This window comes from Hippopotamus amphibius, chromosome 2 (genome assembly GCF_030028045.1).
Source record: "Hippopotamus amphibius kiboko isolate mHipAmp2 chromosome 2, mHipAmp2.hap2, whole genome shotgun sequence".
NCBI lineage: Eukaryota > Metazoa > Chordata > Mammalia > Artiodactyla > Hippopotamidae > Hippopotamus > Hippopotamus amphibius.
The window spans coordinates 173,949,345-174,021,433 of record NC_080187.1 but is presented as its reverse complement, the minus strand read 5'-3'; the positions used below and the strand labels follow the sequence as shown (position 1 = coordinate 174,021,433).

Genomic DNA, 72,089 nt, shown 5'->3' with positions numbered 1-72,089 from the left:
AGCTATCTCCTTTCTTATTCTTTGTGTTAACATTTTAGGTAGTTGTTTATGATTTAACTGCTCTCATTGATTGCTTACCATCAGAATCTCTGTTGTTTTCAAAACACCCTTAAACTTGAGCTTCCCAATGTTCTGTTCCAAACAAAGTCTTCCCAAAGGGAGAGCTCTCTGTATTTACAGCTGCTTCTGTCCTGGCAACAACGTCTGCGCCACTGCTCTGGACCTGTAACGGGGACAGTGGCCTGCTTGTCTCAGAGTGACATCCCTGCTTTATGATCAGTGTGTTGAGTAGGGGCAATAGTCTCTGATTTCTATGGCTTGCCTTTCCCTGCATGGAACCACCACTCTATGAGTGAGCTGGGATGAGAGCAATAGGGCCCAGTATTCCCAGCCTACCATACCTGAGGGAGAGTTTCTGCCCTACAAGTAAGGTTAGAAGTAGCCATAGACCTCTCAGCTTCTCTTGCTCCAGTAGAGTTTCTGTAACACAAACCTGGGGAAGGTGAGAAATGTTGGCAGTCAGCCCTACTCTGAGAGATGTAGTAGCCCTATACTGAGAACTGGGGAGTGAGGGAGCCCTGTGTTCTTGGTTGCATTCAACCAGAGTAGTGCTTTCACCATCCTCAGCTGGAGGGTGGGGATTGGGTCATAGCTCCATTGTCACAGATTCTTTCTTTGATCATGGGGACTCAGTAGATTTCCTGAATAAATGTTCCTCTGTATACCCTTTTTTAATTGCTGTATAACCTTAGGACTATGTCTAGAGGCTTGCATTTTTAAAAATAATTTTCACCAGTTATGATTCTTTTGTCAGGAGAGTATCCGTGAATCTATTCATATCATCATTCTGGAACTTACAGCCTCCCATTGATGTTATTATCACAAATATAATTACATCATGTACCACCATTATGAAACAATGATGTATTCTAAGAGTATTAATAATGAAAAACAGGAATACCGTATCTTTTCTTAAGTCAAACACTAGTTGTGCTTACAGCTATTATCCAAAAATAAATGAATGTTAAGGATCATATCTTCTATGTTCTGATTCTTTAACAGAAAACTTCAACAGTGTTGATTTTTACAATGTCTAATACAATCATGTCTATTGAAGATATCATAATTATGAGAACTACTACTGTTCTTTTATCAATGAAAATAATGAACAAACTATTTAAATACTCACTGCCTTAGGCCCTATTCCCCAGACTCAGACCTTGAGATAAAGATTCCTGCACCTGAATAGGGAAGGCGAAAAGGCCAAACAAGGGGCAGATTTGAGATATTTCTGACGTTCTGTCTGCCTGATTTTGTGGGGAGCTCTAGAGCATAAATCCTACTAAAGTGTCCCACTTAGAAAAAAGAAAGCTGGTCTTGAGATACCCACAAAAGTCAGTTGTTATCTAATCTGCTAGCAGCTAAGCACATAGAAGTTGAGGGATGAGCAGAAATGAGATTTCTGAGAGAATCTGAACAATGTACCAACAATGTCTAACACTGTCACTGTAACTTTTATTCCTTGAAACAGTCCTGCAGGTTTTACTGCTTTTGCTATTATTCAAGTCAAATTCGGCAACGTTAGCACTTGTCGTTGAATTTTCTTTGCCTATTTGACCAACCCTGGTCTTTTTCTAGCCACTGCTACACACATCCCTCCCTCCCCTTGCCCCCAGAACTACTCACCTGAATCCTCACACTTCTCTGCTCGTTTAGTGATGAAGGACATTTTGTACTCACAAACACAGGTTTCCTTCCTGGCCCAGAGTTGCCTCCCCAAACTTTCCTTCAGACCTGCTACTCTTTGACCCCTGATAGAGCTTCTCTCATTCACTAATTTTCCAGAATCATATTCATCATCCAGAGGCTGTAGATTGTTTTATTCTCCCTCAGATGAAATTTCAGCAGAAATGCTGTTGTGACCCTAATGACATCAGCAGCTGAGGGACATCTGCGATACTGATGTATGTGAAGGAAGAGACAGAGTGTGCATATGTCTCAAATCTGTAGAGGTTTATAATTTAAAATTCACTTTCTGTACTTCAACCCTCATCAAAAGTATTTGGAGCAACCTGAATGTTAACTTTGTATCTATGATCTCCTCTCATAACTTATGACTTTATGTCAGGGTCCCAAATATGTGATGGGCAGTGCCTAGTAGAGGAGAAGGTATGGAACGAATCCCTGACTGCCCTGGCCTCAGTGCCATTTGTTTCCTTGGAATGAAGCAGAGATGAAGAGAAACAATGCTTGAAAGAGGAAGTGCACGAAGAGCTTGTGAATCTTAGAGAAGCTCTGTTAACATTGAGTGGTCTGGGCTGCAAAGAATGATGATCTATATACCCAATGTAAGTGCTTTTCACAGTGACAATTGACTATCCCTTCTGCCCTTGTTGTGCAACTACTTATTTCAAGGGCTTTGGAGGACCACCCAGTTAGTTTATCCCACCTAGCAGGCAGCTTAATTCCTCATTCCAAACTGGTCAACCTGGAACTGAGTGGGATTATGAGCCAGCAGCCCTCTGTTAGATAAGGTGAAAGCCCACACCTCCTTCATCCTCAAATAGATTTTTATGAATAAGTTTCTATTGGAAAAGAAGACTAGGAGAATATTAAAATAAGAAAGTCTGTGATAATCCTTCAAAGTTAATAAGAACTGGAAATGAAAGGGGTTTGTGTTGCACCAACTGAAAAGTCTGCACTCTAGAGCCTAGGAGCCACAACTACTGAGCCTGCGTGCTGCAACTACTGAAGCCCGTGTGCCTAGAGCCCATGCTCCACAAGCAGAGAAACCACCGCAATGAGAAGCCTGTGCACCGCAATGAAGATTAGCCCCCACTCACTGCAACTAGAGAAAACCTGAGCACAGCAATGAAGACCCAATGAAGCCAATAAATAAATAAATAAATAAGTGTATTAAAAAACTAACATCTTCAAAGCTGTAAAATTTTATTACAGGCTTTTGATTTAGTTTTCTGTTTTTTTTTAGCTCTTTATTGGAGTATAATTGCTTTAAACTGTTGTGCCAGTTTCTGCTGTACAACAAAGGGAATCAGCTGGATTTATACATCTATCTCCATATCCCCTCCCTTCTGTGACTCCTTCCCACTCTCCCCATCCCACCCCTCTGAGTCATCACCAGTCATTGAGTTGATCTCCCTGTGTTATGCAGCAGCCTCCTACTAGCTATCTGTTTTCTATTTGGTAGTGTATATATGTCAATGCTACTCTCTCAGTTCGTCCCAGCTTCCCCTTCCCGCCACCTCCCCGCCACCCCACCCTGTGTCCTCAAGTCTGTTCTCTACATTTGCGTCTTTATTCTTAAGCATTTGTATTTTTAGAACAACTAGCTGATTATATAATTAGGTGATAAACTAGGATTAGTCCTCTAAATTATTTTCATATAGCAGACTTTAGAATTGCTTTGGGGAAGAGAGATTACATTTATTAGGAAATCCAAATAACAGGAGATATGTGGGGGAAAAAAAGATGGGATACATATATACAATGGAATATTACTCAGACATCAAAAAGAACAAAATAATGTCATTTGCAGCACCATGGATGGACCTAGAGACTCATACTGAGTGACGTAAGTCAGACAAAGACAAATAACATATGATATCACTTATATGCAGAATCTAAAAAAAAAAGTAGAAATGGACTTACTTACAGAAGAGAAATAGAGACACAGATGTAAAAAACAAACTTATGGTTATCAAGGGGGAAAGCAGGGTGGGGAGGGATAGATTGGGAGATTGGAATTGACATATATACACACTACTACATACAAAATAGACAACTAATAAGAACCTACTGTATAGTACAGGGAATTCTACTCAGTACTCTGTAATGTCCTACATGGGAAAAGAACCTAAAAAAGAGTGGATCATGAATATGTATAACTGATTCACTTTGCTTTACAACAAAAACTAACACAACATTGTAAATCATTAATACTCCAATAAAATCAATTTAAAATAATAAAAAAATTAAAAGGCCAAAAAAACACCTGGACTATAAAACAACTTTTATATAATAATTGGTATTCCAGAATTAAAGCACTATCATTCCATGAGTAAGTAGTCTAGCCTCTTCTTCAGGGTCTTGTTCCTACTTTATCTCATATAGAAGTCTACATTTTGGGTCTTCATGTGCTCTTACATATTTGACAACCAAAAATCAGTCACTCTGCCCAGATAGATTTTATAAAATTGTTTCTCTCTCTGTTTTATGTATATTGCTAGTAGTGTTAGGATTATTTTTTGTATGGGTTGCAACATTCCCTGTAGAAAATCACAGCATTCACAATGGCAAAAAAAAAAAAAAAAAGGCATTTTTTTACCTTCTCATTTAAATCCAATAATATAAGGGCATGTTTAATGAGACCAGTTATTTATGAATAGGAATTATGCAATGTTTTAATCTTTTCTAAAAATTCTTTATTCTGTCTTTATTCCCAATGCTTTGAAAAACTAGAATGAATTCCCACACTACTTGAAAGTTAGACCCATTAGGCATAATAAACTGAGACTCTCTAGAGAATTTGCAGAAGCAAATGGTCCTCAGAAGTTGACTGCTAACTCAAGAACCTCAGGACAAGATGGCTGTAGATGGCTATACAAAGTAGATAGCTTCTGCTCAGTACCACTGGAAGATGAGATTTCTTCAGCCTCATTTCCACTTGCATACTCTTGTTTAGTCATATCTTTTTTTTTTCTAATTTAAGATTATAACTATGAGTAGTCTATCAAGTTCCTCTTATTATTAATAGTAAGTGTCCTAATTATAGTCTTTACTAGAGATAATAATGAACTTCATTTAATAGTCTATAATATTATCACAGCCAATTTAGAAAATGATACAAAGGTACATTATACTAACAGTGCGAATATGATACTCTTCAGGCAATACCTAAGTGAAAAAAAAATCCTTACATTAAAAAATATGTAGTATACAATAATAATTATTTCTCAAAGTGATACCCAGAGATGGTGTACCTACAGCTACTGGGTTGTATTGCCAATGTGGGAATCAGTCTCTTCATGCCAACTCAGAACCAAGGTAAATTGTTTTATTAATTAATAGTACTATTAGGCCATTCCAAGGACATGACTACCAAATATTTCATATACACGATTTTCCTTTCAAAGTGTCTAAAGGGGTGAAAACTTTTCTCAAGGAACACTCCTCAGGGTAGTGACACTATTTATACTCATTAGAAAACTTGAAGTGTTCACTGAAAAATGTTTCCTCGTATAAGTTAACAGAGTAAATAATATAGCCAAAATCTTGAAGGCACAACAAACCAGTGAAAGTTCCTTAAACCAAAGGGTTATGTGTATTACTATAACCTTATATTTTATTTGGGCCAATCAAGAAGAATCTTTGACATTACTAATAATTCATGTTGACCCTACATTAACAGTGCAAAGGAATTAAAACAATTTAAGAAAAATGGACAGATAGAGGCTAGATAGATAGATAGATAGAAGTAATGTAGTTATTTAAAATAGACTCAGAAAATCATTTGGACTTGTTTTCTTTATGAGGTCTGGGAAAACTTGGGTCATGATTGCGAAGTGTCACTTTAGAATAGTTCTAGTTTATTTGTTTATTGCACGGTTCTGTTGGGGTCATAAATATTTCACAGTCTCAATGATAGATTCAACAAATAATCCAGCGACAAAAAGCAGATAAACTCATGCTGATCAGTGTGCAAACCAAAAATCACATCTCCGCTAACCAAAATACTTTGTCAAGAAAAGTCAGCTACAGGGAAGAGCTGGACAACCTTTCAAAGTCTCTTCTGCAACTTTGGCTCAATGAGGAACAAAAGAGCATGTGTGTGGAAATGGTAACTGTGTAGAGAACTGAAAATAAAATTGTTCCCACAGAATTTAGGAAAAGATGGATTTTGCCATAACCATGGTAACAAGTAGCCACAGGCCGAGTTTTATACCTGCTCAATTGATCAACTCATCGCAGTGAACACACTTTTGCAAGATAAGAAATCAGTGTGTACCCCTGGCTTCTGAATGTCAGCCAGTCAAGGTGGACTCACTCCTATGGACACGCCCCTAAGTGCCAACCAATCAGCAACAGCTTCACTATAGCGACCAGGCTTCTACACATGATGTCAACACATTGTACCTCTGAAACTTTGCCAATTCATGAATTCCATGTTTCCGCCAAACCCAGTCTAAATCAGCCATTTGTTGCGCTTAGCAAGAATTTGTCTGATTTGCATAACTCTCTCTTACAGGTGGAAACAAATTTCAGCTTTGTCCTTTTATCTTGTATATTGGGGAGTGGGCTCATCCTGACAGCGGTCAGTGCATATTTTCTTATGGGATATTAGGACTTGGCATATTTTTAGTTATTTTTCTTCTACACTCACAACAAACCTAACATCAAGGGTGCCTCTAATTGTTTGAAACTCAACGTTAGCAAAACTACTTGATATGATATCAGAACATACAAAATCATCATTTATGATTACGGGAAGATGAACTTTTCTTTGCAACTCATTCCCATCAGAAGAATGACGCTTACTGCTCTGTACGCTTCTAAGTCCCTGGTTCCAAAGTTAATTTTGTCAAAGCAGTTATGAACTATTTTAGGGTGATTGTGTGCACATGGCAATGAGAGTGTTCATTGTATCAAGAACATGATATTTACCAAAAAACTCTATAAAATACAAGTTTTCTGGTTTACTAATGGGCAAAATATTTGATCAGACTCTTTTTAAAAGACATAAGAATGACCAGTAAACACATCAAAGGTATTCTACCTCAGGAATCAATAAAACATGACCCAGAAACCAAATTCATCCAGCGACCTAACTTTGTAAGTAAAGTGTTTTATAGGAGCACATACATGCTCATTGATTTTTGTATTGTCAGTGGCTTCTTCCGTGCCATGATGACAGAGTTGAGCAGTCACAACAGAGACTGAATGGCTGCAAAGACAAAAATATTTACTATTCTACCCTTTTCGGAAAAATTTTGCAAACCTCTGTCCTACATCATTGGTGACCAGGGAAATGCAAGTGAACACTTTAATGAGTTCTCTAGACACTCAGTATGTTGGCTAAAAATAGAAAGACAACTATATCAACTTTTGGCAATGATGTAGAACAAAAGTCTGACTTAGAGTCTCTTTAGAGACATGTTCTCTTTAGTGTCAAGGGCTCTCCTTGCTCTGATGCTGATATTATGGGAGGAAAAACAGCCCCATGCAGTGATTCAGCCTGAGAACCAGTTTCTGCATTTGAAGGGGCCCTCGAGCAGGTCAGGTCCTATCATGAATATTTCAGAAGCCCTGTTTTCTCCTATTATGTCCAGCATCCCAAACAAGGCTTCTAGATCCACCTGAGACACACCTCAGTAAGGAGCAGCAAAGGTTTCATAGGGGACCTCAACAAGGGCAAAATCTCCTTCTGTTGCAAGAAATCATTGTCCCAAAAAGAAGACTCAGCCACTTATTTCAGTGTTCTGATTGATGCAGGGGTTGCTGAACAAGAACTTTTAAGAAACTGTATCAAATCATTCAGAATAACTTCTCCATACAGCCACAAAGGAGCAATGCTACTTCAAAGAAGTTTAACTTTTGTCCTATATACACATATTTTTCAAGCAGCCAGAAAAAAAAAATCCTTTAAAATCTTTTAAATTATTATTTCTTACATTGCTTCTGTTTGCATCTATCCATCTTGTGTGTATGAATGTGGGTATGTATGTGTGTCTACCTATCCATCCATCTACCTAAATAGTATCTGTACTATTCAGTCTAGAAGTTTGAAAAATATGGTATGGAAATCAACATTTCTTTGAATAATATATGTTGTCCTCCAAGATCAGGTCCCCATTAGCTTCTCTAATGTAAATTTATAATATTTTCATCCAGACGCAGCTCAACCTCCAACCACACTGAGTTAATCTGTGCCTACAGTTCCCTTACCCCATTCTTTACTGGGAAATCTAGTGGTGGTGTAAGCCCCAGTTCAAGCATGTCCTCATCAGAACTGTTCTCTGACTGGGCTCAGAAGCAGAGTTCATTACTATTTTCTTTGTCACATCATACAGATACACATTTTTCTTTAGCAGCTTTTATCTGACTGTACTTGAGTATTGGGACTCGGTAGACTGAAGATTGGGACTATGTCGGTTCCCTCAATGAGATCCAAGTATCGACCATTAAGTGGGCACTTAGTAGCACTAGTAAGTATATATTGAAGATATGCATTAATGAACAAATAAATATAAAAACATATCAAAAATTCAACAAACAAAAAATCCCCTTCGAGCGCTAGAGTAGATGGAATTAGAGTGAGGAATGGAAATGCTTGTCATTGTCTCCTGTTGGCCTGTGAGGATGTTTTTCTTTGATAGGATCTGAGATTACTTTTAACTTCTATTATTTGTAATTCAGATCACCACTCTTTTTAGGGCTGCTTTGGAATTTATCCTCAGTTTCTGTCTCTATATGCTGCTGTGTTGACATCAAAAGCCAAATTGATTTTTCATATTTTTGTATTTTACCTAGGAGGATAAAGTGTGAAGAAAATGTTAAATGTTAGTTCCAACTCAGGATGAGAACCAAAAATGTCGCATTAGTGAATGGCCATGGTTTGATACCTTCTGAATTATGCAGAATTTCTTGAGCCTCTCTTACTGATTTGGAGATCAGACCTCCTCCACAAAAGATAATTCAAGTATTTCTCACTTTATTTTCAGCATGTATATTCTTAGAAATATTTCATTTGCCTTATTTATATTTTAGAAGGAATATAAATTGAAATTGATTTAATTATCCTCTGTCATTTCTTAGGGTCACGTAAAATGCGGAAATATCTGAAAGATTGTGTTAAAAAAATGAAGTTCCACGAGGGCAAAAAGACTAGACATTCTCTCTGTTCTGATCCATGACCTTAGCTTGTAATGGTATTTTATGCCCCTTGTGTATCCTCAATAGACTTTAATTAGTATTTGTAATAAAAAAGAAATGCCCCAGACTTCCTAGTTGGAGCAGTGGTTGAGTCTGCCTACCAATGCAGGGGACACGGGTTCAAGCCCTGCTCTGGGAAGATTCTACATGCCATGGAGCATCTAAGCCTGTGTGCTACAACTATTGAGCCTGTGCTCTAGAGCCCGTGAGCCACAACTATTGAGCCCATGTGCCACAACTACAGAAGCCCATGCACCTAGAGCCTGTGCTCTGCAACAAGAGAAGCCAGTATAATGAGGAGCCCGTGCACCACAATGAAGAGTAGCCCCTGCTCACAGCAACTAGATAAAGCCCGTGTGCAGCAATGAAGACCCAATGCAGCCAATAAATTAAATAAGTAAATAAATAAATAAATAAATTTATTAAAAAAAAGAAAAAAGAAATGCCCCTCTATAAGCTAATCTTGTGACTTCATGGGAGTCCCACTCTTCCCTGAGGTAAATAATGTTATCCCTATTAACTCATCAAGCCATCCTAATATATAATTTTTAACCATCTAGGAGGTGTGAGGAGAAGGAAGAGGGGGATAGAGGGAGAGAAATTCTCACCTGCTCTTTATCCATGTGTGAGGAAGCATTTCTCAATGAAATTAATTTCATAATGAAAGTAATTTTCAGCAATTCTGAGTTAGCATAATATGGGGAATACTTCCTTTGAGAGAGATAGGTTTAAGTGAAAGCACTTGTGAAAGGGTGGGACCTATTGAAAGCATTAAAACAGGTGTGAACTTAGAGTTCTAGCTGGCTGAGAAGACCAGAGAAGGAACGTGAGCTGTCACTGAGCATTGGTGCCAGGAATAATGGACAAGATACTGGGAGCCTCATTTTTGATTCTCTGGCTTCAACTAGGCTGTGAGCTGTGGAGGACAAAACCTAGGATGTTTCATTATTTAGGAGAAATGAGAAAATTGGGATACACAAATTCATGCAGAAGGAAACTTTAAGAAGGAAATATAAATTTATAGACCTAATGACTTTTTAATCTCTTTAAGTAGGGTTGAGTGACCAACAAAAAGAAGAAAATGACCAGCAGCAGATGAAACAGAGCCATCAGTCTTTGACAGTTCAGGAAGGAGAGATTTCAATTCTGAACTGTACTAATGAGAACAGTGCATTTGACTACTTCCTATGGTCCCAGAAATAGTGTACCCTGGTAAAGGCCCTGCATTATTGATAGCCTCAGTGATAAATAAAAAGGAATATGGAAGATTCACAGTTTCCTTCAGTAAAAGTGCCAAACATCTCTCACTGCACATCATGGCTTCCCAGCCTGGAGACTCAGCCACCTATTTCTGTTTGGCCATAAAAAAGTCTTAATACATTTAAGAAAACTGAAATAATACAGAATTTATTCTTTGACCAAAAGTGGAATTGATTTGGAAAATCAATAGCAAAAAGATGTCTCTAGAAACTCCCAAATACTTGGAATTTAGGCATTAAACTTTAAAATGACCCATAGCTTAAAGAAGCAATTACATTGGCTATTAGGAAATATTTTGAAAAAATTTGTAGTGAGAACACATACTTATAAATATTGTGAGAGGCAACCTAAATAGTACCTAGAAGGAATTTGTCTTTTTTAAAATACTTATAGTACTAAAGAAAAAGGTTAAAACAAACAATTATCTAAGCTTTCAACAAAAAAAGATAGGAAAAGAAGAATAAATTAAAACTAATGTAAGCTGAAACAAGAAAATAATAAAAATATCAAATTGATAAAAATGACAGAAATAACCATGAAATGGTTCATTATGTTAAATTGATCAATAAAATTGATATATTCCTAGGTAGAATTATCAAGTTGGAAAAGGAGAAAACACAAGTTATAAATATAAGAAATGAAAAAGCAAACCATACTGCAGATGCTACAACGTTATAAGGATAATAAAAAAATCATTTTCAAGTTTGTGCCATTGAGGAAGGGTATACAAGTCATCGCACACAAGTGGGGAAAACTGATTTTTTGACAAAGGAGCAAAGACAATTCAATGGAGGAAAGATAGTCTTATGAGCAAATGATTTGGGGAGAATTGAATATTCACAGGCAAATAATTGAAACTTGGCCTAAATCTCACAGCTTTTACAAAAATTTGAGGAGAATCTCAAACTGGACCATACAACCAAGTGTAAAATGTAAAACTATAAATCTTTAAAAAAAAAGAAAGAAAAAAAGAGAATTATCTTCACAACCTAGAGTTAGACAAAATGATTTTTGTCATGATACCAAAAGCACAGTCCATTAAAAATATTTCATCAAAATAAAAAATGTTTGCTGTGTGAAAGACACTATTAAGAGAATGAAAAAGACAAACCACAGAATGGCAGGAAATACACAATATATTTTCATCAAAGGACTGGTACTTAGAATACAATGAACTCTCTAAGCACAGCAGGAAGGAAACAAACAATCCAACTGAAAAAATGGACAGTAGATTCACACAAAGGCTTCACGGAAGAGCTATGAGGTAGGGGAATAAGCATATGAATAAGCAAGTAAACAGATGTTCAACATCATAGACCATCAGGGAAATGCAAACCAAATCTACAATGAGATACCACTCCACATCTACCATAATGGCTAAAATTAAAAGTACTGACAATACCAAATTCTGGCAAGGATGCAGAGAAATTGGATCACTCATACATTGCTGGTGGGTGAATGGTACAGTCATTGTGGAAAACAGTTCAACAGTTTCATGTAAACTCAAATATTCACATACCTTACAACTCAGCAATCATACTCCTGGGTATTTATGCTTGAGAAATGAGAAACTTATGTTCACACAAAAATCTGTATATGAATATTCTTGGCAGCTATATATGTGATGGCCAAAAACTGGAAACCAGCCAAATATTCTTCATTGAGTGAATAGGTAAATATGCCGTAGTACATCCATACAACAAAATGTTATTTATAGATCTTTCCCAACTTCCAATAGGGTTCTATCTTAATAAACCATTTTAAGTTGAAAATATCATAAGTTGAAAATGCATTTAACATATCTAACTTACTGTGCATCAGAGCTTAGCCTAGTCTACCTTAAAAGTGTTCAAAACTTACATTAGTGTGCAGTTGGGAAAACTCATCTAACGCAAAGTCTATTTTATAACAAAGTGTTGACAATCTCATGCAATTTATTGAGTACTGTAGTAAAACTGAACAACAGAATGGTTGTAAGTGTACAAGTTGTTTACCCTTATGTTCCTGGGGGCTGAATGGGAGCTCAGCTCACTGCTGCTGGTCAGCATCACCAGAGAACATCATACAGCATGCTGCTAGCATGGGAAAAGATCAAAGTTCAAACTTCAAGTATGGTTTCTAGTGAAAGCATTTAGCTTTCTTATCACCATAAAGTCAAAAATCCTACACTGATTCCTCACAAGTTGGGAACAGTCTGTAGCAATGAAAAGAAACAGACTATTGATACATGCAATAGACTAGATGGATCTCAAAGCTGAGTGAAAAAAAAGTCAGTCTCAGAAGACTATATTGTGGGTGATGACACTGTATTATTATGATTGCATACATAATGTATGACTAGGTATGCAACATTCTCAAAAGGACAAAATATAGAGATGAAAAGATCAGTCATTGCTAGGGGTTATTACGAGTTGCAGGGGTGGGGAGGGTGTGAAAGTGGTTTTCTTTAGCGAGGTGGAACAATTCTGTATGATGATTTTAGTGGTGGTACCAAAACCTATACCTGTTATAAAATTTCACAGAGCTATGCATCAAAAAAAAAGAGTGCATATAAAACAGATGTATCAGATTATCATCGGTATTTTAACGATATTTTATCAATATCAATTTCCTGGTACATATAATATATAATTATTATGCAATTATATATAAATTTACATACATGATATCATGCTACTGCCTAGGCTGCTTGGGCATTCATGGTCTCTTCTACTCAGATACAAATAACTGCAAACCAGGGCATCAGCTTCCTGTCAGCACCCAGAGGTGAAATGGAACAAAGGAGTACGTGTCTCAATTAAACATGCATTCTCATCCATGCATCAGTCATTAATAACACCACTCAATGACTTAAAAGCAAAGAACTGGCACTGTTTTAGAGAACTTGTTTGTAAATACTTTCTTTTCTACTTGTCTATTTGCCTTTGATTCTTTTATATTAATTCATCCATTAAAACGATGAAAACAAATGGAAGATTGACAGCTACATTCCAAATGAACATGAAACAGTTTACAAAATTTCAATCATCAACTTCTGTGGTGTAGACATATAGTAAGGATTTACAGCCTATAGATATCACATTTTGTAGGGGTGCATTATAGTATTGTGGCACAGAAAGATCTGGCATGATTATCTTTATTTTACAAAAAGAAAAAATAACGAGCAACTAACAAATGAAACTGAACACTTTGGACTAATGGGGTAGAAAATGTGACACCAGGACAATTCTAGGACACATGATGCAATAAGTACGATTCTCCTTGGGGAGGCAACAGGACTGAATATCCTGATGCTCCACAAAGTCTGATGAATAAGACAATGTCAGATTTCAAAAGAATAATACTTTATTGGTATTATGAATTCATGCAAACATAAACAACTGAATAGAGTCTGAAAGACAGAAGGACTGATACTTACCATTCGATGTTGAAGTAATTTTATGTATTAAAAAACTAAGTAGAAAAAAACTCAGAAAAAAAAAAAGAAATAAAAAACTAAGTAGAGCCCTAAAACTCCGAAAAAGAAAAGATACATTAAAAATTTTGGATAAGATTGCTTTTCACCAAGGAGGCCAAAGGTCTGTGACTTTTTAAATAGAGTATTTATATTCTGGATAGAGAAATATAGGTATAGGCTAAATGAATGACCTGTAAGTAGAATACAAGAAGGATTCATAGATTATATTAAATTCTATTTTAGGTCCACCCATGTTGCTGCAAATGGCATTATTTTGTTCTTTTTTATGGCTGAGTAGTTCCATTGCACATACGTACCACAGCTTCTTTACCCATTCCTCTGTTGATGGACGTTTCATTTTGCCGTACAGCAGAAAGTAACACAACATTGTAAGTCAACTATACTCCAATAAAAATTTAAAAAACAAAAATAAATCCTGTTTTAAATGGGATGGCAAAATTATTCTGCTGAATAATTATCAATATATGTCAACTTGTTTGTTGTTCACTTCCCCTCAGTTCAAACCTTTATTACTAATTGCTTTTTCCAAGCCCCCTTTCAGGATCTGCCTAACTCAATTACCAGGGAAAGACAAGTAGACAAAGCAAAGGTTTGTGGTGACCCAGAACTGTTTTCCCATCTGCGCACAGACCATGTGGTCTATGAACACGACAAACCCTACTTCCTGTTTGGGGGGCGGTTCACACAGGAACCCAGGTACCATGTATATGTGCTGCCAGGCCCTCAAAGACACTGAGCTCTCGGCTTGAGGCAGAAATAAGCGCATTTGTGCAGGAGAATCCTTGCCTCATGCCGCTCTCCAGCCTGCTCTGGGTGTTCCTGGCCTTCATCTTCTCTGGTAGGGATGCTTCCAAACATGGGTACGAATGTCCAGGGTGAAAGGACTGCACACAGGCACATGGTACTGCACATAGACTTGGGGAGGAAAGAGGGTTGGAGAAAAGCAAGCATCTTATGATTTCAATGTGGTTTGTCTTTGGATCCTAAATTAGTCTAATTCCTACCCTCTTTTGTTCACTGCTTCATCTCCATTTTCCGATTTGCCCCACAGGATCCTGTGTGGCCCAGAAAGTTATTCAAGTCCAACCAGACACATCCAGCCAAGTCGGGGAGGCAGTCACCCTGAACTGTCGGTATGAAATAAGTTGGAACACAGACAACTACTACATTTATTGGTATAAGCAGCTTCCCAGCGGTGAGATGACTTTCCTTATTCAACAGTTTTCTTCTGGCCAGAATGCAAGGAATGGTCGCTACTCTGTAAACTTCCAGAAAGCAGATAAATCCATCAGCCTCACAATTTCAGCCTTACAACTGGAAGATTCTGCAAAGTACTTCTGTGCTCTCTGGGACCTCACAGTGCTTGAAGTAATAGGAAAAGCTGAACAAAAACCCCAGAGCTCAATATGAGGGAGGCCCCCAAAACGCCCTTCAGGACCCAAGCTGAAATTCACACCTGCAGACTCTACAAAAGAAATTGTAGTCCTGTGGTTTCTTTATTCGTGGTCTGGATCAAAAGATTCAATTCTAAATAAAAGCTCCTTCTATGTCATTTGGAAGCAGGTGGCCAGAGTAACTTTCTTTTTATACTAATTCTCCTTTTGAATTTTTTTTATCTTAAATCAATCATACAGAACATATGAAAAGTTGTCTAAAGTTGAAAACTTGCCTGATAATTTAAAGTGACACCTAAGAGCCTCACATTACAAACCTGGTCTAGTTATCTGGAATTATCATGAAAATCATTTCCTTACTCCTTTGCTCTTAGACTTTGTGTCAGGGTACAATAAGAAGCAGACCACGAGTGATGTAGAACAAGAGATTAGTTATAAGGCTTAGAACTCAGGCAATGGCTAGAGCTGGTGGAAGAGTCTATAAAAGCTGTTATCTTTGTATCTGGTATTGAGCCTGAATTTACTGGAAGTCAACTAGAGTAACATTTGGGAAGGAAAGTTGGACATGGACAAAAGCATGGGCAAACTGTGCCATGTAAGGACATACTAGAACACATGAGGACAATGGAACTCACAAAGACACACTAAAACTTGTCTCTCACCTCCTTCAGTCTCACAGTCGTGGGTGACCTTAGGAGAAGTGGGTGTCATTTGCCATCATGCTACATGCATACCTGGCCCAAGACAAAGAAGATGAGGAGGAGATCTGGTGGGAGGTGGAGGAGTTGTGAGTCAATAATAAGATGAGCTAGCAGATCAGCAGCAACATGTGTGAGTTGCCACAGTGCCTGGAGCCCTGCACCAACCAATGCAGCATAAAAAATATGGCTACTTCATGACAACTGCCTTCTAAATCTTGCACACATCTTTTTCATGGCCAACCTTAACCCAGAACAATACAGGGAAGCAAATTCTGAGAAATAGATTTCCAGATCCTTGAGACAATACAAAGCTACAACGATAGATTCACTATTTAACTTGGCTCTTGTTAACTAGGCATCCATCAGTACTTTTTTTAACAACACAACTTTCTGATAAAGACAACAGCAAAACTATGCTTCCTACTAATATGATGCGATTATCCCTCATTCAATCAAAATCAAGCTAACCCTCTCCTGCAAAGAGTATACCAAGTTCATCTATCCATTTTTGGGTGAGGTTCTTTCCTCTTCTAGCTGAATCACACTCTGCCTTTGAACCCTGTATCTTAACTACTGAGTTACAAGATTCACTTATATTAGCACATTTTATGTTACTACATGCAGGCAAACGTGAGAGGGGAGTTAAACATGGTTAATGTATACATAAGTATATTCATATAAAAATGAAAAAAATTCATAACTATTATAGTTTTTGTTACTGCAAATGCCCACATGATTGTAGGTGGTATTTATAACTGCCTCTTCCATTACCTATTCCATAACCTATTCACGCATATCAAGCCCCTCCACTTAACTGCTGTACTTGACTTCCTATGAAACAAGCTCCTTATTCAGGAGAATACTATGTGGGAAGCCATAAATTTGAATAAGGAATTCTGCAAGTCCACCACTGCGGTTTTGAAAGAAGTTTGCAAGGCATCGAAGGCAAATCCAAGGGGCTACTTAAGTGGAAATAATTTTGCCAATTCCCAGGGGAAATTGACATAGTGTGTTCTGGGAAACATCATTAAGAATGATTCCTGACTTCTCTTCAGAAGCAGCAGCAGTCACCAAGGAAAGCATTTCTAAAGTTCTTAAAGAAAACAAGCAAATAAAACTTTCAAGTTAGCTTTTTAAAAAATCACTGCTAAGAGGGTGGAAAGTCAATGCCAGACTGGTAGACTATATCTGCAATGCGTATATCTGACAAGGGACACTAATGCAGGATATATTCAAAGGTCATAAATCAATAGGAAAAGAAAGTACTTAATAAGAATGGCAAAATCTTGGAGATCCAATTCAGCTTGTAAACATACAAAAATGACCTTGATTTTATTATTCATTAGAGAAATCAAAATAAAACCTCATCTGAGTGTTCCTTCCCTGTCTTTTCAGCACCCTGAGTGTATTAATGTAGCTAGGTGGATATGACCCTAAAAGGGTAGTGAAAAACCATGACTGTCTCCAGGAAAATAAGTGATTAAGTAAATTTTAGAGATACTTACATCACTGATCTGATGTGGGGAAAAAAAAAAAAAAAAGCAGTAACAGGCCACAAACCTGGATATTGAAGAAAAGGCAGACTGTAGGAGAAAATAAAAAGTTGATATTTATTGAGCTTACTATATGTCAGGTACTGTAGTATGCATTTCAAGTTCATTATCTAATTTAAATATCAAAATCCTGTTTGATATGTTTTATCGCTCCTATTCTTTTTAATCTTTGGGAAAAGAGATATAACTTTCTTAACTTTGAAAAATATCTCTAAATTTTCTTTCTAGCCACAGTGTAACATCTTAGAGAGCTCCTAAAGGGAAAGGTTTGGATATGGAGATGCAGTTGGCCCCAGGACAGCATGGCTGGATATCTCAGTGATGGTGACATTACTGGTTTAAACTGGAATCTAAAGGGAACTAGGAATGAGGATGCCAAACTTAGGCACAAATTGCCCCAGGATCAATGGATGAGGAAATCACCCGTTAAGCAGTTAGCAGTGCTGAATGCTTCAGCAAGATTCTAATGCAATAGTTTGCTGGGAAGAATAAGGGGCTACAGGGGAAGGTGAGATATTATTCCTTAAACACTCCAAGCATGTTTCTGGATCAAGACCTGTGCCCCCTGCCTTTGCCTTCTCTACGGTGGTGCTGTCCCCCAAATATGTACATGTGCGCCTCTGAACTTCGTTTACTTCCTTAGTCCAATATCTCCCCTTTGTGAATCCCTTATCTAAATCTTTCTATTTTCCTTCCTAGAGAAGCAGGCTGTAGCACCCTGCATGAATCAAGAACGAAGCTGAAGCACTGCCACCTGCTCAACGATTTTGTGAGGCTCACACTGGCCTCCCTGCTGCCTTCCAGGGACCATTGGTTAAATTGTGTGGAAGCCTAGTCACAATCGGAGCTGATGTTGCTGAACCAAAGTCAGTCAACTTCCCAATGCAGAAATCAGGAGAGAGAGGATTCAGGAGAACAGGCTGGTTTTTAATCTGTTGCCTGCCACATGGGAAAGTGATTGACTTCAAATGACAAGTATAATACAGGGAATGATTTTGGCTGGAGACTGTCTACATTGGACAGAAAGCTTGGGATTGTTGCACGAGGTGAGAATTTTTTTAAAATTTTATTTTGTCTATCTATCATCTATCTATCTATCTATCTATCTATCTATCTATCTATCTATCTAATCTATCGTCTATCTACCTATCTATCTATCATCTATCTATCTATTTATTTCTAAGTGAAATTGTGTCTACTAGCCTGTCCTTTCTTATAGTAGAGAAATATTCCGAGAAGTGGGAGCAAGACTCAATAACGGAAAAAAACTCGTTGTAGCAAACACTGCTTGGTATACTCGTTCCATGTTATAATATGCCGTTCAGTCTCTCAATATAGCATCCCAATGAACTGATTTCCCGTTAATTGTAAGAACATGACAGACCATGGATACCTATGTGTTGTGGGAGCACAACACAACAGCTGGGATTATACTTCTAGATCTACCACTCAGTAGTTGAGTGATCTTGGGAAAATGACTTAATTTTTATCTTCAGTTTCCTCATATCTACAACGTGGATATTGATTGTCTCTACCATGTAGGGCTCTTACGAGAAGTGAATGAGGTGATGAAAGCGAGTGCTCAGCCCAGTGCCCAGCATAAAGATACTGGCTACTTACAGAAAAGGAAATTGAACATGAAAAGGGTTCAATACCTTGCCTGGTGTTGCACAGTACGTGTCAAAGCGGAGCTCTCCCTCCATACCTTACTTAGAGCAGATGCCTTTCCTTACCCCAAGATTATCTATCTTCAATAGAGTACTGTATTGCCTTTAAAGAGCTTATCCGAATTTAAAATTATCTTTTTTAAAAAATCCATTTATTTAGTATTTTTTTCTTCTCCAACTGCACTGTAGGCCTTTCATATCTTCTTCACTGCCGCATCCTCCAGGCCTGGCAATACCTAGCACACAGGAGTCCAAAGAATGTGTATATTTAAATACACGTACAAAAGATATTATTTCTAGAGTCTATGCTATTCAAATACTGATATAAAAGATTATGCTCGACTAACTTTTGGGTTGTCTATCTAGAACGGTCAAGACTGATACCCTCCAAGGCACATGGTGTATGATTTAATTCGTGCAGTATTTCTAGGAGTCAACTGGCTTGGCCTCTTTCAGGTAAAGTGGGTCATTATAGATGACAGGATTCTACCCCACTAGCTGCAGGAATGCCATGGTTGTTGGAAGCACGCCCTGTTTGTTCTGGACACAGACCCTCCAATATGCAGGTCAATTTTTCAATGAAATCAGTATTTTCATCAAAAACAAGTTCCACAGCAAGTGAGGTTTCTGAATGATGTGGTGATGCCCTCACTCTTGTATTCATCAAGTGGTCTGAGTGCTGTGAGCTGGAGAAGAAAAAAAAGGAACTTGATTTGTAGTGGCTTCTGTTTCTCTAGCAGTTCATCCCTAACCTCAGCCTGTGCCTTCTCAATTAGGAGACATTATGAGGTTTTTCAGGATTTCCTTTATTAACCATAGTTGCATCTGTTTTCTTGGGAAGGAAAGTCAGAGAGGTTAGCCATCGAGACACCTTCCAATCCAGTTCTACTTTTGGGAACATGATTTAAACTCTGTTTGAGTAGTTGGAAGTCACTGTTGCCTGATTTTAGCAACAACCGTACACTATTTCCGTTGTTTATTTCTGTTCACTAGAAAGAAGGTTTTGTAGTTAATTTACATTACCAGTTTCCTAGATATAGATTTAGATTCTGAACAATCTAAATTAATGCTATATTGTACTACTAAATTTTCCCTGGACATATCTTTTTTTTCGAACTGTGTTTTGAGCTCGCAGGGAACAGAGAATGTTATTTTCATAATTTTTAGATCTCCCAGGGAAGTTGTGGGCACAAAATCACTGTTTAAATAAATATGCACATATTTAATCAAACTAACATTATTCCTGGGCTGTGACACAGGTAAGATAGAACATACTTCGTAGTTACTTGTAAACAACTCTATTTGAGGTATAATGCACATTCCACAAGATTCATCCATTTTGAATTTACAGTTCAATGATTTTTGGTAAATTAGCTGAGTTAAGAAACCATTACCATAATCCAATTTTAAATATTTTTATCACTACAAAAAGATCCTTCATGCCCAATCACATTAATTGCTATTCCTGTGCCTGGCCCCAGGCACCACTGATCTATTTTATATCTGTGTGGGTTCCTTTTCTGAACAACTCATATAAATAAAATCATTCAAAATGTGATCTCTTGTGTCTGGTTTCTTTCCCTTAATATAAAGTTTTAGAAATTCATTTATGTTGGAGTATATATTAATATTCAGTTCTATTTATTGCACTATTAATAGTGGTCCATTGATGCATATACCATTTTTGTTCATCCATTGAACAGCTGCTGAACATTTAGGTTGTTCCCAATATTTGGCTATTAGAGAGAAACCCTAAAAGTAGACGTCTATTATTTTTAGAACGTATCTCCTCTAACATTTAAAACATTTACTGAGCATCACAAATGTACGTGGCATGACGGATTCCAAACACAATAGACTCCATACCAGATAGATATGTGTTCTAATTCTCACTACGCCACTTACAGATGTTTGACCTCAAGTTAAATACTTAATCTATTTTGGCTTTAGTTTTCTTGTTTGTAATCTGGGAATAATGTAACTATATTGCATGACTTTTGTATGAGAATAATGGACATGAGGCAAAAGATAGATTAGCACATGGCAGGTGTGCACATTAATAACTTGGGGAATTTGAAAGTTTTAAAGGGGCTTTCCTGGTAGCACAGTGGTTAAGAATCTGCCTGCCAATGCAGGGGACACGGGTTCGATCCTTGGTCCAGAAAGATCCCGCATGCCGAGGAGCGACTAAGTCCATTGCCGCAACTACTCGGCCTGACTTCTAGAGCCCGCGAGCCGCAACTAATGAGTCCAAGTTCCGCAACTACTGAAGCCCTCATGCCTAGAGCCCATGTTCCACAACAAGAGAAGCCACCACAATGAGAAGCCCATGCACCACAACAGAAGAGTAGCCCCCGCTCTCTGCAACTACAGAAAGCCCGCGTGCAGCAACAAAGACCCAGCGAAGCCAATAAAAATAAATAAATAAATTTATTTAAAAAAGAAAGAAAAAATGTGGACCAGTATTCTCAGATTCTTTGGGTTCTCAAACGGATCTGAAATTGAAAATAGCCTGTTAAATTTTGATTATTCGTAGAGATACAGTCATGACCTTTTAAATAGCTCCCCCCACCTTTTCTTTAGAGTTCCCACATGGAACGAGAAGAATGAGTGAAATATAAAAATCGCACTGAACAAGAAAAGCTTATACTCTCTGTTTACATAGGGCCCCAGCATGAGCAACCAGCCACCTGCTCTTGTGCTGTGTGAGCCCAAGGCTCTCATTGCCACCTTGTCTTCTGTGTCAGGAAAGGAGCACTAGGACCACATGTGAGAAGAAGTTTGGGGAAATAGGCAGATGTTCCAGGTCCAGCTGTTAGAGGCAATCAGAAATCAGAGAGAGGAAAAGCACGTTTTATTCTTGTCAATTTCTCACACGTCCTCAACAGGATTCTCTTCATGGGGCTTCAGTGTCACTGTGTTTTGCTGCACAACAAACCACCTGAAATTCAGAGGCTTAAAAGAGCTACCGTTTTATTATCTTATGATACCTCTGCTCCACGTGATGACTGGGGGCTCGACTGCACTGGAACCCCTCAACTTGCTCACTCATGTGTCTGGACCTTAGTGGGGTTGCCTGGAAGCCGGGGCTCCGCGGGAACCTGAGGGGGCGGGCTCATCTCTCACTCCACTCATTCTCAGGAGTGGCCGTGGCCCCTGTGTGTGCTCTCTCTTCATGGTCTCAGGGAACCTGTGCATCTTACTGATGCCTCAGGGCTTCCAAAATCACAAAAGTGTAGGCTGCTAAGGAGTCTTCATGTTTAGTCTCAGAACTGCCACGATGTTAACTTCTGCTCGTCGATTTTTTGCAGTGAGTCAGGGATCACTGGGGGCAACTTTGGCCACTAGTTTCCACATGAAATGATCGAATAAACACATTGCCTATGACAGACGGGTACCAGAGTCTAATGAAACAAACACCTTCAATAATCATCAAGGTCGTGTCAGTTTACGTCTCAAACAGCACCCACATCCATTTCCTCATTTCTGTACTCTTTGCTACTCTTTTGTTTCAGCAATTCAGCACCTCGCACTTGAGTGCTGGAGGGCCTCCTAAGTATCTTCCTGCCTCTGCTCTCAACTCCTTGACTCTAACTTCTAAGGAACACTAGAGTTACCATAAAACATACATACAATCAGATCACTTCCTGCTCATCTTTGGGTAATGAGGAACCATTAGAAGTTGTAAACATCAAATTCTATAGTAAGAAATACAAGCAAATATACACTTTCCCCTAACTTACTTCTATTTTCATCATTCCCCCTTTCCCATCACATACTCCAGATATACATCAGCCACTTTAAAATCCTAACCCTTTATGCACATATCAAGCTCTTTCCTAAATCCAAGCCTTTGTGGATGCTGTCCTCTTTGGCCAGAATGAAATTTTCCCATGTACTTGTGAAAATGCACACAAGTCCCATCATCCTTCATGGCCCAGTTCAGGAAGCATTATTTCTTTCTTATCTGAAATCTCATAGGATACTACTTATAACATCTTATTGTAAATATTCTTGGATCTGGTCTCCTCTCATAATGGTTTTGACAGGAAAATTTGGGACTGAGGGCGATCTTCTATTTGTATATTCAATGGAATCATTTCCTACTAGGCATGCAGAGATTCCTTTTCGTCCATACACCAAAGCAAGGCCAGGCCCCCTTCTCTTCATTTAGCAAATTTCTACTTCATACCACAAGACCCAGAGATAGGCTACAGCAAATACCATGGTGTGATTTGGGAAAGGACCACCTTCTCCAGCACATGACTTTTATATCTCAGGTTACATTCCCCTGCGTAAACTGCAGCCGGGCTCTTGACCTGCATGAAGATCACCAAACCTTCAAAGCATCCCCAGGGGCTGCTCCTGACTCCTTGCTCTTTCGGGGTGGGGGAGGAGCCTCCACTAACATAGCAGTGCTAGATTTGTCTTCATTCTGGGGTCCAAATCCAACATGCACGAGAAGGAAAAGTTATCCCAGTGGGGTGCATTTCATAAACCTTTGTTAACTCACGGGATTTTCATTTTCCAGCACATCCCAAACCTGCTTGTCTTTCTGTTCCATATTATGCGGTAATTCAGACTCACTGTGATTCTGAAAGAAGTGTTGAGATTTCTGTCATTGATACATTTCCATGGCAATACTTCAAAAAAAAATTAAAGACTCTGTACTGGGTTGAAGGGCGGCCTCCCAAAAGATGTGTCCACATCCTAATCACAGAAACTGTGAATGTGAGCTATTTGGATAAAGAGCCTTTGCAAAAGGAAATAAGTTAAGGGTAGCAAGATAAGGTCATCCTGGAGTATCCAGGTAGGGCCTAAATCCAGTGACAAGTGTCCTTTTAAGAGACACACAGGGGAGAAGGCCTTGTGAGGTCTTCTCTTTGGAGGTAGAGATTGGAATTATGCAGTCACATGCGAAGGAACAGCTGCAACCACCAGGAGCTAGAAGAGGCAAGGAAGGATTCTCTCCTAGAATATTCAGAAGCAGTTTGTTCATGCTGACACCTTGTTTTCAGACCTCTGGCTCCAGACTGTAAGGGAACCAGTGTTTGTCTTTTGGAGCCATCAAATTTGTGATAGTTTGTTACGGCAGAACTAGGACACTAATACAGTTTTCCCAAAGTAACCTTTCTAAATAGGTACAAGCAACTCCTGATTGTTTCCATTCGTGGAAGGGAACTTTTAAATTGGTCTTTGGCATATTTTGAGTTCAAACTCTCAAGCACGCAAATGCACCCATTTATTTATTATTCAACAAATACTTTAGTATCTACTATTTATCAGGTATTCAAATAGTTTCTGGGAACATGGTAATGTCAGTATACCAATATCTCAAGTGCATACCACATATCTGGGACTTTAATTGTGATACAAAACAGGCAAAATTCCTTGTTTTCATAGGCCTTATATTCTAGAGAATCACTGTTCAATGGAACTGAGATGGTGGAAATGTTCCGTGTCTGAACTGTCCAGTAGCCCCTGCTCACATGTGGATACTGAGCACTTGTTATGTGGCTAGTATAATTGAGAAACTAAAATTTTAATTGCATTTAATTTTAATTAATTTTAATTTAAGTAGCCTCATGTGGCTACTAGCTACTATACAAGACAGCTCAGCTCTTGAAAGTGATACAGTACACACCCTCAGCATCATGAGGCCAGTCTGCACAGTTAACAGGTCATTACAATACAGGCTGATGAAGCTCGCAGCGCTCCTTGCTGCCGAGCGCCGGCCCGCTGAGGCGGCGCCCTCGGTTCCCGGCCCGGAGACGGTCGGGGCCGCCGAATCTGTGGCCCCAGAGCGGAGGCGGCGGCGGGAAAGATGAAGAACGAAATTGCTGCCGTAGTCTTCTTTTTCACAAGGCTAGTTCGCAAACATGATAAGTTGAAAAAAGAAGCAGTCGAGAGGTTTGCTGAGAAATTGACTTTAATACTTCAAGAAAAATATAAAAATCACTGGTATCCCGAAAAGCCATCAAAAGGACAAGCCTACAGATGCATTCGTGTCAATAAGTTTCAGAGAGTTGATCCTGATGTCCTGAAAGCCTGTGAGAACAGCTGCATCTTATACAGTGACCTGGGCCTGCCAAAGGAACTCACTCTATGGGTGGACCCATGTGAGGTGTGCTGTCGGTATGGAGAGAAAAACAATGCATTCATTGTAGCCAGCTTTGAAAATGAGGATGAAAACAAGGATGAGATTTCCAAGAAAGTTACCAGGGCCCTTGATAAGGTTACCTCTGATTATCATTCAGGATCCTCTTCTTCAGATGAAGAAGCAAGTAAGGAAGTAGAAGTGAAACCCAATTCAGTGGCTGCGACCCCCAGCCCCATGTACCAGATTTCAGAACTGATATTCCCGCCTCTTCCAGTGTGGCATCCTTTGCCCAGAAAAAAGCCAGGAATGTACCGAGGGAATGGTCATCAAAGTCACTACCCTCCTCCTGTTCCATTTGGTTATCCAAATCAGGGAAGGAAGAATAAACCATATCGCCCAATTCCAGTAACATGGGTACCTCCTCCTGGAATGCATTGTGACCGGAATCACTGGATTAATCCTCACATGTTAGCACCTCACTAGCTGCTTTTGATTCTGTTGGTGTCATGTTGAGAGAAGGTAGAATAAGCCTGACTACATATTAAAAGTTCATACTCAAAAGTAGTAAAGTTAGATGGGCTAAACTATCAAACTTATTTTTATAGAGAAGTTATTGAGAATAATCTTTCTTAAATATATATATATGCACTTTAGATATATTGATATAGTTTGAGAAACTTTATTAAAGTTAGTCAAGTGCCTGAGTTTTTAATATTGGACTTGAGTATTTATATATTGTGCATCAACTCTGTTGGATATGAGAACACTGTAGGAGTGGACGATCTGTTCTGGCACCTTTGAGCATTTACTTTATGGAGAGTATGTAAGTTATTTATACACAAGGAAATCTATTTTATGTCATTGTTTAGAAGAACTGCGTGAAATCATGTAGTTGCAAATAAAAAGTAGTCTGAGGCATGACAGTGTGTGCTTCTGTTCTGTGTATAAAAAAGAAAGCAAAGGGGATAGCTCACTTTGATATGTTTAGATATTTAGCAAAGAAAAAACTGTAACAATTTTAATGTTTCTTTAAAAAATTAACTTTTATTTACTTTACCTTTCCCAAAGGCTATAAATATCAAAAGATTCATATAAGAACTCTAAAATTTGTTAGTAGCAGATAATTGAAAATGTGAATATAATGAAACATCTTTCAACCAGTAGAGTCACTATAGGTAGAATTTTCCCAACCAAGGATTTGGCCTGTACAAATTTTGATATGACATCAGACTTATGTGCCCTAGTGCCATGGCATAAAGCAGAAATGTTCTTATAGCTGCGTTGATCTCTGTGCCTTGTGCTTTTTTTCAACATGTTAAAGTCTTTATTAGAGGTCTAAAATAAAGCCAAATAGTACAGTACTTCAGATTCTTCAGTAGTCCTTCATATTTATACCACTGTAATGCCATCAGTCTTGTAAGCGTGCTTGAACTACAAAAAGAGAAAAAAAGCTATAAGATATTGGGGTTTTTCCCAAAGGTAAATTTTTAAAAACTAAGATCATTATGTTTTCTCATTGCCCACATCTTTAAATTTCTAGTCTTAAATTATTTGACTTACCAGAAAAATCACAACTTGCTAATAAATCATTGGATGTCCTTGGCTGTTCCAGATAAAAAAAAAAAAAAAAAAAAAAAAAAAAACAATACAGGCTGATAAGCGCTATGACAAGTGAGAAATCCTGTGGAGCCATACAAATGTACTCTATCCAAGAGTTTGGCTTAAGGAAGTCTTCTTAGAGAGATTCATATCTGATAGATAAGACTTTTTGTCAAATTATACTGATTTTTAAAAAAATCCCTGGAATGTGGTAAAATAACATGGTGGGACAGTAAATATGAGCTCTAAATTGGATAATTTACAACCAGGATAATCTGCATGACAGCAGAAGAAGAAGGTACTTTTTATTCTTCCATTTTGAGATCTTAGGTTGTCTAACAATAAATTATGATTCTTTTCCACTTTTTAAAAAAATGTCTGTGACCTAATATGTTCCATTAGCACACGCAGAGACACATACTGTATGATTCTGACGAAACTGGAAATGACAAATGAAACATTTTATTTCCTTCTGATGCCCTAGTTTTAAATCACAGAATCCACTTTAAAAGGCAAATTGTTCCTCCCTGAACAATATTAGCATAAGCAAACTCTTTCTTTTCAAGCCTTGGCAAACATATATACCACTTGAATTAGAGAGTGTTCTGTAAACATTTGATTATAAAATCAGCAATTTTTGATCTAGTCATGGGGGGAAACATCTGCAAACACAGATATCCGCCCCCTTTCTGAAAATGGGTGAGTAAATAGTGGTAAGTCTGATTGGCTGCATCAAATTGCAGTCACTCCTTTCCCCTTTCTTTCCAAAAGGCAGTGGAGACTGCATTTCTGTGGGTTTGGAAGAAGCCTGTACAAGGGGAACCCTTTAGGAGCAGTCAGATTCAGCAGTTCTTTCTGAAGAGAGAGAAGAGGGGAGATGCTACCAGCAGCACCCGTGTTGGTCTTATGCAGGCAAATATCACCTGAGTCTGGGATTTCCCTGACTGCTTCCAGAGAATTCAGCTCAGTGGGATATTATCTGTAATCGGCTGCAGGAATGAGATTTTCTGATTGAGAGTAAAGATGTTGAGAAAAACACAGAAACTAAAAAGTGGTAAGATAGAGGGAGTTGGGGAGGGAGACATGGAAAGAAGGAGCAAAATATGTACGCAAGACGACTGAGAGAGACCATTGTAGCTGAGAGAATACACATCTAATCAGACTTTCTCTGATACTTCTCACTGTTTTTCTGAACAGAAGTGAATGGACAACAGATAAGGCAAATTCCTCAGTTCTTGCTTCTACATGAAGGAGAAGACTTACCATATACTGTCATTCCTGAAGCACTTTAAGCAGCTTACAGTGGTATAAGCAGAGGCCTGGGGAAGTCCTGTCCTCTTGATGGCGTTAGCTAAGGGTGGAGAAGTGAAGGAGAAGCAAAGACTGACAGCTCGGTTTGGAGAGACTAGACAGCACAGCTCCCTGCACATCACGGCCGCCCAGACTGCAGATATAGGAACGTGCTTCTGCACAGGGGCACAGTGGATTCATTTGGGACAATTTACATCTTAACATATGGAGTCTTGGGTCCTGTCTAATTTATTAAAGTTAAATTTTTTTTTTGTAGAAGACTTGCATACCTTGTATTAAATTAATTCCCAGGTATTTAATAAATGACATTTTAATTTCATTTGATAAAGCTTTGCGCTAGTATCTGGAAGTAAAATTGATTTTTGTGTTTAGTAACTGTATTAATACACCTGTTAGTTTGAGTTCTTGTAGTTTGTCTCTAGACTCCTTTGCATTTTCTACATATACAAATGTATCACCCAAGAATAAAAATGGTTTACTTCTCCCTTTTCAAACTTAATACATCTTATTTCTGTTTCCTGATTTGAAGCCAGGCCCTCCAGTAGGACAGTGAATAGAAGTAATGATAGTCTGTCTTGTCCACAGCTCTATAGGGAATATTGTTGACTCGTGATATTTTCATTGATTCCCTTTATTAGAGTCAGGAATCTCTCTTCCATGTCTGGATTGTTGAGAGTATTCATTATGCAGAGGTGTTGGCCTTTCATCAAATTCTCCCGATTTTCTGAATGTAAGGTATGCACATTAACTTGGTTTTCTGATAACCTCACCTCACATGCTCTTAGAGATATAATCCTCTAACATTAAAAATTCTGAAAAGAGCCAATAGACTAGCAAACTTATTTTTAGATTCTCTATGGTCGCATAAAGTATTTTTTGTTTTTCAATATTATTTAAAATGACACTTTTGTAGTGGTTTCTACCATCTTCTAAACAATAAAGACAGAGAAACCAAAACCAAAAAATTTGTAAATTACTTTTCTTTCACTTTTTGCTAATATAATAAAATAATGCATTCATATCTACTTCAAATAATTTTTAGTTGTTCTTATATTTTCAGTTGTAGTGCTTGTTGGATTATCTCGTGTGTATGTGTGTGTGTGTGTGTGTGTGTGTGTGTGATTTGCCACAGAACAGGCTCCCAATGAATATTTATGATTATTTGTTAAATGAATGAAGCATGATTACCATGATATTTATGGATATTGTCAGTCTAATTTTCCTCCATCCTAGGCATGGCATGTTTGTTGTTGAATTCTGTCCATGATTATAACCCTCTGCTTATCCTATTGGAGTCTTTTGTTTAACATGCCTTCCATAAAATTGGAAGATTATTTGTAGAATAATTTAAAGAGTTGCTCAGCATAATGTTTTTCACTAAATTTACAAATAATGATTCATCTACGAATTTAGGAAACAGATAATTCTTGAATGCCTGGTCTCTACCAGCCACTCTTATACACATTGAATTATATGGGCTTTTGAAGTAAACTTTAAATATGGGAAGGTTAGAGAGAAAAGGAAAATTAAAAGAAAAGCCAACAACACAGAGTCATACAGCTGAAATAAAGCAATCAAAAATAATTAGAACCTTCTGTGGAGTATTATGGGACTAAGAAAACAAAGGTGAGTGCAGAGGTATTATAACTGAGATATTTACCTTCAAACTGAGGCGTCTTTGAAAAGGTTGCTGGCTGACTTTTGGTCTGGGTTTAGCTCTGCAGGTCATTTATTTAGCCACAAGAGGGGGCTGCTTCACCTGAAAACAGCATTCCTTTCTGGGAGAAGGGAAGGAAAGATGATGTTTTCTACTGATGTTCCACAGAAAAAGGAAAAATGACATATTTTCATTCTTTTTAGACAACTTGTGCTTTATACACCCTTGTTGAGTGTGTGTGGTCAAGGATTCAGGGAATCTAAGCTCTTTTCGTGTACCGCCCTAAACACTGCTTTCTCTTTCCCTCCCATGATTATCTTCTCTATTACATATACTCTTTTTTCTTTCCTCCCCTAACTTTTCTACCACCCTCCTCCCCACCTCCACCCCACCCCTGCCTTGTTTGCTTTCCCTTCTGTGTTTTCTCTCTGCTTCAGCATCCTTGGTGCACGGCACCTACAAGCATGGGCATAGAGAACATGAGGATTAAGGACCACTGTTCAAGGAGGATGAGGTGAACTCCATCTGAGACATCAGTTGCTATATCAAGAACAAATGCATTGAGAAATGTCTACCTAGATGGTGATGGATGCATGATTCCAAGGGCCTTTGCAGGAGCTCCAATCTCCAGGATGTATAGTTTTAGTCTGAAGGTTATTCATATTTCCTGTCCCCCAGATCATAACGTGGATGGGAATTTTCATCTCCTTACAATACAGAGCTCAGTTCAGTTTTCCGGGATTCAACAATGCTTTCCACAAGCTTCATGGAGTATCAGCCAATTTCTTTAAAGAACAAATGATGGAACAGTGGTTGTGCATAGACAGATCATTGTGATTGGTGTTTCTTTTCCAGAGCCAGACTTTAAACGTCACAGATGATTGGCAGTGGGCACCCTGTGAGCTGGGGATGTCTCACCTTCTTTTGGGGATGTGACTAAAACAGGGGAGGAAGATCTAGACAAGGAACTGCTCCATCATTGTTTGAGAAGGTCCTGGCAAAAACACAGAGGCAGCTGTAGTGATTGTAATTCTTTACTAGCAACGGTTACTTCTGTTCTCTGGAACTCCTTTAAGCCTAGGATCAGACACAAGACAGCTCTGAGCCCATGATCCTAGCTTGTCATTGAAGTATGAGGCTGGTGATTGGAGTGACTGTGTTTCTGACCTTGGGTAAGTGTTATGTGTCTACCAAGAGATGACTTTGATGCCAATGGACCATGAAAATTTATTTGCTCTCTACTCCTCCTCCTGTGCTTTCTTCAGCTTGCTAGGGATGGAACTGAGAACCGATCTATGCATTTGCTAGGGAGCCCAAACTTCTACACAACATGTGAAATCATAGCCATGATCCCAGAAGGGTGCTTAGCAGTATCCTGGTTGTAAGAAATCTCTGGGATTATTGAGCCAAGGCCCCATGGAAGAGAGACTATGGAGTCTCTGATTCTTGCCATGTGTCTTTGGTCTCTATTATAAACACCAATGATAGTTTTGTTGGGCATAAATAAAAACACTGAAGTAAGGGGTAGAGCTAGAGAGTTATGGGAGTGTTGTGTCCTTGATCCATAGAATTACACTGATTTGTGGTAAGGGGCTAATTTTATTTTCTTGACCCTTTAGGGACTGTGATTGATGCTAAGACCACCCAGCCTAACTCCATGGACCGTAAGCCTACTTTGTAACCACTCTACCACAGGTGGAAATGACTATACACATCGGTATCAGCAAAATCCCAATCAGAGTCCACAGTGTATCATTCACAGCTTATGAACCACTGTGACCAACAGCATGGCCTCACTGACCATAGCTCCAGACAGAAAGTCCAGCACCTTGGTCCTGCCCCAGGTTACCCTGAGAGACACCGCTGTGTGCTACTACATCCTGAGAGACGCACATTTGGACAGGTGGGGCTGCACCTGTGCAGTATCTCTCTGGTGGCAAGGTGGGGGACATGGGGGAGCAGCAGACACTGAGAGCAAATCTAGAGCCATGTAGAAGGAGAGTCAGAGAGCAATAAGAACAGAGAAAAAATGAGAAGGAAATGGTGAGAAGATGGATAAAGAAAAGAAGAAAGAGAGCACAGGAAGAAGTGCTTCATTGACTGGTGTGGCTGAGACGGATGATGAGGAGACTAAGAATCACAATTTTAATACAGCTATGAAGTGAAGAGGTATTAATGATTCGTCATGGCTCCTCCTCATGTCGATAAAGTCTTGGTCAGTGTGTGAGTCTCAATGTAAAAAGTGAGAAAATACAAATAATTCTCCTAGTTCCAAAGGCGTCTTTCATTTGGACCCACGGGCAAGTCCAGACCTTGAAATGCATGTTATTGTAGTTGTTCCACTTACCAGAAACAAATTACTCTTTCTCTGAGAAAAATCTGAAATGTTTTTTGTTGCTAGCCTAGAACATTTATATTTCTGATTTTTTTTGAAAGAAAAAAATTAAGTGAAAATTGATTTATTTTTAGTCTGTCTAGAAGTCCTGCCTCTACAAAGAGTTCTCATCATTTTCTGATATTCCCTAAGCCACATATAGATCCACCTCATCATAAAAGACTCAGACAGGACAAAAGTGAAAGCCCATGGCTGCCTCTCCTTCATTCCATCCTAGCTCCCACCGTCCTCTGAGAAAAACGATTCTGATAGTTTAAAGATGTATCATGTCAGCCCATTCAGTTCAATTATCTATATCTTTGCATATCATTTTATGCAATTACATACACACATATACGCATGTGTACACATACAATTTGCCATGCAAATTAGATTTATTTGAATTTTTTCCACCTTTCTTTTTGATTTTTAGTTAATAAAGTGTCGCGGAGGTTTTTCTACAGTAGGAAAAGGCAGGGAGGTCCACTTCATTCTTTATGATGCCTATTTAGTACTTTGAAACATTCCACCATTAAATTAATTACTTTCCCATTAATGAATATTTCTTTCTATGACTACTGTCATAAAGAGTCTTGTCTTATACTTCTTTATAGATTCACTTTTGTATATTTGTGGAAGTGTCTATTATAATGGGATTTCTGAACCTGGAATTGCTGTGTCCAAAACAAGGTGCATTTAAAATTTTTTGGAGACAATGACAACTTGCCCTCCATATAGTGTAGACAATTCTACTTCAACCAGTAGGGAGTAAGAAGGTCCATTTTCCACCCTCTACAAACTTGGAATTACCAGTAGTTTTCATTTTAACAATCCAACCGTACACTATCTATAGACATTTCCCTGATCCTAGTACTTTTGAGCAAATTTTTCTCTATGTATTGGCAATCTGTCATTTGGTCTTGGTCATATGCTTATTCTTAACTTTTAACCATTTTTCTATTAGGTTTTTTTTTCTTTTTCTTTCTCTTTGTGGGAATTATTTGTATGCCTTAGAGGACATTTTAGTTTTATATTTGTATGTTTTCTTCTAACATATCTTTTATTTTATTTTAGTGGAATATTTTTTTAAAATTAATTTTTTTTGGAGCATAGTTGTTTTACAATGTTGTGTTAATTTCTACTGTGCAGCAAAGTGAATCAGCTATATGTACACATATATCCCCTCTTTTTTTGGATTTCCTTCTCATTTAGGTCATCACAGAGAACTAAGTAGAGTTCCCTGTGCTATACTGTAGATCTTATTAGTTATCTATTTTATACATACTATCCCTAGTGTGTACATGTCAGTCCCAATCTCCCAATTCAACCCATCCCCCTTTCCCCCATGGTATCCATATGTTTGATCCCTATGTCTGTGTCTCTATTTCTGCTTTGCAAATAAGATCATCTATACCATTTTTCTAGATTCCACATATACGTGTTAATATATGATATTTGTTTTTCTCTTTCTGATTTCTCTCTGTTTGACAGTCTCTAGGTCCAGTCAGTTCTCTACAAATGACCCATTTTTGTTCCTTTTTATGGTTGAGCAATATTCCATTGTATATACCTACCACATCTTCTTTATCCATTTCTCTGTTGATGGACATTTAGGTTTCTTCCATGTCCTGGCTATTGTAAATAGTGCTGCAATGAACATTGGGGTGCATGTGTCTTTTTGAATTATGGTTTTCTATGGGTATATGCCCTGTAGTGGGGTTGCTGGGTCATATGGTAGTTCTATTTTTTAGTTTTTAAAGGAAACTCCATACTGTTCTCCAGTGGTTGTACCTGGGATCACTGCAAACTAAAGAACACCAGGCTTCTATTAATAAGGATGAAGAAGTAAATCTATTTGTAGGCAATGAACAGTATCAGTCACAACCTTCAATATTAAAGGGCTCCCAGGACTGTGGCATGCTAAGCAGTCAGTAAGATTTATTAGCCAACATCTTTGCCATTATTTACATTATGCCAGAATCTAGTGCATGGTTCCAGGTTGCTGTAATAGCAGATAAGGGAGTACATCCTGTCTTCGGATTTGGGAGGCTGGTGACATGGAAGAGAGAGAGGAATGTATTCATGGATGGCATTGATAAAAGAGCTTTGGAATGACTGTCTTTAGACTCCATATTAGGTAAGGAAGCAGGAGAAGAGAGGGATGATGTCAGAAGGAAAGAAAGAGAGGTCAGATACTTAAATTATCAATGGATAGGAAACCGAGAAAGAAGATTCACAGTCAACCTAGATAAACATTCCAATGTCTTCCAGCACATTACAACCTTCATTTCAGAGACCCAGGCAATTATTTGTAAGCAGTGAGTGCAGAGAGTGGGGCTCCAGGGATTGTCTACAGGTGTGCCCTCTGAATGTGAGGCAGAGATAATTTTCTCCAGTGACTCTATGAGTAAGGAAAATCACTTGCAGATTTTTTAATGTAATATAACATAACATAACATAGCATAACATAACATAACATAACATAACATAACATAACATAACATAACATAACATAGCATAATTAAACACATGAGAGCTGAGTCCATCTAGATAGCCAGCATGTATTGATTTATGACATCTGATGAGAGACCTGAGCACCAGCTGATCTGATTGTGGCCACGTTCCTCTGTACTAGGACCCCTGGAGGCACATTCAGTTCTACCTGTAATTGACTTCTTCTATAGAGGAATGACTCACAAATGAGTTTGACTTGTTTAACTTTCTACTTTGACATAACTGCCTCTAACCTCCCAAGAAACTTTCTACTGTGGCCCCTGAACCCCATTCTATTGGAAACAAACATTCAGTAGCCCCTGTGCAAATCCCTTCCACGTGCCTGACTGCTTGCAATGCACGTCCTTTCTCTCGTGGTGGCTCCATATTACTTAGGTGCTCACCTGAAACACCTCAGATACAGAAATGGGAACAGAATCCTCTTCACTACCACATACGCCCCAAACCCAGACTCTTGTCTTTGCTACTTTGAGACTTGGCCTTTCACCCCTACTTTTCCTTATTCCTTTTTTCACACCCATCCTTATAAACACCGGACACTCTTCCTTATACATTGAAGACGTTAACACAGAAGATTCTACTGTAACCTAACACAACACGACTTAAATGTCCACAAGGACAATTCAGAGAGAAGCCTGAACTCATCCACTTTGAAGATTATCAATCAGAATCCCCTTCAGCCACTAACTCCCATGGCCTCACTCTAGAAAGACCTGATGATAATTCTCCAGTTAGATGCTGCTCCACCTCTGAAATCTCACATCCTGTCTCAACCTTGCATCCAAGCATTCTTACACCCAGTTACTTCTACGGTGCTTGTTCTTTGACCGTACATGGTCATTTTGTCCCCTGATTCCTTTACCGTCCTCTTGTTTCTCACTGTCTTCCTATCCTTTATTTCCTAATCTACAATATCTAAACTCCATGGCCCTCCTTCAATCAGTATTTAGTCATTAACCTCATTGTTCTTGCCCCAATTCTGTGCCATATTAGTGATCTTATTAATTCCCAATCATGGATCAATATATGTCTTCTTATGTGTATTTAATAAGCAGAGTTCAAGAAAATCACGCAGATGGGTAGACTGGTGTCACTGAAACCTGTTGTCACCTTCAACACTAACTAGACCCACAGTGTTGCCAGAAAAATATTCTTTTTCTCTGTAATCATCTCTCACTGTCAATCCTACAATGACTATTTCATAACTTCTCACACTCAGACTTCCTAACCTAGAACCTCCTCTGTTCACTCTCTTGGGTGGAATTTAATTTCTACTCATAAGAACAAAAAAGATTCCATTAGAAATTAATAGATGTTTCAACTTTCTGCCTTCACACCCTGAAATAATCCTGAAATTCAAGCCAATCCTTTCTTCTGTCATTCTAATGAATGGAAATAACTGTTTCTTCTCCTACTGAAACTTGGTCCTCCTACCTATGGTCCATATTCCATTCTGCCTGTCTCTTCAGAGTTTTGATGCATTGCTTGTAGATCCTTTCCAAAACATGTAAATATATCCCAACCTTTAAACCCCCTACTATTACCACTTCAGCATTCTGTCTGGTTACCACCACAACTCTTTCCTCCCCTTCACAGTGCAGCCTCTGGAAAGAGATTTCTGTATTCATAATTTTTTCTCCCTTGTATCATCGCTACTATAGTGGAGCTGCTGCTGAAAGACTCAAATCATGATCTTTGCACTGTTAAAAATCAATAGACACCTTTCAGTCACCGTCTCACTAGACAGGCATTTCCTCTTCTCTTCTCATTCAGGACACCAGCCAGTTCTGATCGGCCACGTCCCTCTCTGGGCTACCCTTTGAGGTTTCTCTGATACTTTTTCTATTGCCCATCACCTCAGGGTTTGGGTTCCTTGGCGATTTTCTTTAGTCTCTGGTTTCTTCTGAATTTTGCTCTGGGTGTGTGTCTTGGTGAAATTACATCTGTTCTCAAAGAGTAGTACTGTATCATAGATAACATAGTGGGTAAGGAACTGGGCTTGGAGTCTAGTAGAATTAGGTTCTAATCCTTATGTGTCCCTAGACAAATTATTTAACTGCAAAAGGATTGATTTCCCTTCTATTAAGTGAGGATAATATCTATTCTAAAGGCCATAGTGATAAATTATCAGTGGTCAATGACACGATTCTTGAATGAAACCAATGGCACAAATTCCAGTTGTCAATTACTATGATCCTGAAGAAAATTACATCCATTCTTCCATGCTTCTGTTTCCTCATTTATAAAGTGGGGCTGATTTACTTCATAGGATTAAATAATACTACTTAATTCATAATATTAAAAGAGACTCTTTATAAGAAAACCCCTAAAACAGTCTCATCAGTTTAGAATGCTAAAAAATTCAAACCTAGATAGCAGCAGGAAGGAGATGGGGCAAGAAAGCCTCACAACTGGATTTACTTCCACTATTGACCTCCAGAGGTTGATGTTGCATAAAGTGGAAATGTCGCTTGTCATTCAAGGTCTACCTCACTCCTATCAGCTTCTCACCTCACAGCTCCCTGAGGCGCACACTTGAACAGGCTCAACACCAGGAGCAGTTATTGTGAAGGAAGCATCTCTTACTGATAGTCTCTAGAACTTGCCTGAAAAGCAATCACTTGACCCTCAGGTTTTCCCAGTTACGAGGACTCAGCGTACCCTGGCACATTTCTTCCTGCCCCTCAGGGAAGATCTTCCAGAATATGGGTCTGGCTTCCTCCCTGCCTAGCCCTGTTCTCAACCACCCTTCTCCTGCTGGGAATGCTCTTCACAGGGATTAAGTAACATTATGTTCCACGCTCCTGCCTCTACAGAAGGAACATTGTTCTGGCTGGAACCTGACTAGAGACACTGTCTCACTATAGGTAGGTCTGTCCTGGTCTCACGGATTCAGCATTGATGTCTCAGGAAGAACTGGAGCCCAGTCAGTGACCCAGCCTGACGGCCACATCATTGGCTCTGAAGGGGCCCCTGAAGCTGAGGTGCAACTCCTCCTACCTGTAGTGGACTTCCTTATCTCTTCTGGTATGTCCAGACAACATAGTATGAGGGAAAAAAGGCTTTCCTTACCCAGGAACAGGTATTCTAGGTTAAACACATTGTCATGGCCAAGTTCCAAGTCGAGTCCTGGGGCTAGTGGTTCTGAGTGACCCACCCAGGCTGCCTCTCTCCTCTTTTCTATCTTGTAATTCAATTTCTCTAATACCTACTGTGTGACCCCCCAAAATTACTGATTCCTAATCATCTTTATTTTTCTATATTATTTCTTACAGTGCATCTAGTAAACATTTGTAGCAGTGTTGAATTGTCCATCTTAACTTTAGTGTCTGCAGATCACTTCACTTTTAATTCAGTGAAAATGTACAGGTCCTCATCCCTTTTACCTCCAAATCCATTTACAGAGAATTAGTATTATTTATAGAGTCTGAGATAACAGCACAAACTAAAATTATTTTCATATGGTTTCAAAAAGCACTTATTTTTCTTTAAAATTACCTCTTAAAATTAAAAAGCAGAATACAAATAATAGTAATCAACAGTTTAAAATGTATTTAAACTGAAGTTTTATATAAAATTTATTTTTAAATTATAGATGTTTTAATAAAAATAAAACTACTTACAATTCTAGTTTCAATGTCCATCTAGTGGCTAAAATAAATCATGTCACTCTTTATGCAGGTTGAGTCTTGAATACATATATATAATTTAAAAGTAAAACTGTTGAGGGCTTCTTAGATGGCTTAGTGGTTAAGAATCTGCCTGCCAATGCCCAATGCAGGGGACACGGGCTCCATCCCTGCTCCAGGAAGATCCCACATGCTGCAGAGCAACTAAGCCCATGTGCCACAACTATTGAGCTTGTGCTTTAGAGCCTGTGAGCCACAACTATTGAGCCCATGTGCTGCAACTACTGAAGCCCATGCGCCAAAGCCCATGCGCCTAGAGCTCGTGCTCTGCAACAAGAGAAACCACGGCAACGAGGAGCCCACGCACCACAACGAAGAGTAGCCGCCATTCACTGCAACTAAAAGAAAGCTCACGCAAAAAAAGACCCAACAAAGCCAATTAAATTAATTAATTAATTAATTTAAAAAAAGAGTAAAACTATTGAATACTGTACACTGTTCCATCAGATAGGAAAAACTGCTGATCCTGGGCTGACTCATGAGCACCTGCAGAACCACATGCGCGTGCATGAGAGAAGCAGAAACATGGATCCTCAGCACTTCTGGGAAACAGCAGTTCCATATGCAAGAACCTCCTGCATCTGTGCCCTCTGAGAGGAAGGATGGGGCTACATCATTAATTTTTGTTTTCTCTTCCGTCAAATCCCCCCAAATTCCAAATCAGTCTGCCTTCTCTGAAATGTTCTCAGAAAATTGTCCCTCAAGTCATAAAATAACGAACTTTCTTCTTCCCACTGTCACTCCACCCCTCTGCAGCCCATTCTGAGTTGGTTGAGGCAGGAGGGTGGGGCTTCCTGTCACAAAGTGTGGGCTTGGGCAGGGTTTGCTGGGGGAGCTGATTGGTTGCAGGAGCAGGAAGCTTTCCAGAACAAGTCATGACATCACCGACCCGGGGTTTAGTTAAGTATCTTACAGTGAAAATGTCCCAGCAAGAAGAGGCAGCATCATGAAGAGGCTAGCGGGCAGTGTGCTGGGGCTTCTGTTTGCCCAGGTTTGCTGTGAGTTGGGGCTGCCCCACAGGGGAATCGGAAGGATTGAGCAGCTGCTGAATTGTTGGGGGCGGGAGGGGCAGGAACTGACAAGTCCTGCAGACTTTCTATCCTTCTTGACCTCTATGGGGGTTGGGGGGGACACTTTCAGGGTTTTGTAGGCGTTACAGTGAATTACAGTGCCCCTCACCTGTGACTGTTTCCCTGTTTCTCATCAGGTGTGCGAGGGGCGGATGTGGAGCAGAGTCCCCCCGCCCTGAGTCTCCAGGAGGGAGCCAGCTCCACGCTGCGGTGTAATTTTTCCTTCTCCCCACAGAATGTGCAGTGGTATCGTCAGATCCCTGGGGGCCGCCTCATCCACCTGTTTTTCATTGCTTCAGGGACAAAGCAGAATGGAAGGTTAAATGCCACGACAGTCCCTAAAGACCGCCACAGCTCACTGTACATTTCCTCTTCCCAGACCACAGACTCAGCCACTTACTTCTGTGCTGTGCAGCACGGTGCTCCCCAGGCAGCTGCAGCCTGTGCACAAACCCTCAGCCGGGCTCAGCCCCTCCTCCAGCCACAGTCACACCATGAGGCCACCACATGGCAGTTTCATCACTTATTATTCCTTACTGATACAGTTTTAACCACATACACATTTCTTGATCTATGGCTCTTTTTGCATTATAGCCTCTAACTTGTAGCTAGGAGAGTAGCTGATAGGAGAACAAAATTAAAATAAATATTTAACGACAGTATGTTGGACTCCAAAATGAGAAAAAGTGAAAGGAACTAAAAGAAGACAAAAATCACTCCAATAAAGATGTTATCCACCTTAGCTGGGCGTCTCAAGAATGTTCAGGCCCGCATCACCATGATGTGTCCCAACAGGCGAGTGCAAATACTATCATCCCATCCTACTATTGTGGTGAAGCAAACAAAAACTATTTGCTCAATGTTCATATATGAATGAATATGAATTGATTCTTTTGCAGTTCTGGATGTGAGAAGTCTGAAATCAGTTTCACTGGCTATAGTCAAGGTCTTCGCAGGGGATCAATTCCTTCCCTGTGCTGCGCATTACATAATTTTAATTTATTTTTATAAGTAGAAGTTTGTACCTCAATCACCTTCACCTATTTTACCCCTACAACCATCCCTTTCCTCTTTGGTAACCAATAGGTTTTTCCCTATATCTCTGAGTCTGTTTCTGTTTTGTTATACTTCATTTGTTTTGCATTTTAGAATCCATATATAAGTGAAAATATACAGTATTTGTCTTTCTCTGTCTGACTTATTTCTCTAAGTATAATACCCTCCATGTCTGTTGTGTTGTCCCAAATGGGAAGATTTTACTCTTTTTTAAGGCTAAGTAATATTCCATTTTATGTATATACATATATATATATATATATATACACACACACACACATATATATATATATACATATATATGTATGTATATTCTCTATCCATTCATATGAATGAATACTGAGGTTGCTCCCATATCTTGGCTACTGGAAATAATGCTGCTGTGCACATTAGAGTGCATATATATTTTCAAATTAGTGTTTTTGTTTTCTTCTGATAGATACCCAGGAATGGAATTGCTGGGTCATATAGTAGTTGTATTTTTAATTTTTTGAGGAATGTTTATACCGTTTTAAATAGTGGCTGCACCAGTTTACTCTCCCAGCAAGAGTACACAAAAGTTTCCTTTTCTCCACATCCTTAACAATACACAGTATTTCTTGGTTTTTTGATGATAATATTATGATAGGTTTGAGGTGATATCTCATTGGGTTTTGATTTGCATTTACCTGTTGATTAGAGATCTTGAGCGTCTTTCCATGTGTCCATTGGCCATCTATATGTTTCTTTGGAAAAATGCCTCCTCTGCCTTTTTTTAAAATCAGTTTATTTGTAGTTTTGATATTGCATGTAAAAGTTATTTATATATTCTGGACATTAACCCCTTATTGACTAATAGCTTGCAAATATCTTCTCCCATTTGGTAGGTTGCCTTATTTGTGTGTTAATTTTTTTATTCACTGTGCAAAATATTTTAGTTTGAGTGCCATTTGCTTATTTTTATTTTTTGGGTTTTTGTCCTTGCCTGAGGAGACAGATATAGAAAAAAAAATATTGCAAACATGAATGTCATAGAGCACGCTGCTGCGTATATTTTCTTTAAGCAGTTTATGAGTTCAGGTCTTACTTTTAAGTACTTAACCCATTCGAGTTTATTTTTGAATATGTTGTGAGAAAATGTTCTAGTTTCACTTTTTAACATGTAGTTGTACAGTTTTTCCAACACCATGTATTAAAGAAACTGTCTTTTCCCTGCTGCTTATTCTTGCCTTCTTTGATTGAATGTATGTGCATGGGTTTAAATCTGGGCTCTCTATTCTGTTCCATTGATCAAATCTCTATTTTTGTGCCAGCACCGTTCAGCTCAGATTAATGTACCTTTGTAGCATATTTTGATATCTGGGAGTGTGATGCCTGCAACTTTTTCTTTTTTTCTCAAAATTGCTTTGGCTATCTGTGTCTTTAGTGGCTCTCTACAAATTGTAGGATTACTTGTTCTAGTCCTGTGGAAAATGCCATGGGTATTTTGAGAGGAATCGTGTTGAATCTGTAGATTGCTTTGATTGAGATGGACATTTTAAGTCTCAATTGTTCCAGCTCATGAACATGGAATATCTTTTTATTTATTTATATTGTCTTCAGTTTCCTTCATCACTGTCTTATAGTTTTCAGCATACTAGTCTTTCACATCCTTGGTTGAATTTATTCCTCAGTATAATTTTCTCTTTGATTCAATTGTAAATTGGATTGTTTTCTTAAATTCTATTTCTGATAGTTATCATTAGTGTATAGACACGCAACAGGTCTCAGCATATTAATTTAGTACCCTGCAACCTTACGGAATTTCTGTATTAATCTAAGAGTTTCTTGGGTTGTCTCTTTGTAATTTTCTGTATAGAATATCATGTTATCTGTAAATAGTGCCAGTTTTATTTCTTTCCAATGTGGATGCCTTTTATTTCTTTTTCCTATCTGATTGCTATGGGTAGAACTTCAAATACTATGTTACATAAAGAGAGGTGGCAAGTGTAGGCACCTTGTCTTGTTCCTCATCCTAGAAGAAAAGCTTTGAGCTTTTACCATCGAATATGATGTTAACGGTGGGTTTGTGGTAAATGGCCTTTATTATTTTGAGGTTTGTTCCCTCAATATCAAGTTTATTAAGAGTTTTTAATATGAATGGATGCTGAATTTTGTCAAATGTTTTTTCTGCATCTATTGAGATAATCATGTAAATTTTAACCTTCATTCTGTTAATGTATATCATGTTGATTGATTTGCAAATAATAAATCATCCTTGCACACCTGGAATAAATCCCACTTGCTCATGATTCTTTTACGTATTATTGAATTCAGTTTGCTAATATTTTGTTGAAGATTTTTGTGTCTATGTTCATCAGGGATATTGACTTGTATTTTTCTTTTTTTGTAGTATTGTTGTCTGGTTTTGGTATCAGGGTAATGTTGGCTTCATTTAATGAGTTTGGGAGTATTTCCTCGCCTTCAATTTTTTGGAAAAATTTGAGAAGAATGAGGACTAACTTTTCTATAAATGTTTGTAGAATTACCCTGTGATGCTATAGGGTCCTCTAGATGAGGAATCAACATAATAGGGCCCATGAACCAAATCCATTCAGCCATCTATTTTTGTAAATAAAGTGTTGTTGGAGCATAACAAAGCCCGTTTATTTATGTATTGTCAATGGTTTCTTTCATGCCACAATGGCAGAGTTCAGTACTTGTAGCAGAGACTGAATGGCTTGTAAAGACAAAAATATTTACTGTTCTACCCTTTATGGAAAAAGTTTGTAAACCCCTGTTCTACATCATAATCATCAGGGAAATGCAAGTCAATACCACAAGGAGATCTCTATACAGCCATTATTTGGGCTAAAAATAAAAAGACAACTATATCAAGTGTTGGTAATGATGTAGAACAATTGTTTGACTTGAATCTGTTTAAAGACGTGTTCTCTTCACTATGAAGGGATCTCCTTGATCTGATGTTGATCATATGGGAGAAAAGACAGCCCCATGCGGTGACTCAACCTGCGGACTGATGTCTGCCTTTGAAGGGACCCTAGGGGAGGAGAGGCCCTATCGTGAATATTTCAGCAGCCCTGTTTTAGCCTGATATGTCCAGCATCTCAAACAAGACCAGAGAACAATCAGAACATGAATGAATATTTGCAATCACAGCATGATTCATAATGAATTTGTTTCAGATAAGCCCCTCAGGTTTCATCTCAGATTTACTAAATTTGAAAATTTTAAGTAATAAGTCTCCTTCCCATATGTCCTTCGATATTAAATTCTGCCTTGTCCTTTATCAGATATAATCATTTATCATTAAGTCACAAGGAAAGGGAGAACAATGTTTAGGCCAGGCCAAATCTCCCAACCTGGGTGTCATATACATTGATCCCGCCAGAAACTACATTTCAGAGGCAGCTGTTATAATGCAGCTGAGGGACCTTGCACCTTTTCTGTCAGGAACTCAGAGCAGGGCCATTCAACAAGGGGGAAATCCTGCCATCATGTTGCTCCCCAGGCTGCTGTGGGCATTCTATGGTCTCTCCTCCTTCGTTATAATAATTGCAAGCCAGGGCATCGGCTGCCTGTCCGCATTCAGAGGTGAAATGGGACAGAGAAGTAGATGTCTCAACTAAACATAAACTCTCCTCCCTGCATCACTCATTAATGAGTTATTTTGCCCTAAAATCAAAGGACTGGCTGTTTTAGACCTTGTCTATACTTTCTTTCCTAGTTGTCTACTTGCCTTTGGTCCTTTTATCTTAATTCATCCATTACAACAATAAAACCAAACAGAAGATTGACAGCTACATTCCACATGAACATGTACACAAAACTTCAGTCACCAGCTTCTGTGGTGTAGATATCTACTAAGTGTTTGCAGCCTGTAGTTTTCACATTTTGTAGGAGTGCATTGTATCACGGAAAGATCTGGCATGCTTCTGCTGACTTTATTTTCCAAAGAGAAAAATAATAAGCTACTAACAAGGGAAACTGAACACTTTGGTCCAATGGGACCGAAAATGTGATGTGAGGACAATTCTAGGACACATGATCTAATAAGTAAAATTCTACTTGTGGAGGCAACAGGACTGAATATCCTGATCCTCTTCAAAGTCTAATAAATAAGATTCAATGTCAGTTTTCAAAAGAATAAGGTTTTATTCCTGTTACAACTTCACAAAAAAGTATACAACTGAGTAGATTCTGAAAGCCAGAAGAACTGATGTTTTATCATTTCGTGTTAAGTAATTTATATACAGAAAAACCTAAGTAGAGCCCTAGCTTAAAAAAAAAGAGATACATTAATAATTTTGGATAAGAATGCCTTTCACCAAGAAAGCTGAAAATCTGTGAGTTTTAAAAAAGAGTCATTAGACAGATCTAGAGAACAAACCTATGGAAACCAAGGGGAGAAAGTGGGGATGGGGAGGATGAATTGGAAGACTGGGATTGCCATATATACACTACTAATAAGAAAAAAATATCAAATTGTACACTTTAAGAGATGCAGTTTACTGTATGTCAATTATATCTCAATAACAGTTCTTTAAAAAGAAAGAGCCATTAGATACTGGATGAAGAAATGTAACCACAGGCTAAGTGAATGACCAGTAAGTAGATTACAAGAAGGGTTCATAGCCTATAATAAATCCTGACTTAAATGGGATGGCAAAATTATTCTGCTGAATAATTATCAATGTATGCCAACTTATCTAATCTTCAGTTCCCCTCAGATCAAACTTTAGTAAGAATTGCTTTTTCCATGCCCCATTTCAGGACCTGCCTAACTTGATAACCAGGGAAAGAAAAGTAGAAAAATAAAGGTTTGTGATGAGCCAGACTTTTTTTTTTCTATCTGTGCATAGACCACGTGGTCTATGAACATAGCAAACCCTACTTCCTGTTTGGGGGGGGTCACACAGGAACCCAGGTACTATGTATATGTGTTGCCAGGGCCTCAAAGATACTGAGTTCTCAGCTTGAGGCAGAACCAAACACATTCGTGCAGGGGAATCCATGCCTCATGCCGCTCTCCAGCCTGCTCTGGGTGTTCCTGGCCTTCACCTTCTCTGGTAGGGATGGTTCCAAACATGGGTACCAATATTCAGGGTGAAAGGACTGCACACAGGCACATGGAACTTCATGTGGACTTGGGGAGGAAAGGAGGATTGGAGAAAAGCAAGCATCTTATGATTTCAATTTGGTTTGTCTTTTGGTCCTAAATTAGTCTAAATCCTACACTGCTTTATTTACTACTCATCTCTGTTTTCTGATTTTTCCCACAGGATCCTGTGTGGCCCAGAAAGTGACTCAAGTCCAGACAGCCATATCCAGCCAAGTGGGGGAAGCAGTTACACTGAACTGTCAGTATGAAACAAGTTGGAGCACATACTATCTTTTTTGGTATAAGCAGTCTCCCAGTGGAGAGATGACTTTCCTTATTCGTCAAGAATCTTTTAGACCAAATGCAAGGGATGGCCGTTACTCTGTAAATTTCCAGAAAGCAGATAAATCCATCAGCTTCACAATTTCAGCCTTACAACTGGAAGATTCTACAAAGTACTTCTGTGCTCTCTGGGAACTCACAGTGCTTGAATTAATAGGAAAGCCTGAACAAAAACCCCAGAGCTCAATAAGAGAGAGAGCCCCTCTGCTGCTGGTGCCAAGCTGAAAGGCACACCTGCAGACCCCAGACAAGAAATGGTAGTCCTGTGGTTGCTTCATCTGTGGTCAGGATCAGAAGATTTAATTCTAAATAAAATCTCCTTCTAAGTTACTTGGAAACAGATGTCTGAAGTGACTTTCTACTATTAAATTCTCAGTCTTGATTTGTTGACTTTGTCAATTATACAGAACACATGTAAGGTTGTCTAAAGTTGAATACTTGCTCCACAATAATTCAAAGTGACGGCTTCACCTAAAGACATTACATCACAAACCTGGGTCTAGTTATCTGGAATTGTTATGAAAATCATTTCCTTAGTCTTTTCTTCTTAGGCTTTGTGTCAGTTAGGGTACAATCGAGAGACAGAACCACCAGTGATGTAGAATAAGAAATTCATTATAAGGATTAGAACTTAGGCAATGGCTGGAGCTGGTGGAGGAGTCCATGCAAAGCTGTTATTTCTATACCTGGTGTTGAGCCTGAATTTACTGTAAGTCAACTAGAGTAACATTTGTGGAGGAAAGTTGGATGTGGACAAAAGCGTGGACAAACTGTGACATGTAAGGACATACTAGGACACATGAGCACAATGCAACCCACAAAGACACACTGAAAGTTATCTTTTTCTCGCCTCCTTCAGTCTCACAGTAGTGGGTGACCTTCAGGAGAAGTGGGTGACATTTGCCATCATGCTACATGCACACTTGGCCCCAAAGAGAAGATGAGGAGGAGATCTGATGGGAGTTGGAGGAGTTGTGAGTCAACCATAAGATGAGCTACCTGACCAGCAGCAGCATGCATGAGTTGCTGCAGTGCCTGGAGCCCTGCACCAGCCTCCAGAACATAAAAAATATGGCTACTTCATCACAACTACCTTCCAAATGTTCCACAAATTTCTTTTGCGGCCAATCCTAACCCAGAACAATACAGGGAAGCAAATTCTGGGAACTAGATTTCTAGACAATTAAGTTAAAACAGTACAAAGTTACCACAATAGCTTAACTAGTTAACTTGCCTCCTTGTTAACTAGGCATCCATCAGTACCTCTTTTAACAACACAACTTTCTAATAAGGACAACAGTAAGACTATGGTTCCTGCTTATATGATACAATTATTCCTTTTTCAACCAAAATAAGCTAACTCTGTCCTGCAAAGAGTATATCGAATTCATTTATCCATTTTTCGATAAATAAACTTTTTCTTCTTTTATCTGAGTCACACTCTCCCACTGAATCCTGGATTTTAATTACTGAGATACAATGAGATATAAGATCAACTTATATTAGCACATCTTATGTTACTACATGCAGGTAAAGGGGAGAGGGAAGTTAAAATGGTTAATGTATACATAAATATATTCATATCAAAATGAAAAAGAAATTTTCATTACTATAATAGTTCTTGTTTGGACAAATGAACACATGTTTGTAGCTGGTATTTATAACTACTTATTTCATTATCCATTCCATAACCTCTGCGCATAGCAAACACCTCTACTAACTGCTATACTTGACTTCCTATAAAACAAGCTCCTTATTCAGGAGCAATGCTATGTAGAATGCCGAAGGATGAATAAGGAATTCTGCAAGTCCACCACTGTGGTTTTGGTAGAAGTTTGCAAGGCATTGGAAGCAAATCCAAGGGTCTATTTAAGTGGAAATAATCTTGCCAATACCCAGGGGAAATTGGTATATTGTATTCTGGGAAACATCATTAGGAATGATACCTGACTTCTCATCAGAAGAAACAGCAGTCAACAAGGAAAAGCATTTTTAAAGTTCTTAAAGAAAACAATCAAATGAAACTTTGAGTTAGCTTCTTATGAACATGAAAGTATATTTTAAAATTGTTTTTGTTAAAAATTACTGTTAAGAGGGTGAAAAGTCAGTGCTAGACTGGAAGGCTATATATGCAATACATAGTCCTGGAATTGGATTCAAATGAAGGATATATTAAAAGCTCATAAAAGAAAAAGGAAATGGTTAATAAGAATGGCAAAATCTTGGAGATCCAATTCAGAAATATTATATCCAAGAGCTAGTACATATATAGAATGACCTTGATTTTATTATTCTTTAGGGGAAATCAAAATCAAACCTCATCTGAGTGCTCTATCCATGTCTTTTCAGTACCCTGAGTGTATCAATGTATCAATGTAGCTAGATGGATATGACACCAAGAGTATAGTGAAAAATGACTGCCTCTAGGAATATAACTGATTAAGTAAATTTCTTAGATGGTTCCATCACTGAACTGATGTGGAGCAAAAAAAAAAAGCAGTAACAGGTCATAGAGCTGGACACTGAAGGAAAGGCAGGTCTTACTAAAAAAATAAAGTTGATATTTATTGAGCTTATTATATGTCAGGCACTGTAGGATGTATTTCAGATTCATTATCTAATTTAAATATCAAAACCCTATGAGAGGGGTTTTATTGTTCCCATTTTTTTAATCTTTTGAAAATGAGATAAATTTCCTAACTGTGAAAAGTGTCTCTAACTTTTATCATTAGCCAGAGTGTAGCATTTTAGGGGACTCCTTAAGTGCAAAGTTTGGATATGGAGAAGCACTTGTCTCCCGGACAGGATGGCTAGGTGTCTCAGTGATGGTGACATTACTGGTTTAAATTGGAACCTAAAGGGAACTAGGAAAGAAGATGCCAAACCTAGGCACAATTGCCCCAGAATCAATGGATGAGGAAATCATCCACTAACCAGTTAACAGTGCTGAATGCTTTAGCAAGTTTCTTATGCAATAGTTTGCTGGGAAGAATAAGGGGCTACAGGGGAAGATGAGATAGTATTGCTTAAACACTCCAAGCATGTTTCTGGATCAAGACCTGTGTGCCTTTCCTTTGCCTTCTCTGCTGTGATGTTATCCCCCAAATACCTACATGGTGCACCTCTGAATTCTTTCATGTCTTTACTCAAATGTCACCCCTTTGTGAATCCCTTACCTAAATCTTTCTATTTTCCTTCCTAGAGAAGCAGGCTGTAGCACCCTGCATGAATCAAGAATGAAGCTGAAGCACTGCCTCCTGCTCAACGATTTTGTGAGGCTCACACTGGCCTCCCTGCTGCCTTCCAGGGACCATTGGTTAAATTGTATGGAAGCCTAGTCACAATCGGAGCTGTTGTTGCTGAACCAAAGTCAGTCAACTTCCCAATGCAGAAATCAGGAGAGAGAGGATTCAGGAGAACAGGCTGGTTTTTAATCTGTTGCCTGCCACATGGGAAAGTGATTGACTTCAAATGACACATATAATACAGGGAATGATTTTGGCTGGAGACTGTAAGCTTGGAATTGTTGTGCAGGGTGATAGTTTTTTTTGTTTTTATTTTATTTTGTATTTTTTTCTGTTAAGTGAAATTGTGTCTACCGCTCTGTCCTTTCTTGTAGTATAGAAATATTCTGAGAAGTGGGAACAAAACTCAATAACGGAAAATAACAAAACTAAACAATCGTAGCAAACACTGCTTGGTATATTCATTCTGTATTATAATATGCCACCCAATTTCTCCCGTTCTATAGACTCCTTTTCAGACTGTTGATTGTTTCCTTTGCTGTGCAATTTGATATAGTCCTGATGCCGAAAGTTTGGCCTCTGGGCACTGGTGCCCTGTTGAGTCTCCATGACAGAGTTGGATGAAGTAGAAATGAATAGCTTTATGGCTTTCCCAGGCAAAGCGAGACACAGTGGGCTCCTGCCCTTGAAAACTGTGTCCCCACCCAGGAGGATCTGATAAGAAGTTCTATAGCAAAGGTTCAAGGGTGGGGTCTTTGATAAGAGTAGAGTGTGTGCAGGGTTTGTACTCCCTTAATCTTGTCTCAGGTGGTCTATCTCCTAATCTTGATGAGCTTCTCTGGTCCCTTTAATCTTGCCTCAGGTGGTTTCCTGGCCGTTTCTCTGTTGATTAGCAATTGTTCAAATCTGCCCTTTGGAACTCAGGGAAGGTCATGGAGCCTGGAGTTTTGCCTACAAGAAATGGACAACAGAAGACAGAAAGGCTTCCATGCCCAGGAGCCTAGCATGGTCCTGCTAGGTTTCAGTCCCACTTGTTAATTTTTGCTTTTGTTCTTTGTGATTTTGGTGTCCTATCCATGATCATTGCTAAAACCAATATCAAGACTTTTATGTTTTCTTTTCAAGAAACTAACTCAGTTTTGTGGATTTTTTTCAATTGTTTTGCTATTTTCTGCTCTAATCTTTTTTTTCTTCTCTCTGTAGACTTTCAACTTTGTTCTCTTTCTAGTTGCTAGAGATGTAAATTAGGTTGTTTATTGATCTTTTGTTAAGATAATTAGATCTTCATACACAATTCCTAGGGAATATCTCATAGAAAGGAAAATTTTCATTTAGGAAACAATGCACTAAATGCACTAAAAGATGAATATGAACGATAGAGTGTTAAAATGCTTAGGATATTTTAAGATATTTTATATACATAGGTTTGGCTCTAAATTGCTTTTTCTTTTTTTTTTTAGGTCTCATCTTTGTAAACTTTAAGTTAGTTCACTACTTGGTGTTCTCTTGGACTCCTCTTAGTCTGACTCTTCAGCAGATTTGATATTCCTTTGGGATCTCTCTGGTGGGTGTGCTGGGTTTAGTGGGAGAGGGAGGGAGCTGTAGTCTTTGCACAAAGCTTGGCACCAGGAAAATCCCATTTTATGCTCAGCTCTCTTGGTTGTTTTCTTTTAGTCTTTTAAGCAGTGTGTAACAAGATTTTTTATTTTGATTCAATCAATTAATCTCTATGTATGTCTTGCTTACTGATATACTTGGACTAATTTCTAATATTTTGGTTTTGCTCCACATCCTCTTATTTTTTCCTTTCCTTTTCTAGTCTGTCTTCTGTTACATTGATAACGTTTTCTATTTTTTCTCTGCTGATTTAGAAAATGTAAAGTTTCTCTCTGTTCTTATGACAAGTATCTTTAAATCATATATGTGTGTGTGTATTTTTTTCTCTGCTTAATCTTTACTTTTTTTTTTCTTGTATATACCACTCTTACATGAGCGTACTTTTTCTCTTGCTGTTTTACTATCTTTAGAATTACCTCAGTGGCTGATTGTGGCACACTACACACCAGCTGTATGTTAGGATAGCTATTTCAGAGAGCATTTACCAAATGAGTTGATTAACTACAGTTCCAATGCTCATTAAGAAAAATAATAAAAAAAGAAAACTATCCAACATGATAATGAGGGCGTGAGTTGTCTCCATTCTTCCTCTGAGGCTTTGTCCCTGATGTTCCCTCTGCCTGGAGTGATTTTCACCTACTAGCCTCATGGGTCATTCCTTTATTTCTTCCTAGTCTCTGCTCCTGGAGAAACATGTGCACATGTGAATAAAGAGGAAGGCTCAAAAAGGTTGGCTGTAGTGTTGTACTTCATAGATTAAAAAAAAACAACAACAGCTTCACTGTTTATCAATAGAGAAATGGATGTATAAATGGTAATATATCCATAATATAGAGTATAATAGAAGGAAGTATGTGTGTTAATACAATAAGAACGGTAAGATTTATGGAGTTTAGAAAGCAAGTTACAGAAAGTTTTGCACAAAATGTATATGTGTATTATAGTAAATTATAAGTAAAATACTATAGTACATGTGTTTTGTTGATCCAAATCTGTAGAAAAACACTTGGAAGCATCAGCTCCAAAGTGACCAAGATGAAGAGAAATTAGGATAATAGTGATGAAAGGGTCAGAATTGCCAGCAGTAGTCAAAAGAGATTTTATTCTATATATGTTTTATTACTTTTAATCATTCATATATTCATGAATTCTTCCTGTTAAAATTAATAAAAAGTCATAAAAACATTCATAAGGGTTTTTTTTTTGCTTTTTTTAAAGATTTATTTATTATTTTATTTATTTATTTATTTTTGGCTGTGTTGGGTCTTGGTTGCTGCGTACGGGCTTTCTCTAGTTGTAGCGAATGGAGGCTACTCTTTGTAGTGGTATGTGAGCTTCTCAGTGCAGTGCCTTCCCTTATTGTGAAGCACGGGCTCTAGGCGCGAGGGCTTCAGTAGTTGCGGCTCATGGGCTCAGTAGTTGTGGCTTCTAGGCTGTAGAGCTCAGGCTCTGTAGTTGTGGCACACAGGCTTAGTTGCTCCACAGCATGTGGGATCTTCCTAGACCAGGGCTTGAACCTGTGTCCTCTGCATTGGTAAGTGGATTCTTAACCACTGTGCCATCAGGTGTGGTGGCTCGAGCATGCGTTGGAAAAGAATTTCCAGACACAAGGCAGAATGTAAGGAAGATAGAGTTTATTAGGGAGAAGGGACGCTGTAAAGACAGCAGGATGACTTCCTGGCAGACCAGGGAGAGCCAACCCTCTGGTGGGCTCACAGCCAACTTTTATAACCCCCAAACAAGGAAAATTCCTGCTAAGAAAATGGCGCTAATCAATTGGTCAGTGCACCAAAGGCCACAGGTGTCATTAGGTGATACGCTAGGGTCCTATATGGTGAATACCTTCCCCAGTATGGGGTTGGCTGGCCCAAGTCATGAGTCAAAGATTGCTATGGGGGTCGAGATAACTCCAGAATTTGGTTGCTATGAGGGTTGGGTTAACTCTGGAATCTTGCCCTGTGGCTTTGGTACAGGGCTCCACATCAGGGAAGTCCCCATCTAAAGGGTTTATCCATATTCTCTTCTACTCTTCACATCATAAATGGGAGAAGGAGAAAACAACTATCTTCTTCATAAGACTTTGTTCAACCATATCAAATATAAGTATTTTCCCTCCTCTGGGATCGTATAGCTTTTAATTTTTATTCTTTTCAAGATCCTATGCTTTGACTCTAACATATATATATATACACACACAAACACACACATACATATATATATACATATATGTATATATATTTTCTCTTCCTCAATAGACTAAAAAACTGTTATCCTCTTTTATATATTCTTAAGACCTAATAAATTACCTTATTTATTTTCACTTAAAAAAGTTTTAATACAATTTTAAAGGTTATTTTCCATTTACAGTTATTACAAAACATTGGTTATATTCCCCGTGTTATAACAGTACATCCTTAAGCCTATCTTACACCCAAGAGTTTGTACCTCCCACTCCACCCCTGTATTGCCCCTGCCCCCACTAGGAACCAACAGCTTGTTCTCTGTATCTATGAGTCTGCTTTTCTCTTGTTGTTGTTACATTCGCTAGTTTGTTGTGTTTGTTACATTGCACATATATGTGATACCATATGGTATTCGTCTTTCTTTGTCTGACATATTTCACTGAGCATAATGCCCTCCAAGTCCACCGTGTTGCTGCAAATGGCAAAATTTCCTTCTTTTTTATAAATTAGCTTACGTATACCACAACTTCAATAAATATTTATGGGTTTATTTTGAACCAAAGTAAAGAGATGAAATAAATAGCACAAGATGAGATTTTCCAAATTATTTTAAGGTATCGATTTCTATGAAATGGCATTTCATACATAAGGTTTCATTTATTTTTAATCTCCATTCAATCGATGCAGTTCCTTTGTTTCCTGACCATGACCTTCATTCATCAGGAAGCATGGAGTGAATGGGGTTAGGGGTTTTGTAGTGCTGAAGTGGCTGGTCTGAAGTGGTCTTTGTTGGTGGTTTTTGTCCACTAGGGGGCACTGTAGGCTTTGCAAGAAGTGAAGATTTTCCAATGGTTCCAAAGGTTGAGCAGTTAAGAGAGGAGCCCAAAGAGCATGTGAGCAGTCAAATTGAAGACAGCAAAGGTGGGGAGAGGGGGACAGTGTTTGTGTAAAGTTCATCTCAGATTTCAACTTTATCATTCTGTATAAACTTTGGAAAGCTGAAGCTCTTCTATAAATCCATGGTGAGGATGATTCTGAGCAGAGGTAGAGGAATCGGGGTATTACTGAGCTCTGTGAGCATGGAAGCTCACCAGAAAACATCTCTGTTACCTGTTTTCAATGTTTAAATTTTTATGACTAAACTCCCCAAACCCACTGACCCAGAAAATATTCCAATACCCCAGACATCCTACCTTTTCATATTTTTTCTTAAGAGTAGAAGGAACAAGAATAAAAAGAGGAAAATAAGGAACAAAACTAGAAGGAAAGGAGCAAGACAATATTGAATTTGACGAAAAAAGTGTGGCCAGATCAGAATTAGCTGAGGTTCAGCAGGGTGTCCAAGAGTTGGACAATAGAAGGGGAGAGGTGGAAATGAAGTCCAAGTGGACATGATATGCGTATCTTTTTTTTCACCAACCAAATTTTTGTTGGAATCACTTCTATGCAGATGGTGACTGTATCTCTTCATTTCTAGAACTCTGCTGACCTCAAGAAACTGTATTTACTTCTGCAATAAAAAATGAAAGTATTAGATAGTTTTCCTTGATTAGAATTTTTATATGACAAAATTGTCAAAATTTCAGCCAAATTATGCCATTTGAGAAATGGGTCATCCTCCTCTATGATTCCTCAAGATTCTACATAACCAATCATGACACAATTCTTCTAGAAATATCATCTACCCTTCCTCACACACTATCCTACAAACTTCTCTTACAGACAGTGTTTTAAGAAAAAAAATAAAACACAAACACTTACAACTTCACATACTGGAAATATGGCTCCTACTTCCCTGCACTCTTCCCACCCACAATTCTGGAGAGATTATTGAGATTATTGCACAGTCTAACTGGGACACTGTGGGGGGAGTTATCTGATAAGTGAGTGACAGAGCTCAGATGTGATTGGTGCTCAGTGATTCTGCTGGAACATATTGACAGTAAGAACAAGAAGACAGTAAGAGTAGGGATGAAGGCAACCCAGTAACTGGGCAAGGGGTCATGAAGAGACACTGGGGAGCCCTGCTGGGGCTTCTGTGGGTCCAGGTTTGCTGTGAGTCAGGGTTGTCTCAGAGCAGGGACTGGGGAGTGTCCCACAGCGGACAGTGGAGGGAGGGAAGGGGGGCGGACCCAGAGCTCCTAGAGGGTCCTACATCCTCATGGGTGTTCCCTGAGATATTTTACAAGTCTGGAAGCTGCATCCATGACTCCCCAGTGACATCTTATGTGTTTGTTTTTCTCTTTCCAAGCAGGGGTGAGAGGCGTGAAGGTGGAGCAGCTCCCTTCAGCCCTGGGCCTCCAGGAGGGAACCAACTCTACGCTGAGATGCAATTTTTCAGCCACAGTGAACAATGTGCAGTGGTTCCAACAGTATCCTGGGGGCAGCCTCAACAATCTGTTTTTCATAGCTTCTGGGATGCAGCAGAATGGAAGGTTAAGCTCCAGAATGAATTCTAAGGAACAGTATAGTACCCTACACATCACAGCCTCCCAACTGGAAGACTCAGCCACCTACCTCTGCGCAGTGGAGGCACAGTGCTCCCAGGTGATCTGCAGCCTGTACGCAAACTGCAACTGGGCTGGAGCCCCACCTTCCATGGTACTACACCATGCAAGGAGCCTTTGCACCTCTTTGGGTTTCTAGATTCATAATTTAGCACTTTTTATCTCCTAAAATTAGACCCTTTAGGACTGTCATTTCATTTGGTTTTCTGTTTGTTTGTTTTTGCCCTTTTTCTTCCCAGAAATCCCTTTGCAGATATAAAGCTCTAACATGGAACCATTGTTGTAACTGATAAAGATAGCAATATTCAATGTCCTGTTAAAACAATCCACAGCTCTTGGCAGATAAAATATAAATTACATGTAAATTGCTCTGAGGGAAAAAATTTGGAAAAATATACGGTGGTCAACAAACAGAAAGAGATGACTCAAAACAGAAAAAGATAACTCAGTGTTTTGGTTAACTCTCCTTTTGATGTCTCTCCTTTGAAGGGGAAGAGGGAATAGAATGTGTGCAACGTTTTTAAAGTTTGTATTCAGCTTTTTCACTTCTGGGAATAACAAATATAATACAAATAATTTTAGAGGCGAAGACAAGGCAGAGACTTGGAGGGATGTGTCTGCAAGCCAAGGAGCACCAAGCACTGATGGCAGTTGCCAGAAGCTAAGAGAAAGGCATGGAACAGATTCTCCCCTAGAGCCCTCAGAGAGAGCGTGACCCGATCCATGCCTGGATGTTGGACTTCTGGCATCCACACAGTGAAAAACTAAATTTCTGTTTTTTAACCCCCCACCAAAAAAAATTTTTTTATTGAGGGTCAGGCATTCTATCTAGCTTATTACTTGTTATTGTCTATTTCAGTACTGATCACACTCTGTAAATAAGTACTTTCTCTCATCATTTGCATGAATAAAGTGAGGATTGCAGAGCATAAATGACTTGCCTAGGCCCATATTATTGCTAAATTACTGAAGCTAGGGTGACGTAAGGGCTTATATATTCTTTACTACCTGATATAGCAGACACTTTATTTATTTTTTTAGAATCATAAAATCTAAATGATTTCTGTTGATTAATTTGTACAATGTGTTAACATACATGACTGACAAAAATATCCATTTTGGTCATTTCTAAATAGCACCTAGTATGGAAAAGCTCGTGGAAATTTTCATTTTGTTCCTTTAAAATCCATCGTTCATCATGCATTTTGAATGAAAATGACTTTGAAATACCTTTCACAATTTGGGGATAAGAGTAGACAGTTCCCAGGATTACCCTAAAAGAAACCGTTATCTTATGAAGCCAGAGACAAAGAAGTCTGACAACCAAACCTGAAGTTTAAACTGGCACAAGGAACAATTACATTGCAAATCGAATTCCAGTCTGCACTGTCTTTTGTGTTAATGAAAGGTCATTGGTAGGAAGGACTGGGGCCCTGAAAGTCAAGGTAAAAGACACATGAGCAGGCTGCAGGGAGCTGGGGGCAGGCCTAGGTTTCTGGGCATGTAAGCTGTGCAGCTGCACAAGCCTCACTGTCACAAGGAACCCTGCCCTTGGTTTAATGCTCTGCTACTGCTATCTTGAAATTCTTAGTAGTTTTCTCTTTGTGCTTTTGTAAGTGAAGCTTCACAAAAGGATGGAACATGTGCGTGAATACAGGAGATACACGGGGCTGCAGGACACAGGACAGGAGCACATGCAAGTTCACAGTCATGGTCACAGCAGGCAGTGTGTGAGCTGAGCAGCTAGCAGGGCCACTGCTGTGCATGCACGTGCTTTGGACTGTCTGAGACTCTGTCATGCAGCAAAGGGGTGCAGTAAACTTTGTCTGTAAATCATTAGAAAATGAAAGTGTATACATGGATGTTTCAATACAGCATTTTGGCAGTTTCCTACGCAACTACACATACTCTAACCACATGTTCCAGCAATGGCATTCCTGAGTATTTACCCAAAGGAATTGAAACTTACGTCCACACAAAAACTTGCACATGGGAGTTTATAGCAGCCTTAGTCATCATTACCAAAACCTGAAAACCACCAAGATGTCCTTCAACAAATGGATGGATAAATAAATGGTGGTACACTTATTATGGAATATTATTCAGTGCTAAAAAGAAATGGGTGTCAAGCCATGAAAAGATAAGGGACACTTCAATGCTACTAAGGGAAAGAAACCAATCTGAAAAGGTTACATACTGTATGATTCCAAGTCTATGACATTCTGGAAAAGGTAAAACTATAGAGAGAGTAAAAACACCAGTGATTGCCAGCGGTTGAGGGGTGTCAGCTCTAAACTGGAGCTTGCCATCTGCCTGTACAAGAATGAAATCACATGTGCTGCTGTAGCTGCTGACCTTCCACATCCCCTGAAGGGAATTCGGGGTGGAGATCAGGAATGAGGCACTCTGTGCTTTGGAAAATGGGCAGAACAGGTCTTCAGATAGTTAGGTGTTTCCAGGAGCTGATTTTATGAGCTCAACCCTTGCATCTCCTCATATCTAGAAAAGCACTAAATCCCTACATGGTGACATCTGCTCCTCGTGACTAGCAGAAACCCGCTACAAAAAAATGTGTTTGATTGCATGTACTGCTCCTTTACCAAGAATACATATATACTTATCTTCCCCCCTGCCTCTTTGGAACAGTTTCTCAGAGCCATCTGGGATGCTGTCTCCTGGGCTGCAGTCCTCATTTTGCCCCAAATAAACTCAACTCGCAACTCTCACATTGTGCTTTTTATTTTTATTTTTTTAAATCAACAGGGGAACGGGAGGGATGAATGGGCAGAGCACAGAGGATTTTTAGGGCAGTGAAACTACTCTCTCTGATAGTATAATGATGAACAAATGCTACTATAGATTTGTATAAACCCTTAGAATGTACAACACCAAGGATGCACCCTGCTAAACTATAGAATTTGGGAGACTAAAATGTGTTAATATAGGTTCATCAGTTATAAGAAATACACCAGTCTCATGTGGAAGTTAAGAGGAGAGGCTATGCAACTGTGGGGATGGGAGGTGTCTTGGAAACCTCTGTACCTTCTTAATTTTTCTGTGATTCTAAAATGGCTGAAACGATAGTCTTAAAAACTTAAACTCAGATTAATGAAACTGATTTGAATGAAGAGTTAAAGCATTTTAGAAAAATGGTTCCATTGGAAACATTACCTAATGAATATTCACTCTGGTTTTTGGATAGGAGATTCCAAATTTTCCTTTTGCAATGGATCTAAAAATTGTATAGCTAGCCCTGGCTGGGAATTCTGACCCCCACCTAAACTTGCGAGGAGAAAGCCAGAAGCCAGAAAGCAATTCGGCTGCTTTAGAAAGTGCTTCTTGCTTTACTTGTTAGTAGCTCATCCACTTCTTCCACGACCTCCAGTTGTGGAGATATTTTTCCTTTTATTCCCACAAGATGAGATAATACTTATGAAATAAGTCTCTACAAGAACGTCTTGCTTACCAATGGCTCAGCCACAAAGCCCCTTTGACCTTACTGTCTGTGATGATCTTTACATTCAGTGAACCAAGTCCCATTTTATTCCACTTTTCTGTGATTTAGATTCTCCTTGATCTTAAAGAAATGAAACCACAGATAGGATTCATTCCAAGGACGCTGTCTCTGCTTCAGAAGAGGCTCCAGGGTTAATTAGTGGCAATCTCAGTCCCCCAAGATTGCATTGGGATGTGAAAATGGTGTTGGGGTTTTACAATGCAAGCGATTTCTCCCCACTCCACACCACACTACATTGTACATAACGGGTCTCAATAAAGATTTGCTCTGTTAAATAGTATAAAAGAACATAGAGCTAGATGAGCCCTTAGACATGCCTTAGTCCAACCTCATTTTACAAACCAGGAACTAAATCCAAGCTGACAGTATGAAAAATTTGATGATTAAAAATTAGATAAAATGAGTGGCAATAGAAAGCAACTGGATTTCCTCACTTCTTCCTTAGTGTTCTTTTCCCTGTCTCCTTCCTCCAGACCCTTACTGCTGAGCAAAGAGAAACTGTCTAATGCAAGCTGCACCACTGAGATCTCTGCAGTTTAGCAACTGCATTTTAGGATACATTTTGACTGTTTACTGTCAACTCTCTGAAAATAGCAAGGGCCCACTAAAAACCAGCTTAGAGAAGCACAGGCATTTCAAATGCCTGAGATTACAGGCATTTGAAATGTCAAATGATCTTCCCTCTCTTACTCTGCTCTTTGGATTACACATTCCTTTTAGAGTTTTCCTCCATAACAGGCAAATGAGAATGGTATACTGACTGAACAGGATAGTTTTATATTTTCTTTGTTTAAGAGAGTAAATCACGGTGCTTTTATGATTTCAAAACTATATAGCAGGCTCATTATTGAATAAAGAGCAACAACATCTACCTCTTTCCAACTTATTAACAATGACTCAGGGGTGTGCAGAGGTATAAATCTTGATCTCTACATTCTTACTGTGTATTTAATCTTCAATCTAAGACGTAATTTGTTTGACCTTTGCTGCTTTCATGCATCTGAGTCTCTCATAGGCACAGGGTATGAGAAGAACGTTTAACCAGAGTTCAGTAGTTAAGAGATGTGACCACCAGAGGGTGGTGCACCTCTGCTGGTGCAGAATATGTGGAGGGTTCACTTTAATGGATTCTGAGTGAGGAGATTTAGGGCAGAAGCAGAGCCTTTTTCTTATTGTCTGGGTAGACAACGTGAGAAACCACTAGGACTGTGAGAAAAGAAGGGATCACTTGGGAATAGAAGCAGCTCTCCTGGCTGGAGACTGCAAGTCCACAATTGATCCTAAATGAGAAGAACAATGAAGACGCCCATTGGTGTTTTTGTCATGTTCTCGTGGCTGCAGCTGGACTGTGAGCTGAGGGTTTAAGGGAAACAGTGTATTAGTAGATACTCCTTAGAAGCCAAGACTGGCTTTATTCAGGTTTCTTCTAGTTATTGTAGAAAAGGAAAAGTAAATTCTGGAGCTTAATCATCTGGCAACGCTTCTCCTTTCTCTGACTTCTTCTTTCTGCATAGGCGTCAGCCTTGGAGAGAAGGTGGAGCAGAGTCCTTCTACCCTGAGTGTCCAGGAGGGAAACTGCTCTATTATCACCTGTACTTATACAGACACTGCTTCAGAGTTCTTACCTTGGTATAAGCAAGAGCTTGGTAAAGGTCCCAGCTCCTTATATACATTCATTCAAATATGGACAAAAAGGCAGATCAAAGACTGACTGTTTTATTGAATAGGATGGCCAAACATCTCTCCCTGAACATCACAGCCACCCAACCTGGATACTCAGCTGTCTACTTCTGTGCAGCAAGTACACAGTGCTTCCCAGGCAGCTGCTACCTGTCTCCCGTGACTGGGGCAGCCCTTTCCTTTGGCATAGACCTTCAAGTACAGCATCTGTTACATCGTTTGTCTGCAAGTGGAAACTAATGTATTAGAGATGAAAAACATAGAATAAGAAGGTTAGGTTCAAGATGACCCAGAAAGTATAACACATCTTGTGGATAACTGTTGCTGACTGAATTCTTAAAGGGAGTTACCAATGTTTTATTCAGAAATTGTAAGATTGACTTTACATTTGCTATTCAGACTCCTATATATAACCCCCTGGTATCAACATCACAATCCTTATTATGGATGGGTTTTTAAATACTCTGTTTTAAAAACAGCATTTATTATTTTCCTGATTATACAATATTACATGCTATTTATAGGAAATGTGTGATATCCAATAAATATGATATTGAGAATTCTGTAATCACATAATATTGCTAATATTCACTTTACTCTTTTTAATAAATTCTTATTATAAATAAGCTCATGATTTTTTTCAATTACTATTATATCTCGGATTGAGCATTCCCCATTCATCAAGTGTTCTCCTCAAACATTTGCTTTTTAATTGCTCTGCAAGAGATGTTAATAAATCACAGCTTTACATTAATTTTCTTTCTCTAAAATTGTGGTAAAATTTGACATCCCATTTTATGTGCTTTTTCTGTACCACTTTCTTATTGAGAAAATGTGACATGGGTTTTCCTTTAGTGTCCATCGGTAGTACTTATTTTTGTGTGTCTTTGAGTTAAATTAGGACAGGAAGTGATTTGAGAATATGAGCTTCATATAAAATTCACAAGTCTATTCTCTTTACAAAATTCTGTAAGTATCTGTTAACATTTATTCTTGTGTAGAATTTAGAAGACAGACTTGTGTGTCTTATTCACTGCTTTATCTGTAGTACCTAGCACAAACTTTTTTATATAGTTGGTTATCAGCTGATGTTTGTTAAAGACATAAGAAAAGATGAATTTGGCTATTTATTCATATTTTAATTTAAGCTTTGTAATTGAATTAAATTATACATTGATTTGTGGAGAACAAAACTCCTTAATGTGTATATTTGATAATTTGATAAAGAACATACTATCTCTTTCCCTTTATAAATGTCTTTAGTCTCAGTAAAGCACAGCTTGATATAATTAAATGTATTAGGCCTGTAATGTTTTGTTACCATTATGATTGAAAGCTTTCTTTCTGGAGCATATGGGACATTTTTATATGTATTTTTCAGCCCCTTTCTGTTATTACTGGCTTGCCTACAGGCATTTGGACTAATGGCTAATCTAGAGACAGCTTGCTACAAATCTCCTGCCTCATCTTCATGCTTTGAGCAGATTAAACATACTCACCACAATCTTCTCTTTTAAAATGTTATTTCCTTAGTGTTGTCCATAAATCAATGGAATGAAAGAAGCTGCATAAGTAATTAGTTCCCCAGTTCTCTGACCTGGTCAAGGGCAGGCTATTCTCAAGATCCCTCATATTCTTCCTAAGGATGGGTAAAATTAACGATTGGTAAGGTGAGAATGACGCCTCTTGTCCAAGTTCTATTGTCAGTAATCAACAAACTGGTTTTTTCTTATAGGGAAAGTTATCATATTAATATTAAATCAGGTTTAATACATCTAAACAAGAAAGGCCAGTATCGTAGCCCAGCACCTCATCCGGCTTTGATTATTTCCCTCACTGTAATCACAGCCCCTGTCCAGCAGAAGTGAGGTGACTCTTGGTTGGTCCACTTCCTTCAAGACTGATAATGGATTGAGTGGGAAGCACGGCCTATATTTTATTGGTTTATTTTCTCAAATCAAGTCAGAAGAGAGAGGGTGCAATTACTATGGGCTTTCCTGCTTTGCAGTAGTTAGGTGAGAATTTATTCTACAGAAGTGAAAAAAAAAAGCACTATACAATGTGAAGTCAGTCATAGCTCAGATTCAGACATATTCAGGCTTTCAGCCTTCAGCATGGTGAGTGTATTTGCTTCCTACTGTCTCTGGACAATTCACTGCAAACTTCCTGGCCTTCTCTTGATCCTGGGAAGACAGTCTGGGTGCTGACAGCCCCCCTTTTTCTTCCTTTCCCTAGGAGGGTGCTTGCTGCTTACATTTGTCCTGTTTCTCCCAAGCCCGCAGAGTGGGGCTGTCTTCTGTGCCTGCTCATTGTGTATCTGCAAAGCCTGGCTCTGGCTGCCCTCTTTTGCGCACTGGGAGCAGCCACAGGGTGGGGTGGTGTTTGGGGGAGACGTTGAGCGTTGGCAGTGCCCTTGGGCCACTTTTGGTCATCACCAGGGCAAGGAGGCTCAGCTGCTGGTGTGCAGGTCCTGATGGAGTCTGTGCTCTGGTTGTAGGACCCTTGTCCCTTTAATGGCCTCCTGGAGCCCTGGCTGCTGTTCTCCCAGGAGCTCCCCTCTCCCCAGCTGAGCAGCACACCTCAGTATTCTGGGTGAGGTGAGAAAGGGGAGGGTCTCTTCCGCAGCCTCCCTCGAAGCTGGGGAGCAGCTGCTCACTCACAGGCGCTCACTTCCCTCTGTGGAGAAATCACAGGCCAAGAGTCTTTCTCTTGGTGCCCAGCTGTGGGCTTTGCAGGAGAGGTGATGAGGGAAAGTGAAATTGTTCCCCTGACCCTCTTCAATGTGTCCAACCTCAGACCCTGTGCTGGGACTTCTCTGCTGGACTGCTGGCTCCTCAAAGCACTCCCTTTAGTTTATGATTGTGAAAATCAGTGATTTTTTGGGGGGAAAACGTGGCAGAAAATTCTATTTTCCCATTTTGAGCTCAGTGTTTCAAATTTTTATTCCTAAGTAGTTATACAGAAACATTGACTATTTTTGGTGTGTTTTACTGTTTATTTTGAATTTTAATACATTGTGTAGATCATGTAACCATCATATGATCATGATACAGAACAGTTTCATTGCTCCCCAAAACTCCCTTGTGTTATCTTTTTGTAATTACAAACTTCCCTATTCCTAACTCCTTGCAAGTACTGGTCTGTTCTTTCATATTTTTGTCTTACTAAGAATGTCATATGAATAGACCCATACAATATGTAACCTTTTGAGGTGTCTGAATCTCCGGGAGAGGAAGCGCATGCCACTGGGCACAGGCGGGATCTCCACCTCTGCCACCACTCTGTGTTTTCTACTGCTGATGTTCTGAACTTTTATTTTTAGGGGAACAGCTCATTATTTCGAGTGTTTGAATTCCTGTGGATATTTGATTTATAATTCTATAAAAAACACTATGGCAATTGGTAATGGAGAAGTAGTGCTGAAGTTTAGACCATATCATATAATCAGGTTGAGTCATGCTCTGTATACAGATTTAGTTGCACAAACTCCATCCTAAATTTTCATCAGTAGATATTTTTATAACATTTTAAGGTTAATTTCATTAATGAAGATTTACTCTAGCAGTATTGATTGGGGTACAATTATTATTTGGCTTTTCTAGGACTTGGCATTGAGTGAGCTATCCAATAACTATTTAGCTTTGTTGCAATAGCAATGTTTTGCAGGGCTGAACATTTGCATTAGGATGGGTGTTATTTCAAATAAAGCCATGCCTAAGTAAGTTATATTATTGGTAAGAGGATAAAGTCAGGAAAATCAGAAATATACAACATTCTACCATTAAGGTGGGAAGATGTCTCTAAAAGATGGAAAACAAAAGAATGCAAAGGAGAGTGTGACAATCAGTGCTTCCAAACATCTAGGAGAATTCTCTGCTAATGGTCTTGGATGGAGATATATGCTTTATGCAATTATGTGTCTGTTTAAAGGATCTTGGGTCAGCCTTACCTTCTGTAGAGTGTCTACTTCTGACCATTCTCTGGAGAACCTCAGTTTAATATCTTTCATGTGAGTAACTTTTCAGTTCTTGTCAGTTAAGGAAGCTTGATGTTATACTAGTTGGTGTACATGTAATGAAGGATTTTTTCTTGTACCTTATCTACTGAACTGGTAACAAATAGTACCTAATAAGGTCTTTTCTGCAAGCTCAGTGGCAGTCTTTCTCCGAGATTTTTTGAAAGCATCCAGTCACCCAGGTTAAGGTCATGAAAAAGCTGATTAAATGAAAAGCTAGAAAATTAATCTCTGCCTGTGATGAAAGGACTGATTATAATGGGTTCATTTATCCAGTTCAGTTTGTGAAAGATTGGAATATGTGTGGTTTGGGCCCTTGTGAGTTACCTGGGCCTTTCAGTGACCAGCTCATAGTGAGACAACATATGACTTTGGGAGGGAAAGAGCATGGCCATAGGGGCCAAGGCTAAGGGTGTTTGATGTAGTAATTCATTTCAGTTTTAACATTCCATTTGTTCTTTCCATTTCTCCTGAAGATAGAGGGATGATAAAAATAGTAACATTTCTGAGTGAGGGCAAAATTTTCTATAACTGTCCCAGAGAAACTTGCTGCCCTATATAGATATACATTGAAATGGCACAGAGAGTAAACACAGTATCAAGTTGGTTTTTAACTATCACAAGTGTTGTGGATGCTGTGACAAAAGATTGCTTCAATGCATGTAGAAAATAAAAATACTACTACTAGTATATACTCATAACTCGTGGGAAAAAAAGCAATTGTTTAAATCTTTTTTGAAATATCCAAAATGTTTCCTTGGGACACCATTCCTGTTCATATGCCACCTTTACAAATTTTATGAGAGGTGGTTTGTTCCAAGAAAGGATGAACTGACCCCGTTCTTTGTATCCTAGAAGTTTCCCCACCAGTATTTGTTTAATGTTGCAGCCAATATGTCCCTACTGTGATGCCTTTTCTCTGGAGGAGTTTGGAAAGAACTCACTGGAGATCATTAGTCTCCACCAGGCAGTTGTCCTGGCTTTGATATATCTTGTCCTCATGGATCAAACAAATCAATCATTCCAAATGTTTCTTTACAAAACTGGGGACAAATTTTGTGCATCTAAGATGGAGTTATTGAACTTCTTCATGGATTTCTCTTTATCTTCTAGAAGAGATGCTTGCATAAGAATTAAGTCAGAAAGGGATGCTTAGCATAATAATCTGCCCAATCATTTTTTCCTAACTTCTACAGAGTCTTTTATGCTGTAAGAATTTGTCTTTCTGACAAAAATTTCTTCAAGTAGACATCAAATAATTCACGTATTTGGGATCCATTTTTTTTTTTTACAATAAACTGCATATATATATATTTTTTTACATTTGTAGGATTTCATTTATTTTTTTTACATTGATGCTGTCTTTTTTATTTTTTTCTTTATGAACTTCTGTTGAGATACAATTGACATACAATAAACTGCATATATTTAACACGTACAATTTGGTATTTTTTCTTATTAGTAATGTATATATGGCAATCCCAATCTCCCAGTTCATCCCAACCCACCCTACCCCGCTCCTCTTTCCCCACTTGGTGTCCATATGATTGTTCTCTACATCTGTGTCTCTATTTCTGCCTTGCAAGCCAGTTGATTTGTACCATTTTTCTATATTCCACATATACGTGTTCATATACGATATTTGTTTTTCTCTTTCTGACTCACTTCACTCTGTATGACAGTCTCTAGGTCCATCCATGTCTCTACAAATGTCCCAGTTTCATTGCTTTTTACAGCTGAGTAATATCACATTGTATATATGTACCACATCTTCTTTTTCCATTCATCTGTTGATGGACATTTAGGTTGCTTCCATGTCCTGGCTATTGTGAATAGTGCTCCAATGAACATTGGAGTGCATGTGTCTTTTGGAATTATGGTGTTCTCTGGGTATATGCTCAGTAGTGGGATTGCTGGATCATATGGTAATTCTATTTTTAGTTTTTCAAGGAAACTCCATACTGTTCTTCATAGTGGCTGTAGCAACTTACATTCCCACCAACAGTGCAAGAGAGTTCCTTTTTCTCCACACCCTCTCCAGCATTTATTGTTTGTAGATTTTCTGATGATGCCCATTCTAACTGGTGAGGCATCCATTTTTAATAGGTATACATGAGATAAACTAGAAGGTTAAGAAAAGGTGAAGATGCTTAAAAAACCTCATTGTCTCCATAGTATTTGGAAGCTGTGAACTATGTTACAAACCTATAACTACCACTGTATGTATACTTTTTGTAATGTAGTATGACCTAAGTGGGAAGGAAATGCAAAAAAGAGGGGATATATGTATATGTACAGTTGATTCACTTTGCTGTATAGCAAAATATAAAGCAACATTGTAAAGCAACTATAATCCAATAAAAATTAATAAAAAATAAGGGGAGTGTAGAGTAGTTATTGCATAACTAGCCTGGTATTGTTTCTTTTCAATATTTAAGATAAGATTATTTTAAAACAAGTTAATTCAGAATTCGGTATGAGAGTATCCAAAAGATCTGTTCTGGACATGAAGGCATTTTGAATAACAGAAGTACAATCATGATATCCTTTAATTGAGAAGTGTAACAAAGTTGAATAATATGAGGAGAAATTAATGTTTTATAATTAGTCAAATAATTGGTAGACAAAGGTTGGGTATTTTAGGTTGGAGAACAAGTTGTATTGTATGTGGTACCATCAGATTTAATGGCGAATCCAGAGCGAGACCTGAAGATGCTTCAAACAACTTAGCCAAGGCTGTAATTAATTTGAGACAAGGGGGATAAGTTTGGTTTAACATTAAGCAGTAGGCAATGATAGGCTATGGGTCTTTGTTGTTTGGTGTTTAGTAATATCCTTAGGCATGGCTTTCCTTTTATATTCATACACAAAGAAAGGTTTATTACAATCAGTGGTGATCTTAGGATCAGCTGCCTTATGGAGGTGTATGAGGTCACCGCAATATATTCCATTTAGAGCTGGGCGCACAAAATATAGAGGCTTCTTGTGGCTTTTTTCTTCTTGTGGCTCAATTAGGGTCCCAATTGAGTTAAAAATAGATATATAAATTCAAAGATTTGATAACCTATTAGCCAAATTCTGGCATCTATTTTGGCCTTTCTGAACAGAGCTGGCTGTCAAAACTAATAGAGAAGAGGAGGGGACCTCTGTGACAGGACAACATGTCTGCGAGGTTCTGTCTAGTCTTCTGCAAAGGGAGTTTATCTTTTCTCCTGCTATTTGGACCCAAGATAGGCAACTGAATAGATCTTGTGGAAAGAATTATATTGATTGCTATATTGATATGTAGGTTGAAAAAACACTTTAATTAGTCCAAATAACTTTGCCTTCTTATCATAAAGTGATTTATTTCTACCTTAGGTAAAAGAACAGTATACATAGTTGTGAGGATACGTGATTATTGCATCTTATGTTGTTTCCATAATCCGTTACATGTAGTATTTTAAAATAAATTCCTTCACAGATGCAATGACTGGACACAACAATTGGTCAAATCATCAATCTCCCTTTCAATATCCAATTTAACTCATGTTTATTTTCAAATGTAATTGCTGTCAGTTTAAGAACTGGTTAATGCAAAAGGAAGTTAGGGTTGAGTGAGACTCTCGCCTCGTCCATAGAGAAGTTTGATATGACCCACATCAACTTGCTACATGAGGAAACCCCTGTTTCCTGTTGTGGGGCAGCATAGCACATAGCCCAGCAATTCTTCCCTCACCCTGCCAGGCTCACCTCACTGTGAACAGCTTTGAAATTGAAGAAGATATTTTCCATCTGGTGGAAAACCTCAAAGATGCTTCTCTCCAGCTTTCTGAGGGTGGTCCTGGCTTCACTGTGGCTAGGTAACAATGGCCCCTGTGGGATTGTGGCTTGTCTATGACCTAAGGACTGGGGGAGCAGGTAGTCTTACGGGTACCCAGGAAAGAAGGGGTAGTAGAGTGTAAAATAGAATTTCTTTGTTCTACAGTACTTATTCCTAAACTTCTGATTCTATTTTTTTTTCTTTAGGATCCAGTGTTGCCCAGAAGGTATCTCAAGACCAACCAGCAAGGTTAGTGCAGGAGAAGGAGGCTGTGACCCTGGACTGCACATATGACCCAAGTGATCCAAATTATAGTTATAGTCTCTTCTGGTACAAGCAGCCCAGCAGTGGGGCGATGATTTTTCTCATTCGTCAGGACTCTTACAACCAGCAAAACCACACAGAGGGTCGCTACACATTGAATTTCCAGAAGGCAAACAAAACCATCAAACTTGTCATCTCAGCTTCACAGCTGGAGGACTCTGCAGTGTATTTCTGTGCCCTGAGGGAGCCCACAGTGAGAGGCGTGTTGGAGGGAGGTGTACCAAAACCCAGGGCTCTGCTTGATACCTCCACCTGCTGTGGGGACCAGGGCAGGGAATTGCCTTCACAGGCAGGAAGTGGTCAGGGCTGTGGCAGCCCAGGTGTAGGGTTAGAGGGAAAACACTCATTCTAAGAAAATATTTCTCTAGGTTCATAGACCGTGTCTAGAGCTATCATTCATCAAAAACATCCTTATCCCTGAAAATTTGGGTTTACATTGTTTACTGAAGACAAAACATAGCCACATAAAATCCTTGCTATTTAGTAGTTAATATGAGCTAGAAGAATTGACTAAGGAAATTCAGAAACATCTGAGGCAAAAATCAGCAAAAAAAAGTGTGAACTGATGGATTTTCATTTCAATTTGTTCATTACATATTTATTGAATACATAATCTATTACAGGCATTGTTTCGAATAAGGAAGGTAGTGAAATCTCTGTATGACTTTCCTCTTTTTGAATATCATGCTGTTTTACACCATTTAATGAATTCATTGATTTTAGTTCTGTTAGCTGAGTTAATGGTTCTCTTATTGGCTTTCTAAGGGGCCTAATATGTCACAAACTTTGTGCTAATACTCATTCCATCTTATTAACACCTCTAGCATGGAATGGCTCCGTTTCCATAATGTAAGTTTTCCTGCCTCCCATCAGTCTTATCCACAAAAAGATCAATAATTAGTGGCTCTTAGACCACATTATGAAAGAGCAGAGTAGGAATTATCTTCTTTCTCTACTCTTGCCCTTCACTGCACCACTCCTTCAAAAGCATTTCTACCATCATGAGGCACATTTTGCACACTTCCAGGCCCTCTTTTTCAATCAGTGTTACACAATCCCAAATACTCCTTCTTTCCAATTTCCTCCTTCTACCTCTACTCTCATTTTCTCAGTGCCTTAAAATGTGAATGGTAATAGGTGGTTGCTAAGTGATCTTGTATTGCAACTGCCTCTTATAGCTGCATTTGGAAGCAGTTGTGTAGAGTAGAAATCTTAAAAGGAATGTCTTACAGTCTCTTCAATAAGTGGTGCTAGAAAAACTGGACAACTACGTGTAAAAGAATGAAATTAGAGCATTCTCTAACACCATACACAAAAATAAACTCAAAATGAATTAAAGATCTAAATGTAAGACCGGATACTATAAAACTCTTAGAGGAAAACATAGGCAGAACACTCTGACATAAATTGCAACAAGATCTCTTTTGGTCCACCTCCTTGAGTAATGAAAATAAAAACAAAAATAAACAACTGGGACCTAGTTAAAAGCTTTTGCACAGCAAAGGAAACCATAAAAAAAACAAAAAGATAACCACAGAATGGGAGAAAATATTTGCAAACGAATCAGCAAGGGATTAATCTCCAATATATACAAATAGCTCAAGCAGCTCAATATAAACAAATAACCCAATCAAAAAATGGGTGGATGATCTAAATAGATATTTCTCCAAAGAAGACATACAAAAGGCCAACAAACACATGAAAAGATGCTCAACATCACTAATTATTAGAGAAATGCAAAGAAAAACTACAATGACCTCACACCAGTCAGAATGGCCATCATCAAAAAATTTACAAACAATACATGCTGGAGAAGGTGTGGAGAAAAGGGAACCCTTCTACGCGGATGCTGGCAATGTGAATAGGTACAGCCACTATGGAGAACAGTGTGGAGGTTGCTTAACAAACTAAAATAGAGCTACCATATGATCCAGCAATCTCACTCCTGGGCATATATCCAGAGAAACCCCTCATTTGAAAAGATACGTGTACCCCAATGTTCATTGCAACGTTATTTACAATAGCCAGGACATGGAAGCAACCTAAGTGTCCATTGAGAGAGGAATGGACAAAGAAGACGTGGTGCATATATACAATGGAACATTACTCAGCCATAATAAAGAATGAAACAATGCCATTTACAGCAACCTAGATGGACCTAGAGATTGTCATACTGAGTGAAGTCAGACAGAGAGAAACAAATATCATCTGATATTGCTTATATGTGGAATCTAAAAAAATGATATGAGTGAACCTATTTACAAAACAGAAGCGGAGTAACAGATGCAGAAAACAAGCTTATGGTTATCAAGGGGGAAAGAGGGAGGAGGGATAAATTGGGAAATTTGGAGGGACATATACAGAATACTACATATAAAATAGATAACTAATAAGAACCTATGGTGTAGCACAGGGAACTCTGCTCAATACTCTGTAATGACCTACATGGCTATAGAATCTAAAAAAGAGTGGATATATGTACGTGTATAACTGATTCACTTTGCTCTACAGCAGAAAAGAACGTATTATAAATCAACTATATGTCAATAAAAATTAATTTTAAAAAGTCTTAAAATTGTTTAACTCAAAAAATCTTACCATTTGAACACTTTTATCACATTAATAATTTTAAGTGTACAATCCAATGATATTAAATACATTTACCTTGCTGTTCAACTAGCACCACCATCCATCTCTAGAATTCTTTTCATCTTGAAAAACAGAAAATTTGTACTCATTAAAGTGTAATTTCTTGGGCTTCCTGTAGCACAGTGGTTAAGACTCTGCCTGCCAATGCAGGGTTCACGGGTTCAATCCCTGGTCCAGAAGATCCCACATGCCGCCGAGCAACTAAACCTGAGAGCCACAACTAATGAGCCCATGCTCTGCAACTACTGAAGCCCATGAACCTAGATCCTGTGCTCTGCAAGAAGAGGAACCACTGCAATGAGAAGCCTGTGCACCGCAATGAAGAGTAGGCTTCCCCACCCGCCACTGCTGTCTGCAACTACAGAAAGCCCACAACAAAGACCCAACACAACCAATACATAAAAGTAAATAAATAAATAAATTTACAAAGTACCAAAAAAAACAAAGAGTTACTCCCCATTACCCTGTCCCTCCAGCAACTGGCCACTACTATTCTACTCTCTCTTTCTATGTGTTTGACTATTTAGACAGCCTGTATAAGTGGAGTCATGCAATACTGGTCATTTTGTTACTTATTTCATTTAGCATAAGGTACTCAAGTCTCATCTATGTTCTAGCATGTTAGAATTTCTTTCGTTTTTAAGGTTGAATAATATTCTAATATATGTATATGCCCCCAGCCATTCCACTCCCAGACACTGACCCAAGAGAAAAATGAAAGCATATGTCTATTTTTTAAAAAAGTCTGATACACAG

General features: G+C 38.7%; 1 protein-coding gene and 5 gene segments (V, D, J or C); all 6 read left to right on the top strand.

Annotated features, from left to right (window-relative positions):
* The window catches only part of LOC130844618 (T cell receptor alpha variable 22-like), a 14,765-nt gene extending 4,613 nt beyond the window's left edge, over positions 1 to 10,152 (top strand). The window contains 1 exon segment of the V gene segment in view: positions 10,004 to 10,152. Within this exon segment, the coding sequence occupies positions 10,004 to 10,152 (149 nt within the window).
* Positions 10,153 to 14,476: 4,324 nt separating this feature from the next.
* Positions 14,477 to 15,097, top strand: LOC130844617 (T cell receptor delta variable 1-like). The segment is given in 2 exon segments: positions 14,477 to 14,525; positions 14,739 to 15,097. Coding segments are annotated over 2 exon segments (408 nt in total).
* Positions 15,098 to 24,709: 9,612 nt separating this feature from the next.
* LOC130845576 (protein BTG3) lies at positions 24,710 to 26,002 on the top strand. The gene has a single exon (XM_057723022.1). It carries the CDS (start codon positions 24,827 to 24,829, stop codon positions 25,583 to 25,585), a length of 759 nt encoding a protein of 252 aa, XP_057579005.1. The 5' UTR covers positions 24,710 to 24,826; the 3' UTR covers positions 25,586 to 26,002.
* Positions 26,003 to 39,183: 13,181 nt separating this feature from the next.
* Positions 39,184 to 39,917, top strand: LOC130844616 (T cell receptor alpha variable 22-like). The segment is given in 2 exon segments: positions 39,184 to 39,244; positions 39,454 to 39,917. Coding segments are annotated over 2 exon segments (516 nt in total).
* A 5,454-nt stretch (positions 39,918 to 45,371) lies between these two features.
* On the top strand, positions 45,372 to 46,019 carry LOC130844615 (T cell receptor delta variable 1-like). The segment is given in 2 exon segments: positions 45,372 to 45,420; positions 45,634 to 46,019. Coding segments are annotated over 2 exon segments (435 nt in total).
* A 22,332-nt stretch (positions 46,020 to 68,351) lies between these two features.
* Positions 68,352 to 69,036, top strand: LOC130844614 (T cell receptor alpha variable 14/delta variable 4-like). The segment is given in 2 exon segments: positions 68,352 to 68,400; positions 68,567 to 69,036. Coding segments are annotated over 2 exon segments (519 nt in total).
* Positions 69,037 to 72,089: the final 3,053 nt, after the last annotated feature.

What these genes read in the sequence shown, in the direction of transcription:
- LOC130845576 (XM_057723022.1), top strand. Translation starts at nt 24,827, where the DNA reads ATGAAGAACGAAATTGCTGCCGTAGTCTTCTTTTTCACAAGGCTAGTT.